Source organism: Ipomoea nil, unplaced genomic scaffold, assembly GCF_001879475.1.
Source record: "Ipomoea nil cultivar Tokyo-kokei standard unplaced genomic scaffold, Asagao_1.1 scaffold1971, whole genome shotgun sequence".
Taxonomy (NCBI): Eukaryota; Viridiplantae; Streptophyta; class Magnoliopsida; order Solanales; family Convolvulaceae; genus Ipomoea; species Ipomoea nil.
In genome coordinates this window covers 532,529-604,617 of record NW_017618399.1, presented here as the reverse complement: position 1 = coordinate 604,617, position 72,089 = coordinate 532,529, and the positions used below count along the sequence as shown (strand labels likewise).

The 72,089-nt window shown below is 37.2% G+C and overlaps 3 protein-coding genes and 1 long non-coding RNA gene across 6 annotated transcripts; 3 read left to right on the top strand and 1 right to left on the bottom strand.

Moving 5' to 3' along the window:
• The first annotated feature begins 22,812 nt into the window (after window positions 1–22,812).
• LOC109147029 lies at window positions 22,813–23,450 on the top strand. The gene is made up of 3 exons (XM_019294668.1): window positions 22,813–23,043; window positions 23,131–23,311; window positions 23,397–23,450. The coding sequence occupies exons 1-3, from the start codon at window positions 22,973–22,975 to the stop codon at window positions 23,448–23,450; spliced, it is 306 nt and encodes a 101-aa protein (XP_019150213.1). The 5' UTR covers window positions 22,813–22,972.
• A 1,090-nt stretch (window positions 23,451–24,540) lies between these two features.
• On the top strand, window positions 24,541–26,567 carry LOC109147028 (pectinesterase inhibitor-like). Its single transcript, XM_019294667.1, has 2 exons — window positions 24,541–24,555; window positions 26,160–26,567. The coding sequence occupies exons 1-2, from the start codon at window positions 24,541–24,543 to the stop codon at window positions 26,565–26,567; spliced, it is 423 nt and encodes a 140-aa protein (XP_019150212.1).
• A 4,263-nt stretch (window positions 26,568–30,830) lies between these two features.
• Window positions 30,831–34,764, top strand: LOC109147027. Its single transcript, XM_019294666.1, has 2 exons — window positions 30,831–32,826; window positions 32,912–34,764. The coding sequence occupies exons 1-2, from the start codon at window positions 30,831–30,833 to the stop codon at window positions 34,762–34,764; spliced, it is 3,849 nt and encodes a 1,282-aa protein (XP_019150211.1).
• A 31,804-nt stretch (window positions 34,765–66,568) lies between these two features.
• On the bottom strand, window positions 66,569–67,787 carry LOC109147063. 3 transcript variants are annotated; one of them, XR_002048542.1, is made up of 5 exons: window positions 67,721–67,787; window positions 67,551–67,649; window positions 67,299–67,430; window positions 66,864–66,936; window positions 66,569–66,591 (listed from the first exon to the last, which is right to left on the bottom strand). It is a non-coding gene; the product is annotated as an uncharacterized LOC109147063 (long non-coding RNA). The 3 variants fall into 3 exon arrangements; XR_002048541.1 differs by lacking the exon at window positions 66,569–66,591 and having other exon boundaries at window positions 66,620–66,936; XR_002048543.1 differs by lacking the exons at window positions 66,569–66,591; window positions 67,551–67,649 and having other exon boundaries at window positions 66,851–66,936; window positions 67,721–67,735.
• Window positions 67,788–72,089: the final 4,302 nt, after the last annotated feature.

Below are 72,089 nucleotides of genomic sequence, written 5' to 3'. Positions count from 1 at the left end.
GATTGAAGACCTCCAGAGGTCCACCCTGGAGGCCTACCCAGCCTTCCCCATACAAACTCGGCCCCCATGCTGGTTAGACCACCTGGTGGAGTACAAGAAAACGGGCACCCAGCCAGCAGACAAGGCGGCCGCCAAGGTAGTCAAGAGGAGCTCACCACCATATGTCCTCCTTGGCGACACCCTTTATAAAAGGTCCTATAACGGCGCCCTCTTCCGGTGTTTGTACCTAGACGAAGCTAAGTCCATCAAGGAAGAGATACATGAGGGCACATGCGGCACACCAAGGAGCCTTCGTCATGGCGAGGAGGGCCCTATTGCAAGGGTACATTTGGCCAAATATGGCCAAAGAGTGCGCAGAGTACGCCCGGGAGTGCCCGACCTGCCAGCACTTTCACGCGGAGCCAGGTCGGCCAGTAACCAGCTGCACGCCTATCAGCACGGTGATCCCATTCTCAAGGTGGGGAATCGAGATAGTCGGGGCCTTACCTATGGGGTCCGCAAAGAGGAAGTACATAATAGTCGCCATAAACTATTTTACAAAGTGGGTCGAAGCCGAGCCCCTCGCCACCATCACAAGCACCCCGTGCACGGAGTTCGTATGGAGGAACATTCTATACCGCTTTGGGGTCCACATGCAAATCATCTCCGACAACGGGCGGCAGTTTGAGAGCAAAGAGTTCAAGGAGTTCTGCGACCAATGGTACATAAAACAGACCCATGTGGCAGTGGCGTACCCGCAGGCAAATGGACAGGTGGAGAACGCCAACAGAACTATAGTGGAAGGCATCAAGAAGAACCTGGACCCAGCCAGAGGTACATGGGTGGAGGAGTTGGACACCGTCCTACGGGCGTACCGCACCACCCCAAGAAGAGTCACCGGGGAAACTCCGTTTGCGTTAGCATACGGGTTCGAAGCGCGGGCCCCCACCGAGGCCGCGATACCATCCTATCGGGTCGCAGTGTACGACCCCGACCTCAATGAGGAGCACCACGCCGCTGACCTCCACCTCATCGACGACAGAAGGGAGGACGCTATGGTTTGCGCGGAAAATTACCAGCGCCAGACAAAGGCATACCACGACAATAGGGTCCGACCTCGCTACTTTCAAGTCGGCGATTACGTCCTCCGGAGGAGGGATGCAAGCCGACCCCAGGACGGAGGCCCGACCTCGCGTACCAACCCCGACGGAAGAGCTTAACGGCCCAAGTCCGATGACATGGAGTCGAAGGGCCACCCTAAGGGAGCACGAGGTCCGACCTCGCGTACCAACCCCAACGGAAGAGCTTAACGGCCTAAGTATGGTGGCTTGGGGTCGAAGGGCTACCCTAAGGGGAGCCCGAAGTCCGACCTCATTCGCCACTTGCAGGGTCTCGGCCGACTTCCCAAGGAGGTCTTGGCGGACTTTTTCGATGAGGTCTCGGTCTACCTCTCGAGGAGGACTTGACCGACCTCTCGGGGAGGTCCCCGCCGACCTCTCGGGGAAGTCTCCGCCGACCTCTCGAAGAGGTCTCCGACGACCTCTCGAGGAGGTCCCCGCCAACCTCTCGAGGAGGCCTCGACTGACCTCTCGGGGAGGTCCCCGCCGGACTCTTAACGAGGTCTCGGCCAACCTCTCGACGAGGTCCCCGCCAACCTCTCGAGGAGGTCCCCGCTGACCTCTCGGGGAGGTCCCGGCGGACCTCTCGGGGAGGTCTCCGCCGACCTCTCGGGGAGGTCTCGGCCGACCTCTCGGGGAGGTCCCGGCCGACCTCTCGGGGAGGTCCCGGCCGACCTCTGGGGCAAGTCCCCGCCGACCTCTCGAGGAGGTCCCCACTGACGTCTCGAGGATGTCTCGACCGACCTCTCGAGGGGGTCTCGGCCGACCTCTTGGTGGTGGTGGTGATAATAATAATAATAATAATAATAATTCGATAAAACCTTCATTGAGACTAGTGCGTGTGTGTGTGTGTGTGTATATATATATATATATATATATATATATATATATATATATATATATATATATATATATATATATATATATATATATATATATATATATATATATATAATTAGGTTCTGGTGCGGTTAGGGTGCTCAGGTGCGGTTGTGCAGTTTAATTTGGGCCATTCATCTCGCTTAAATCAACGTCCAGGATTACCGAAATTTAAAAAAAATGCGGTGTTTATTTTGTAATTTTTGCATTTAGGTCAAAATTAATGTGAGCGGTTCTATGATTAATGTGCGTGAGTTTTATATATAAGATGGGTGAGTCTTGTGCATAAGGTGTGTGAGTTTTGTGCTTAATGTGCATGGGGTTGTTCTTAATGTGAGTAGTTTGTAAAACTTAAAGTATGGGCTTTTGTGTTTAAGGTGCGTGAGATTTGTTCTTAATGTGAGTGGAGTTTGCGCTTAATTTGCGTAGGGTTTGTGCTTAATGTGTGTGAGGTTAGTGATTAATGTCAGTAATTGTTGAAACTTAAAGTCTGTGAATTATTATTATTTGTGCGTGGGTTTTGTGCTTAATGTGCGTGAGATTGTGCTTAATGTGCGTGGGTTTTATACTTAATGTGCGTGAGTTTGTGCTTAATGTCAGTAGTTGTTGAAACTTAAGATCTGTGAGTTAATACTTAAACTTAAGATCTGTGAGTTATAAAACAAAATATTTGAAATATGTCACCCATGCGATGCACAGATTTAAATATTTGAAACGCTATCAAAATAAACTAGTAGCATCTTAATTTTTTTCCATCTTTACCCTTATTATTTTAAAGAAATAACATCATCAACCCTTCCTAATTAAAACATTTTTCTCTTCTCCTTTATCCGCAACTTTCACAATACATTATACGGTAATTTATTCTATGGATGATTCCTTACCTAACAAAGAAGCCTAATCATACAACTTAGCTTCCTAAACCCACAAACAAAAGCATTGGTCCCCATTGACAGCCATAATTACACAATTAAGTTTTTTTTTTCTTTTTTTTTTGGTAAATGGTAATAATCACTACTTTTCTTTAAGATTCCACTATATATGGTATATCATCAAATTGGCTGCTTGCAGATCTCCCGGCACAACCAGTATGTGTCCCCACAACGCCGGCAATCCCTTTGATTTCCCCTGCAAACGTGGAAGACTCTATCGCTATACATGCGGATTTGAAACGTCGCCGTGAAGGAAATGATTCTGTGGATAACACTTCTGCATGTGATACTGTTATGTTGGAACGTTCAAAAAACTCGGATGTGGCAGGTCTGGTTGGCCAGACTCGCCCGAATCAATGAGTACATTATCTTGGAACTGGTGGGGTGTAACACCCCGTGTTACGGCCTTCAAACCCAGATTAATTATTAAATTAATCCCGTTAACCAATGGTTTAAAAGGATTTATTTCGGTTAGGGTTCCCTTAATTAATTATGGTGGTCCACAATTGATCGTGGATCCTTGCCTATATTAAAGACTTCAAGCTGGATAGGAACATAGAAAATAGACCTTCTACTATTCAGATTCTAATTAGGATTTCCTAACTCTATAAATAGGGGATTAGAAAGCAATTAGAACCCCCTCACCTCTCATAACTCTATTACACGAAATTCCCCAAAGAATCCTAGCAAAAGGGATTTCCCACCATCGAGCCTAGGAAGATTAATCGGAGGAGAATCTTTGAGAAGGACCTTAGAAGCCAAGGGAAAATTTATTAAGGCTAAGAGGTAACCCATGTCTTATAAAACCTATTTTCCTTGCTATCTTTTATTGATTGGCTCCGTTGAATGATTGAATGTGTGGTTTTGTATTTATGCCTTGTTAGAGCTTGTCTTTAGGATTTAATTTATGATTTGGATTCTAGTTATCCTTGATGATCTTGACGATCTTGTATGGTGGTTTGAATGTTCTTGTATTTAATTATGTTGAGAGCTTGTCCTTAGGGTTTATATTGTAAATCTTGTTGTTGTGATGTTCTTGGTGTTCTTGGGTGGGTTTATGCATTCTCGGGTGTTGATTCAAGGTTAGGTCTTGTTTTTAGGGCTTTGCATATAGCTTTTCTTGATGATATTGAGGTTCTTGATGCTCTTGGACCGTTATGTGTTTAATCTTGAGTCTTGGCATGTTTAGGAATTGCGTTTAGGGTATATTTGTGGTGTTCATTGGTTTAATTCTTGTGGTTGAAGTCCATGTTGTTGTTGATATGTGTTGGAATGTGTTTGGATTGGTTTTTGGATACAATTTGTTGAATTCCCGGGATGGAAAAAGGGCCAATGAGCCTTCGTACCAGTAGGGGGTCGGGGGGGCGAACCCCCACCTGACCACCCGCCGGTACGGTTACCCGTACCAGCGGGTGGCCGGCGGGTGAACGACCACCCGCCGGTGTACCCGCTGGTACGGGGCCGTCCGTCGACGGGTGGTTGACCACCCGCCGTTTCGCCTGCTGGTACGGGCGGCATGGTGTGTTTTTTTTACCTCGTGTGGTGTTTCCCGGTTCCCTGTTGTGCCCCGTTTGGTGTTTATGAGTCTCGTACAATGTTTTGGGTATCGTTTGAAGAGTTGTGGGAAGTGGTTACTGTTGTGGTTGAGCTTTGATTGTTGTTATTGTTGTGAGTTGATTACCATTGTTGATTGAGTGTTGATGGTTGATGTGTGTCATTGAGCACTGTTGTTGTGATTGATTTGTCCATGATAAGAAATGTGATGTGATCGGTGGAAAAGATTTGTTGGCGGTTTAGCACAACGAGTGCTCGGTCATTGTGCTATAGGCACAAACCACCCTTGATATGCTTGCTAAAGGCATGGATCAAGTTATAAGCACTGCGGTGCCATGTCATTGTTCTATAGGCATGACCCCTTGATTATTGTGTTATAGGCACAGATCATATGTTAATGGTACTACGGCGCTATCAGATCGGCGGCTTTGTTGGCAGTATGTCGGTGGGGAGCATGCGTGCTCTGGAGGAATAAGGGAGGCATTATTAGGGTGGCCTGGAGGTACAGGTTGGAACTGATATAAGGATGAAGAGGAATAAAGGTTGGAACTTGGTATAAGGTTAGAACATGGACATGTGTGTTGTTACTGTCTTGTTTGTTGTTGAGACTTATTATTGTCTTGTTTATTGTTGAGCCTTGTTGTTATCTTATCTTGTGAGCTTAGGATGCATGCTAGTATCTTTATGGTGTTCATAATTTCAACTTATTGTTGTGCCTTGAGTCTTGGTCTTGGTTTTAAAGCTAGCGTTGCTTAGGATTATATATGTATTCCAGTCTCAAAATGATTTCCTATACTTATACTTATCGTACTCAATGCGTGGGAGTGGGTTACGCAGCATTATTCGTTGACGGTTGTTACACCATATGTTTTTCAGGTGCTGATCAGTAGCTTCGGAGCGCGCTAGTTGGACCCATGGATTTAGCTTAGATAGTTCTAGTATTAGTTAGTTGGCCTGCGTGTCTTGAATTGTATTGGATGTTGATTCGTGGATTTTACTTGTTTAGTTAGTTTAGCCTGTGCAGGAATAGCACCCCGACTCGTATGCTTAGCTTCTGCTCTGTTGGGATAATTAATGATGGATTCGCCTTTATTTCTTAAGCTTTAAATGTTTTAAAAATTTGGGGTGTTACACGGTGATTGGGTAGCCCGCGGACAGTTCGTGAATTAATGGGCTTCGTGTCTAGTAAACGACCCAACTTCTTTTTCTTAATGGAGACGAATGCTCGCATGGCAAAACTTGAACAGGTTCGATTAAGATTGGGGTATGAAGGTTTGATCTCTGTGGATAGAGTCGGATTAGGTGGTGGACTCGCTCTACTGTTGCAAGAATCTGATATGGCTAAATTACTTAGCTTCTCTAACAATCATATCGATGTGGAGGTGACTATTTCTGATAAACCGCCATGGCGTTTAACATGTTTTTATGGGCATCCTGAAAGATTGAAGAGACATCAATCATGGGAACTTTTACGTGACTTATGATCTCGCTCATCGCTTCCCTGGTTGATAATTGGGGACTTTAATGATATTGCTGCACATACTGAGAAGAATGGCACCATCGCACACCCTGATAGTCTTATACGGGTATTTAATGAGGCATTTAATGATTGTGACTTATCTGATATTGGTATGCGAGGTCACGCCTACACTTGGGAAAAGGGACGGGGTACAGATTCCTGGATTGAAGAACGTCTAGACCGTGCTGTGGTCTCCCCAGATTGGCTGGATTTGTTCCAGGATGGTACACTCTATAATATTCACGCCATTTCTTCAAATCATAGTGCGTTTTTATTAGAGTTACAAGGCACCCCCATATGACGAGGTATAAGAACTTTTAAATTTGAAGCGGCATGGCTTCTTGATGCTAACTGTAAGCAAGTAGTTGAAGCTTCTTGGAGGCAAACACACGGTTTAGAATTCCAGCAGCGATTGCATAAATGTGGTCAGAGCTTAAGTCATTGGAGTGGCAACCATTTCAAGAGATTTCGTCGACGTATTTCCAGATTAAAAGAATTGCTTGAATTTTTGAGAGGTAGTTGTTCGCCTGCAGATGTCACTGCGTACTATGAAGTTGCGGCTGAATTGCGATTACTACTATCACAAGAGGAATTGTATTGGAGACAAAGATCAAAACAACTATGGTTGAAGGAAGGGGATTCTAATACTAAGTACTTTCAACGGTTTGCCAGCCAGCGTAAGAGATTGATTTATCTACACAGACTGAAGGATGATAATGGCACTTATGTTGATGGTAGGTCAATGCATTCCGTGGTCTTGGAGTATTATAAAGATATTTTTCGCAGTTCCTCATGTCATGCTAGGCTCATGAATGGAGTAACATCATGAATTTCTCATGATATGAATATACAATTGCTCCGCCCGATTGAACATGCAGAAGTTAAAGATGCCTTATTCTCAATGGCCCCCGATAAAGCACCAGGTCCAGATGGTATGTCACCAGATTTTTATAAGGCATTTTGGTCGATTATTGGCTATGATCTCTGCAGACTTATAATTGATTGTTTTGTCAATTGTCACTTACCGGTTAGAATTAATGAGACAAATGTGGTTTTAATTCCTAAAAAACGGGTGCCTGAACGTGTATCGGATCTCCATCTTATTGCTTTGTGCAGCATTGCTTTTAAAATTCTGGCAAAAGTGATTGCTAATAGACTAAAGATGGTTATGGATGTTTTTATTTCAGCTACGCGAAGCGTGTTTGTTCCAGACAGATTAATTACTAACAATATTATTATTATTGGGGAAGTTGGACATTATTTAAGTACTAAGAAGAATGGTCTAACCAGTTGGGCTGCTTTGAAACTTGACATAGTTAAGGCATACGATAGAATGGAATGACATTATCTTGAGTGGATGTTCTTAGCACTAGGTTTTGATGTTGAATGGGTTAATCGGGTAATGATATGTGTTACCACTGTGAAATATAATATTCTTGTGAATGGAGAAATGGCAGGTCATGTGACACCTACAAGGGGGCCCTATATCCCCATATCTTTTCATAATTTGCGCTGAGGGGTTGTCACTTATGCTACAACGTCAGGAGGCAATGGGTAATGTTCATGGGATTAGATTGGCAAGAGGAGCTCCCCTGGTCTCGCACTTATTTTTTGCAAACGATAGTCTGTTATTTTTCCGGACAAATGTTAATGAAGTACAGGTTATTCAATAGTGTCTACACACTTATGGAGAAGTTTCTGGGCAACGAGTGAACTTTGATAAATTCAGTGTGACTTTCAATGCTAATGCTACCGTCCAAGTTCGTACTCAATTGACAACCATGTTTGGTGTGCGCCATGCAAGCGACTTTGGGAGATACCTTGGCATCCCGTCTTTTCTAGGCCGAAATAAGACTATGGTTTTTCGTTACATAGAGCAGCGGATGAGGGAACGGATATATTCTTGGAACAAGAAACTGTTATCTAGGGCTGGTAAGGAGGTGTTGCTAAAGAGCATTGCCCAGGCCATGCCAATATTTACTATGTCAGTATTCTTACTGCCTGCTACAATATGTGATGCCATTGAGAAAATGTTCAACAGGTTTTAGTGGGGTAACTCATCCAACAATAATAGGGGTATTCACTGGCTAAGCTGGTCGAAATTATCAACGCCAAAATCCAACAGTGGTATGGGATTCAAATGCTTCCATGGTTTTAATATTGCCATCTTGGCGAAGCAAGGCTGGAGATTGCTAATTAATCTAGATTCCCTTGTTAGTCGCATTTTGAAAGCAAAGTACGATCCATGTACCAACTTTTTGGAGGCCTCAATAGGCTACAACCCAAGCTTTATATGGCAAAGTATTTTATCTGGTCAAGACTTACTCAAAACTGGTGTGATACGCAGAGTGGGTAATGGTCTTGATACTCTTGTATGGGGCTGGGCATGGCTTGCAGATGATAACCCGCAGCTGGAAACTAGTTGTATCGATGAACTAAAGGATGCCAGAGTGTGCAACTTATTAACGGACAATGGCGAGTGGGATGAAGAGCTGCTATGAGATATCTTTGTGGAGTCTGATGTGGTTCGTATTATGCGCACACCTATTTCACAAGAGTATGCTGATTCGTTGGAGTTGGAAAGGGGACTTAAAAGGCTTATATTCTGTCCGTACTGGTTATCATCTTCATGTTTCCAACGACATAAACTTCCAGAATTCTACATTTTTCACGAAATGGCAAAGGCTTTGGAGCTTAAGAGTACCACCTAACATAAAGAACTTTCTATGGCGCTGTATACGAGATGTGCTCCCTGTATGAGAAAATTTGCGGTTAAAGCATGTATTTGTAGGTGGTGGCTGTCTGTTGTGCACGACCAGTTTGGAAACTGTTGTACACCTCTTCTTTGACTGCCTAGTTGCTGCTCAGGTATGTAGACGCAACAACATTTCGAATGGCCGATCCATAATGGCACTCGTAGAGGATATTTTTAGTATGAATGACGTGGTTCAGGATTTGCATTTGGCAGCAAGGTTGTGGAGCCTCTGGACAGTGCGAAATGATATGCTTTGGCATTCTAAGGAGTAGACTATAAATATGATATTACTGCATGTGGATAATTTGGTTGCATTATGGCACTAAACTTATATGTCATTGCTCTAGTTGTTAGCCACAACTTGCCTTCTTCTTCTGGTTCATGGACTCCACCTCCCGAAGGGCAACTCAAGTGCAATGTGGATGCTACTATCATGGCGAATGGTAAGGGGTTTAGGGCTGTAATCCAGGATCATTCAGGTAAATTTGTGGCTGCTTATGGTGGAACTTTATGTTGTAATCTTGATCCTTATATGGCAGAGACATTGGCAATCAATGAGGCTTTGACTTGGCTTAAACAACGCCATTTATCACAAATAATTCTCGAGACGGATTGCTTAAACTTCTGCACCAACTATAATTATGAGTCTGCAGACTTCTCATATGTTGGATTATTATTAAAGCAATGTAAGGTTCTTGCTAGGGAGGGACATTGGCGATGTTGTTGTATGCCATGTTCGAAGGTCAGCGAATCACGTTGCTCACGCGACTGTTTCATCCTTTGTCCTTGGTGTGTGGGATATTATCCCACCAAGTTGTATTTCGGGTTTGTTATGATGAATGAAGTTGTTTAGTTTTTCAAAAAATGGTTTTTTTTTTTTTTTTTGGGTACGTTAGTAGAAAACCTAACTTCTATCCAATTATGGTTGGAAAATTTTAACAACGCCGGAGATGCCATTAAGAAATTGAAGAACAAACAACTTGTTTGTGCATTTGTGGTCGGAGATAGTGTAAAGAATGCCATTAATGATGTTACAGCTTACCCTCACATGACGATTTACTCATCACCCTTCTATTGGAGTAGTATTATACAAAACATAAATTCCATAATTGCATAAGGACTGACATTGTTCTTGCAATGAAATTACTAATAATATCTATTGCTCCTCCTATAATCAAATAGCGAAATAATATTCAAATATCCTCCAGTATCTTTGATTTATAAAAGATTTTGAAATTTATGCGATATACCAATGTGTGTATTCATAGACCACTTGGGTATTGATTCTTTTCGATCCTCATGATGCCAAATCCAAACTAGTTATGTTTTGTTTTACCTCCACTATCCTATGTGAGGATAATAAAGTTTATCTTATACGGAGTACAAATTATAAATTATAAATGGGTATGTTTAAAGACGAATTATATAAATATTCAAGTATTCAACACACGTAAGCTCCAGAAGAGTCACGAGATTATTGTATAAAATGATAAACACTAGTGATAATCCTAAAGATTATACCATATCTCTTCTCTACATCCTTTTGAAACAATGACTTTACTTTAAGCCATGTAGAACTTGAAGATTGTTATCTTCAAGAGGGGGGGGGGGGGGGGGGGGGGGGTACGGGAAGTACATATACTCAAATCAATCCTGAAGATTGGGTCTTAAAAGACTAACATTTGTACTTTTTGCAACATATCATGAATACATGCATACCATGTACTCTTTTCCTCACTAGATTTTTCCCACAAGGTGTTTCTAGTGTGGTTTTTAACGAGACATGAGTAAGATATAGTAATGTCGATGAGGAAAAGTTGCAAATAAATACTCAAATAGACAAACCCCAAAATCCCGAAGATTATGCCCTGAAGGTTTAAGTTGTACTTTTTTTTATCTTAACTAAGTTTTTTCCGACATGGTTTTCTTAGGATAAGGTTTTTAATGAGGCAACCCAAAATTACCCATATATCGTGTACTCTTTTATCGACTAGATTTTTCCCACAGGGTTTTTCTCTGCGAATTTTTAATGAGGCATGATTATGATAAGATAATGTCTAGGGGGGGGGGGGGTTTAATAAATATATTATTATTATGGACATTATGGGCATTCAATACGTAACAGTTGTAATGGTCATCATTGTTATTGTCATTATTATATGTACTAGAAATCAACATTTTGGTCCCTTGATTGTTTTCCAAATGTCAATGTAGTCTCTATTTTTCAATTTCAACCAATTTGATCATCGAATTGTTCAAAAAAAAATTCAATTAAACTCTTCCAAGGACCAAACTGACGAAATTTTAAAAATGTGGAAATCATCATTTTGGTCTATGACGAAATTTTAAACAATTCGATGGTTAAAATTAAAATAAGGGATTACATTGACAATTGTGAAATATTGAGGGACCAAAATGGTGATTAACCCTTATATGTATATTATATATACAAGATGTATCTTCTTTTTCTTTTTCTTTTTTTTTTTTTTTTTTTGAAGGAATCAAAATGTATCATTGTATTGGTGTGGTTGTTGGAATAAAAGATTATACATTTACATTGTCTCTTACCTTTCCTACTCTTTTCTCTTCCCTTTCCTACTCTTTGTCTCTATCATTTGTTGTAATTTTAATCTGTTTCATCAAGGAACGCGGCGAGCTAACACGAATAATTTTAACATCTTGCTCATTATGAAACGCATTCACTCTATTTGTATTTTAACAAAATCTGTCCTACTGCATGTGAAAATATTTCAAATTTTGTAGACAAAATGTTAACAAATTTAGAAAATAAATTAAAAGTATTAACAAAATCATTTTTTTTGGGTATATATCCAGGGTTTTCACCGTCGGACACAGTGACTAATCCCCTCGCTGAATTGTAGGCACCTCTTTTGAATGAGACAACTGGCCTGGAGATTTAAGGTTGCTCCATTCCCAAAGTCAAGAATCGAACCCTTGACCTTTAGTTAAGGATGGATGAGTCCCTTCTACTCAATCACAGTATCACACCCTCCAGGTTAAACAAAACAAAATCATGATATACATAGATATGCTCAAATTATCAAATGTAAAATAAAATTTCAACGCGTTACACAATATTCAAAAACCATCAATCTCCAACCACTATTCAGGTCCACCTAAATACACACACACACACACACACACAATTTAGTTTGTCCCACCACTTAATGCATTCTTCCCCTCCTAAATTGAGTTCTACTACATGTACACCCAAATCTTACTCCCTCAATTTTACACGCTGATGTGGCGGGCTCTAATAAGCTATTTTTTTCATGTGGGTCCCAATATAAGAGTCAACGTCAAAATTTTGTGTGTGGAGTAAAACTTAGGAGTATAAAGTGTAAGTACACAGTATTTTCTTCCTAATTTCACCTCCAATAATGTCCTTCCTCCTGATGTGGTTCCCATTCATTGGGTCTCATGATTTGGTTTGTCCCACCACTTACTAAAAATGAAATTTAGTTACCAATTAGATGTTGTCATGTCAAAAGAGATGGGTGGGAATTGAAGGAAAAAATATTAGGGGCTTCAAGCATATACAAAATGTTAAACAAATTTATAGAATAAAAGTAAACAAAATCATGATATACATAGATGGGGAAGGGATCAGGTGCGGGGAGGGCTTCCCGTGCGGTTGTGCGGGTGGACGCACTTAAAGTACACAACACACGCACATTAAGCACACAAACAAAACACCTTCAGAACAAAAATACACGCACCTTAAACACAAAACTCACGCACCTTAAGCACAAACCTCAAGCACCTTAAGCACAAAATTCACGCACCTTAGCACAAAACTCATGCACCTTAAGTTTCAACAACTACTCATATTAAGAACACAAATCTCACGCACATTAAACACAAAACACACGCACCTTAAGCACAAAACTCACGCACCTTAAGTACAAAACTCACGCACCTTAAACACAAAACTCACGCACCTTAAACACAAAACTCATGCAACTTAAGTTTTAACACTACTCACATTAAGTACACACCCACGCACCTTAAGCACAAAACTCACGCACCTTAAGTACAAGACTCACGCACCTTAATTACAAAACTCACGCACATTAAAACCGCATAAACGCATGGGAAACATTCACCCGCACTGGAACTTAATATAATTCTACATAGATGTGCTCAAATTATCAAATGTAATATAAATTTCAACGCGTTACACACTATTCAAAAATCATCAATTTCCAATCATTCTTCATTTCGACCTAAAAATATATATTTGTGCCAATATATATAAAAAATCTGAACAAATTTAGAAAATAAAAGTAAAAAAAATCATGATATACATAGATGTGCTCAAATTACCAAATGTAACATAAATTTCAAAGCATTACACACTATTCAAAAATCATCAATGTCCATTCATTACTCATGTCGACCTGAAAATATATATTTTTGGCAATATATATATATATATATATATATATATATATATATATATATATATATATATATATATAAACACACACACAAAATGTTAACAAATTTAGAAAATAAAAGTAAACAAAATCATGATATACATAGATGTGCTCAAATTATCAAATGTAACATAAATTTCAAAGCGTTATACACTATTCAACAACCATCAATTTCCAATCATTACTCATGCCGACCAAAAAATATATATTTGTGGCCATATATATACAAAATCTTAGCAAATTTAGAAAATAAAAGTAAAAAAAAATCATGATAAACATAGATATGCTCAAATTATCAAATGTAACATAAATTTCAAAGTGTTACACACTATTCAAAAACAATCAATTTCCAATCATTACTCATGTCGACATGAAAATATATATTAGTGGCCATATATATACAAAATCTTAACAAATTTAAAAAATAAAAGTAAACAAAATCAGGATATACATAGATATGCTCAAATCACCAAATGTAACATAAATTTCAAAGCGTTACACACTATTCAAAAATCATCAATTTCCAATTATTACTGATGTCGACCTGAAAATATATATTTGTGGCCATATGTATTCAAATCTTAGCAAATTTAGAAAATAAAAGTAAACAAAATCATGATATACATAGATATGCTCAAATTACCAAATGTAACATAGTGTTATACACTATTCAAAACCCATCAATTTCCAACCCAATCGTTATACCCTGAACCACGGTGCACATAGCACTGTGCGTCCCGTGCCTCCTAAAATGACGTCGTTTTGTTAAGTTGTGTGGCGAGTCGACGCGACAGAGTATGTGCATGTGTATTATGTTACATAATTATGTACATTATGTTATACAATTATGTACATTCTGGTATAAAATTATGTACATTATTTTATACAATTATGTATTTTTTTTTATACAATTATGTATTTTTTTTATACAATTATGTCCTTTTTTTATACAATTATGTACATTCGAACACGCGATTTTTTTTAACAGTTAAAAATTTATGTGTATTCTGTTATACAATTATGTACATTCTCATATACAATTATGTACATTTTAGTATACAATTATGTGCATTTTCAAAACATGAATTTTTTTTAACAAGTTAGCAGCAAACACGCAAAAGCGAAATTTTCAAAAAAAAAAAAAAAAAAACGATGTCGTTTTGGACCAGGACGAACAATGCAATGTGTGCCCTGGTGCACGATATAAATTGCCATTCCTACGACTATTCGAGTCTATGTTTGCCTTTCCAACCACTATTCCAGTCCATCTAAACAGTGGCGGACCCAGAAAAATGGTTGAGTGGGGGCAAAGTTCAAATAATAGAAAATGTCTATAAATTTATGACAAAATGTTAAGCATCAAGAGCTTGCATCTCGAATAATGGTGCGAAGCCATGGTGTTGCTGCCAGCGTTGGTCGAAGTTGACTCGCAAGCTCTTGCTCAATTAGTGTCCTCTACTGCGGCAGTTGTTCCATGGAAGATGAGAGACGCAGTTTACTATGCTCGTGCTTGCATCTCTTCGTGGAACTCTTCGATTTGGCGCGTCTATAGGGAGGCCAATCAAGTTGCCGATGCTCTCGCGGCTGTTGGTCTCAATGCTCAATCATCAACAATTTATTATTCCATTAGCTCTTTACCTGTAAATGTCAAGGTGGCTCTTATGTACGATTCTCGGGGGTTTACTACCCATCGGAGTGTTCGCCGTCAATAAAATTTCTTTTTATTAAAAAAAAAAAAAGAATCAAGAGCTTCTGCGAAACATTAAAACAAAATGGATAACTTAAAAAAAAATAAAAACACTTAAGAAGTTAGCCATAAATATTGTTAGATATGAGCAACAAATAAAAATACTTATAACAAAATATGAAACATAATTAATTTGATAAAGTAATTCTAATAGAAAACACATTATAAATTACACATCTCATCTCATTATTAATATAAAAGTATATATATGTGTGTGTGTGAAAACTGTGTTCAAGCCAAATGGATTAAATAAGGATTCGAACCAACGCCCTTCCTTAATAATGAAAGTATATATATGTGTGTAAAAACAATATTCAAGCCAAATGGATTATATAGGATTTGAACTCACACCCTCCCTTATGCACACACAAAGTTAACCACCTCAACTGACTCAACTTTTATTTTTTTTCTGTTTTCTTTTACTTATACTAAAACTGTAACTATATATACATATCTACTATACTAATAAGAGCCCAAGAGATTTAGGACTATAATGGATAGAAAAAATGGCGGTCAAATTTTTTAATTGAATGAATGGCTCATATTGATCAGATTTTAATTTTTCATTAAGATTTCCTAATTTATCCTTAATGAATATGATTATCCTTTAACTTTTCCGTTAAATATTATATTTCTCGTTAATCTCTGTTAGTTCACCGTTAACTTACTCATTGATTTCAATAAGAAAGGTCTTAGGTTTAAATCTCATCCCAATCAAAGTTGGCATAACTAGTACACTATTTTACTCTTATTAAATTAATAAAAATAATAATTTAGTAGATACACCAAAAAATAATACATATTCATTTCTTTAATTTTGAATTATGTGTCTACAATGTCTTTATTCAAAAAAAAGTATTCATTATCAATAAATTAAATAACAGAAAGAATTTCATTAGTTATATTGTTTTTATTTTTCTCCAATATAAAAATTCTTTACATTCAAATTAATTAATTGATTATATTTGCTACATTGTCCCTACAACGTCTTTATTAAAAAAAAAAATTATTCATTATCAATAAATTAATTAAGAGAAGTAATTTTATTAGTTATATTGTCTTTATTTTTCTCCAATGTAAAAATTCTTTACATTCAAATTCATCAATTGATTATATTCACTACATTGTCTATTATCTTTTTGTGCACTATTTTTTTAATTAAATATCAAAGTTATAATACAAAATAATGCTATATATTTGTTTACCAAGTATTTTATTAATACCATAAAAAATATAATTAATAAAGCTAATCATATTAACTACATGAGGGATTTGTTGACAAAGAGAGTATTCAAATCATACAACAAATTGAAGTGAGAACTATCTCGCAATGTCCTTGTTTGACAATCAGCAGTTAGTGGTTAGCGTTAGCGGATTTGACCAGCGAATTATATTAACGGTTGGTAAAAAGATATTTGAAAAAATTAACTGTTTAGATTAACATGTAAAATGACCCAAGGTATACATATAATAATAATAATAATAATAATAATAATAATAATAATAATAATAATAATAATAATAATAATTGTTTTAAAAAAATACAAAAAAAAAATATAATTAAGTCAATCATATTAACTACTTGGGAGAATTATTGACAAAAAGAGTATTCAAATCGCATAACAAATTGAAGTGAGAAACTATCTCGCAATGTCCTTGTTTGGTAATCAGCAGTTAGCTCTTCAATATTAGTATATATTTAATATTTTATGCCCTAATTTTTATTTGCTCTCCCTTATGTCCCGTATTTGGTTTCAACTATACCTATACATTTATCTTATTGACAATTATAATCAATCTTGACTATATTATCTTGCATTTGTAAACTTGGAATTACCTATTTAAATACGCAAATTCAACATTCAATTATCTATGCATGAATAATTCTAATTTAATCTTGCCTTCATATACTTTAAAGTAATTATTTTAAAAAAAAATATTGGGCATTATCTCAGTCGCGCAATGTGCGTAAAAAACTAGTATATATACAAGGGTTATATAGGGGTGGGGTGGGGTGAGTGGGGTTAGCTGCCCCCACGCTAGGTACGCCCCTGCATCTAAACATATATATATATAGAAGAGCGCTCATATGCGGCGGGGTCTTACCGTGCGGCGGTGCGATCAAATTCCAGAATACACCAACAGTGTTAACAATATGCACCAACAGTGTAATAAAAACACACCACAATGAAATGCAATAAAACATCACAAAATACACAAGAGACTCAAAAAAATACACCATATAACTCACCACCCCCAATGGTGTATTTCCGAACAGTGTATGATGTTTTTACTCACACCTAATGGTGTGTGTTTGGTGATGCAGGGCTCTGTTTACTCTGTTTTGTGTGGTGTATTTTCCTAACGTTGATGGTGCATATTTGTTGAACTATTGGTGCTGCCGCACCGTAAGACACTGCCACACCTGAACCCGCCTCTCTCTCTCTCTCTATATATATATATATATATATATATATATATATATATATATATATATATATATATATATATATAGATATTGGATCCAATGAGACTCATATTTTGATGAGACGGTGAGATGTAATCTGGTTCGTTTATTTTTATTTTTTAACGGTTTGGATCTTTTGTTTTTTATCCCATTTTCTGATATTTAGTAAAAGAGGTAGGGACGTTGTGGTCTTTTGCATGTGTTATTATTTCAGATTCCATAATTGGGGGGTTTATACGTGTGTTATTTATGGGATGATACCAATTAAAGATTTTTAATTGCGATTGGACTCTTCATATATATTTTGTCGATTCACTTCCAGAGACTGTCATCCCTCTCCTCCCGCGTCTCTCTCGAGCTTCTCCAAATCCGACGGAAGCGGTGTCCTAGTGGTGTCGTCCTCTCGTTTTCCGGTCTGGTATAGTCGCACAAGTGAAAGGTGAAGATGGCGGGTTCTTCTAGCAGGAATGTTAAGCGTAGGAGGGGTACTTCTTCCAAGTCTACTCAAGGTATTTCGAATTCCTTGTTTTTTTGGTGGGTATCTGGTTTTCCGGTGGGGTTTTGGTCCAGGGTGGGGTTTTCCGGGGGAGGGGGGAATGGGGTTTTCGAACGGTTGGGGTGGGGGCATGCAGGGGTTGGTTTGATTTTTTTCTTTGCGATGGATGGGGTGTCGATGGGGGGGGGGTTGTGTGGATATGGGGTTTTCCGGTGGGTTTTTGGTCCGGGTGGTGTTTTCCGGTGGGGTTTTGGTCTGGGGGTGGTTTTCCGGGGAGGGGGGGATGGGGTGTTCGAACGAGTGTGGTTGGGGCATGCAGGGGTTGGTTTGGTTTTTTTTTTTTTTTTTGCGGGGGATGGGTTGTCGATGGTGGTGGGGGGTTTGGGTGGATATGGGGTTTTCCGGTAGGATTTTGGTCCGTATGGTGTTTTCCGGTGGGATTTTGGTCCGTATGGTGTTTTTCGATGGGATATTATAATGTCTTTTACATTATACAATTTACTGGACCATTCTGTTCATACTTTATGTAAGGGAATAATGATGTGGATTTGCATTATGTTCAAAGTTTAGTACACAAAATTCCCATTGCAGGCCCCAAAAAAATAGACAGAAAGAGAGTTGAAAGGAAATTACTTTTTGTGGACATCTAAAATCAACATTACCTCATCTAAAAGTATAGGAAGATACTCTGTGGGCAATAGTCGTGCTCGACTCGAAAATCCTTTGGTAGTCCTAAGGCGGCATCCTGTGGGTTGTCGATGTTGGTGGGGGGTTTGGGTGGATATGGGGTTTTCCGGTGAGATTTTGGTCCGTATGGTGTTTTCCGGTGGGATATTATAATGTCTTTTACATTATACAATTTATTTGATTATTAATCTATAATAACATTATATTTGTGAGTTTATATCATAAAAATCTATGCATATGGCATGCCTACGCATAAAAGTGTATAAATATCTATCCGATCGAATATGTGAAAGAATAAGTTGTCATCACTTTCCTTCCATCATCATATCACTGTACCCTTATTATTGTTGGGTTTTATTATTGTTTGTTTTGTTTTAAGTATCCGAACTTTATTTTGTGTGTTTGTGTTTTTTTTTTTTTTGTTTGGTATGCAAGGTATCTTTAATCGTGTTTTGGATTGACATGTTCTCATTTATTATAATACTGTTCACTGTATCCCTTGCTAGGTAATGGTCTGTGCATTCTTAGAGTGACGTCTGTGCGTAATTCTGTATTTGCTATATTTGTTGTATTTGGCTCTTGTTTTTGTTTTGAATTTTCATTCGAATGTATCATCTGTCCTTTGCAACTGAGCATTTATGCGAATATTGTGAAGCATGGTAGTAGTAAATAGTGTGCGTTATTCGTATGAGGTTTGTGCGTAATAAAGTGTTTACTAATTCGTTGATGCGTTGTACGTTATAGGCTTGTGCGTAATCTTATATTTGAAGTGTATGCGTTTTGTTGGTCATATTTGATGGGGTTCATTAATGTTTGTTTTGTTTTAGGTATCTGAAATATATTTTGTTTTTTTTTTTGTTTTTTTTTTGTTTTTTTTATGCAAGGTATCTTTAATCTTGATTGGCTTGTCAAATTTTCTCATTTAGTATAATATATATTGTTCATCGTATATTATACTGGGAATTGGTGTATGCATTCTTAGAGTGACGTCTGTGCGTAATTCTGTATTTGCTATTTGGTTGGTGCGCTTTAAGTGTTATGCCTGTGCGTAGTAATGGGATGATGAGTTCCTGATTCTAGTCTATGCGTTGAGAGAGAAAAAGTGGGTGATCTGGTGTTTGGTTATTTTTAAATATGTTGTGTGTTTACATTTTGTTGCTCATAGTGCATTTTTTCTTGGTATGTCTAGGTGTCATACCTGCAGAGCCGGTAGATGCGGGAGAGACTGTACATGTGGTGCCTTTCGCGGATGGTGAAGCCACTCCTGTTCCGCCACCGGCCACGAATTCTGACGAGGAGGGTAATGAACTAGATGCGGATGAGTTGGCACTATTTCCGCTGTTGAAGATTCGAGCTTCTCCCAAGTACTTGGTTTTACCGATGAGGCGGTTTAGTGCTTGTCAGAAGAGAGCTGTGGTGGAACTGGGTTTAGGTGAGCTGTTGAATCTTCAAATCCACGACATCCCGAAGCGGTTGGCCAGATGGTTGCTTGCTAACTTCGACCCCGTGCACATGTGTTTGCGTTTGGAGGATGGGTTGGTTATCAAGGTTACGGAGGCTGATGTCCATTCCACTTTGGGCTTGCCACTTGGTGATGTTGTTATCACGAAGAGGGATAAAGATGACATTAGTGACAGCCTCAAGGAGTGGCGTTCCAAGTTCGAGAAGTCCGATCATACCGTTAGGTTATCTAAGATTTCTTCGAAGTTAAGGTCTCTTCTAGAGGGGGATGTATGGTTTAAGAGGCACTTTGCAATGCTTGCTGCTAGCATCCTGGGATCTCCTATGACGAACGGATATGCAAACCAGTTGGTCTACCACCATTTCGAGGATGTTGATGAGATTAAGAATCTCAACTGGTGCAAGTTTGTCATTCAGTGTTTGGTCGAGAGGCATAATACATGGAAACCGTCTCTGAATCAGCCGTTTACGGGTCCTACTCTATTCCTTTCGGTACGCTCTATGTTATTTTTACAATTTTGAAATTTTGTACATTTATCTTTATGTTTTTTTGTTGTTGTGTGCGAGCATGTGATAATTTCCGTTTTCAGTTGTTGTACGTGGACAGAGTTGTTCATTCAGTTACGGCTGTGCCCCGAGCCATGCCCTCGCTACGTGGTTGGACTTTTGACCTTTTAAAGGCCAGACAATTATCTGAGATCAAAATGGGGGGTTTTGGTCGGGGGGAGGTTGTGGGGCCGTTCATTCCCAACGTCGACCGTGTTGTTCCGGATCCAGTTAAGGTAATATGACATATTTTAGTTTCATGTCATGTATGTGTGGGGAATCCATGATACTGTTTGTGCGTAGTCGGCAGTTTGTGGGTGCTTGTTTATGTGTATTAAGTTTGTGCATTCTAATCTTGCTTATTGTATGCTGTGTGCGTTGTGGGACATCAGTTTGTGCATTTTACTGCGGCACATGTTATTATGTACAAAGGTGTAATAGTCCTTACTTTTTTAAAGTTTCGTATGGTTAGTCAGCTTCTATAGTGTTTTGCATCTTAAATGTTTTCCCAACAACATTTTTTATCATGTATCATATGTTGTGATTTGTATAACACTTGAAATTTTAATATTTGTAATTGGGGACGTGTTGATTCTGGTTTGTGCGTAGTTGGCAGTTGGTGGGTGCAGGTGTCTGTGTATTACATTTGTGCTTTCCTTCTTGGTTTGTGTTTGTCAAAGTCATATCATGGTCTGTGCGTCGTCATTATAAATATTATGTGCGTGGGGGTGATTAACATATGCGTGATGCTGTATTAGTGATTTCTTTGCATGTGCTTGTGTTAGTATTTTACCTTTTTAACTACTCGTCATTGTTTTCTAATATTTGGATCCAACCATTTGTAGACTATTGCTGAAATCTTTGAGGACAAGACAGAGGTGTTAGCTTCTGCGCTAGATGACATGGTACAACTCATGGAGCAGCAGCACGAGCCCATCACCCATTCGGTTGGGTTTTCTCGGGTTTTAGTTGGGGCTAGGAAATTCATTTTGTTGGCCGAGAAATCTGGGAGTTCAAGTGGAGGGCCCTCGGTGGATGTGAGATTGGGCGTTTCACAGAGTGATGATGAAATGTGGGATAACCCGGCCAACTTAAATGCAGTGGATGCTTGTGTTATGGCTGCCCAGAAACAAAAAGTTGTTGAAGATGGTCCTTCGTCCACTCCTGAATTACACCAGCAGCAGCCCACTCAGTGTTGGGAAGAAGTTGAAGCTGTTGCACGTCAGTACGATGAAGTGGTTTTGGATGCTCCGCATGGGGAGCCCTCTCGGATGTCCAGTCCTGATGCAGTAAGTATGATTGTCTACAGGCGTAGAAAAATTAGGCGTTCGTAGGCTGTTTTTATTGTCTAGTGACGGTGGGTTGCTTGTTTTTTATGTGTTTAGGCACTAACGCGTACTACTCCTTTTTGTTAGCTGATTTTGATTGCATGTACGGTCGTTGTTGGTCATGACGCTATGTATATCATGCAAATATGTTTTAATGCTTATCATAATATAGTTGTTTTGAAGTTTCCCTGATAAATGTATGTAGTTAGGTTCACATTGGGTTTTGAATGTCTTTGTACTTGCATTCCCTAGGCTGGGGCAGATATTCCTTCGTTCAGTCTTGGGTTGACTCAAGATCTCCCGACCCAATGTTGGGAGGAGGCCGACGCTATTGCTCGCGAATGCGTCGTGCGTACTCCAAATGTAATGGTTCGTGCCTGTGCATCGGCACCATGTGATGCAGTAAGTATGCTAGTATCCAGTTTAAAATATATTCTTTGTAACCTTCTACGATGTCTCATTGGTTTTCAATCTTGGTCTGAACGTACATGTTTTTAATTTTTTGGCCTGTGCGTCGATATTGGTCGGCGTGTGCGCGCAACTTTTTTTAACTGGTGGTCTGTGCGCCATAACAAGGAGGTTTGTGCATAACCAGTAATAAATACGGTCCTTCCCTTTTCCTTCTTATACTTCCCCATATAGGTCTGCCCGCCGCCTAGTGAGGTATTCTCTACTACCCGCATTGCTGCCTCTGTTGGCCGTGTCGTCCGAAGTCAGGTGGGGCCAGAACAAGGTCATCGCATCGGCCCTAACGTGGATGGTAGGGTCTTTGTCACTCCTGTCGAGGTATATTTGCGGCGTACTTTATAAGTTCGCATTTAGCGTCCTGTGGTGTTTTCCCATTTTCTCTTCCATGATTATATACTCTTTTGTTCTTTTGTCCAGAAAATTCTACCAGGTGTGCCTCCGTCAAGCGTGACAATCAATCCACCGCATTGTGGAGCGCCTACGAAACAATCACGTCCTGCTGTTGGAGATGGTGGTGCGTTGCGCACGATCGACTTGAATTCGTATGCGCCTCGAACCCGTGCGCGTGCGGTACTTATGCAGCATGTGCATAAGCCTGATGCGCGAGCTGTGTATGATTGGATTGCTGGATCCGTTTCTTCTGACATGTATACCTTCACGGTGGTTCGACTTGTATTGGTATTTTATATACACATTTTGGTTTTTTTAACGTTATTAATGTGGTTTTAATTTAGGAATGTGGAGTTGTTTAATTATTGTGGCCGCTCTGCTCGGCGGGAAGATTTTGTATCTCTCTTGGAAGGGAATCAAGTTTTCATTGGCATACTGAATGCCTGGACATGTGTTTTGTCTGCAACGGAAAAATCAAAGCATGTTGGTGTACCGTCTCGGTTCTTTGCGTCGATTTCAACAATGGTTTGTTTATGTTTCTCGATCTAAACTTTTATTTTCCCACCATTGGTTTTTCATCATGTGTTTCATTTCTTCTTTTTTCTTACAGTTGTACACTGTGGTTTTTCATCATGTGTTTCATTTCTTCATTGCCGGATCCTGATCAGTTACGGTCAACGGGGGTATACTTCCCATTGCATCCTTGAACTTCTGTAGGATCCAACGGTACGACTCCACGTCCTCCCTATCGATCAGTCCTGCACCAAATGTTACACATCTCTTATGATTGTCTACGCCGGTGAAGGGAACAAAAACGAGCTTGTACCTACCACCAACATAAATAACTCAGTACACTGATGACGTGTTTTAAAATGCTGAACCAGCATAATGCACAAGCCTCTAAATAGTCACGCACACACCGTATTAATTTCAATCTGCCAACCCGTTTGTCATCTGCTTATTATTATTTAATGTTTTATTTGATTCATATTCGTAATGTCAATCCATTAAACCGGTACATACCTGTTTGTTTGATACGTAGCATCAAATGACACGACATCACCGAATGCTCCGTAATTTTTCCGTGCCACACCATCCGCCCAAAACAGTCGGGCCAAGTTGTCTTGCTCATTCATTTCGTATTCGAAGAACATATTTTTATCATCTGCTTTCTTTGCAATGTACTTTGATATTACCATTTGTGCATCTCCCTCCCTCATGAATTCCAACATCTCTCTCTTGTAATTCTTGAAATCTTGTTTAGTAGCTCCCACATTAGCGACACCACCAACCATCTCTGCGTATAGATCAAAACTCTTACTTGATCCGATGTTGACTTTCAGACAGTTTGTTATGAATTGTTGGTGTCCAATGTCCAGCTTCCTATTCACTTTCATGAACGGTTTATATATATCCTTGCACAAACTGTGCGTGTGTTCTTCTTCGAAACCTTTTACTTCGTATCCCCCCCCCGATACCCAGTTTGAATGCGATCCTCGCCCGACACCCTACTCTGTTAGTCGTGCGTCGCCGCTTTTGTTGTTTTCGTCCTTCAATTGTACATGTTGTTGTACCCGTCGGCCCCTTAAAACCTTCTCGAGAGCACACCAATCGCTTTCTCAATATTGTTCCGTATTTGTTCTTTTCATCAGAACTGCGCCGCACATCAAATCCGGCGTTGGACGCGTAGTGTATATAGAAATCAATCCCGGCATCTAATGACTCAAATACTTGTCCTTCAAATGGTTTAAGACATGGATCACACTCTGGTATCCAAACCATCGTGCTACCCGGTGGTACCTCCGTAGCACAATCCCTCTCCTCAGCATTTTTTTCAACGTTGTCTGTAAGTGACACACCAATATATTAGTCCATAAGATGTTATGAATAATATAATATTCACTTGCATACACTCAACACAACCATTGCATTAGGTAATTGTAATGAACTGTGCATCTTATTCGTGATAACGCACAGACAGCATATAATACACATACGCACATGCCGTGGCGAACTAACGCACAAACCCGATTTCCCGTTAATTGCCTGCCATCCATTATTATAAAAATACTTGCCATACCTTTGAAGAAAGTCATATTTAATCAAAGTCATTTTATTGCGCGTCATGCCAACGCACCTTGTACAAATACACCCTCTGGTCGTCAACCGAATGCCATGTAATACAATAATTAAAACATGCACATACCGCTGTGAACTAACGCACAGACCGCACATAATATACATACGCACATGTCATGGGGAACTAACGCACATACCCAATTACCCGTTTTCTGACTGCCATCCATTATTAGAAAAATACTTGCCATACATTTGAAGAAAGCCACATTCAATCAAAATCATTTTATTGCACGTCATGACAACGCACCTTGTAGAAATACACCCTATGGTCGTCCACCAAATGGCATGAAATACAGTAATAAAAACACGCACATACTGACGTCAACTAACGCACAGACCGACGTTACAAAAACACACATACCTCCTTGCATGCACTATCTAAATAACAGCCATAAACTAAACTTTATTGGGAATTAATGCCTCACATGAATTCAATCACACCCATTGTTATACCAATTTTACAACCCAATTACTTAAATTCAAGCATTATCATTTTAATTCGAATGGGTAAGATGCACACGCCGCATTAAACGAACGCACAAACCTTAATTCACCCACAAACCAAATCCCACCCACTGCAATAAAACCACACACAAACTCCCCTAAATGCTGCGTGTCCCCCTCGCATATTATTGTAAAAACATCCACCAACACATAACAATGCCCACACCGAACAAACGAAACGAAGCACACACCGTACAACCTGGCTGCACAGACCACTGTACAAAACACATTAAAAAAAATTAGTCTGCAAATCTCTTACCTGGAGTTTGAGACATGTTCGTCGATTGAAGTTACTTCAGAAACGCTCTCTTACTGCTCACGGTTGGGCTCCAACTTCTTTGCATAATTGACAACTAATCATTTCTATTATACCTATGATATTTAATTATGGAAAAGATTCTAATCACATTATAACCAAAATTAACACATTATTACAATTACTTTTAAACCCTCCTATTAATAATATTCCCTATTTTACATTACATTCCTAGGTCAATCTCATCCATCCATTACAAATGTACTATTGGATGAGATGTCATCTCACCATCTCATTTTAGTATAGGGGTCTCATGGGATCCACACCCTATATATATATATATATATATATATATTTGTAGAAATATATTAATACATATACATAACTTAACAAAGAAAGCACAAGAACAATCACTCCAAAAACATAACCAATATGAAGCCTTCGGTTTTTGCTCTACTCTCCGTCCTCCTATAGATCACCATTTTGTTTCCCCAACAATTCTCCGCCGCCGCAGACGACCGCAACCGAATTCTCCAGATCGCTTGCGCGCAGACCAAATCTCCTGATATCTGCATTTCCGTCATTCAATCCGATCCCCGCAGTGCCGCCGCCAAGGACGTGAGAGTATTTAGCATAATCGACCTCGAAAAGGCACTGTCGAAGACTAGCGGTCTGAAGGAAAGATGCCTGGAGGAGTACCGGAAAGTTGTTGGCGACGCCGGAGATGCCATAAAGAAGTTGAAGGCCAAAGGTACTGTGCCGTCGGTTCAACATAGCATAATGAGTGCGATTAAAGATGTAGTTACTTGTTATAAGGGTAATGAGGGTTTTGTCCTCACCTTATTTGGTATTTCCATGGATGTTCTCAACATCATTAATTGATTAGAATAACAATAATGTTCTAATTTTCTCAACAAAAAAAAAAAAAAAATTCTAATTAATTTTAAAATTTGTGTAAATAATTCAGCTATTAGTCCAATCTTACTTCTGGAACCATGTTATTAAGAGAGAGGGAGGAATATATAACCAATATAAATCACGAGGTTTGAACCTTGGTATATTTTTTCAAATACTACTTATTGAACCAATAAGTTAAATCCATGCACGCAATGATTAAGCTAGTTAGATAGTCCTCTTTCTAGTTTGCTTCAATATTTTAAAATTTTGGCGTATTAGTGTTTTTAGTTTTAAAATTATTTATTTTTTCATAACAAAATGAAATCACTAGTTTCCATTTCTATTTCAACAAACTCTATCATTTTACATGTGACATTTTAACCAATTAAGATAAAATGTTAAATTGCAAGTAAAATTAAATTTTATTTGTTACACATTCTAAAAACTTACTGATTTCCAACTGCTACTATTGTTCACTTAAAAAGTGTTGAAAGTTTACATTTTTATTTTTTTAAAAAAAAAAAAATTACTACCTAAAGGTGATTGAAAATTAAAGTTATCAAAATATTTGTTCACCTTTTGACGGGTAGTCAAAATATCTATACCTTAATAGCTTAGTTTCTATCCACTTGGTGGTTGGAAAATTTAATGACACGAAAGTTGCCATAGCTGGAAAAATTAAAGACAACCTTGTACGAGCTTAACTCAATGGTTCAGTAGATAATATTTGTTAAAAAAATGAGTGATTGATGATAAGGAAGTGAGGAAACGAGATCTTCAGGCGTGTAATCACTTTCCTATAAGCTTTAAATCTTCCTCATATAAAGCAACAAGGTTCAAGATTCAATCTTATGGGATACAAGAAGATGATGAAACTCTTAAGTTGTTTTGTTTAAGAATTTCCTGTAGAAAAGAAGTAATGTGAAAAATCTCAGATTAATGCAAGTTTATTATATTGCATTTTCCATCTTCAGATGTTTCTCCAAAATATTTATAAAAGAAAATATGACTATTGGAGAAGTTACATGGAAGTTTTCTGCAGTTTTAAAAACTTATCTTCCATAAAATATATCTTAAATGATATATTTATCATAAGAGAATATTAATTACATAAATCATGTTCAACATGAATATATATGTAATTATGAACCTTTATACGGTTGTGAACCGCATGCAAATAACTGTGCAAATTAATATATATATATATATATATATATATATATATATATATATATATATATATATATATATATATATATATATATATATATATATATATATATGTATATAATTTTCTAGCACACTTTTGCATATAAGTTTGGGAAAATTGGAAGCTCATGTGCTGTGCAATCATTTTTCAAATGAAATAAATAATTCCCCTATATTGGGAATATAATCCCCCAATGTTGGGAATAGCCCCCCAATGTTGGGGAATAATCCCCCAATATTGGGAATAGCCCCCCAATGTTGGAAATAGACAAAGCCTTCCAACAAACTCATTCTCAAATTAACTTTCTACCAAACTAAAATAATATTTATAACTCCTCAACTCCAAATATTATTTTAAGCTTTCATGGTAGTCCATCTGAAATATTAATCTTCATTACTATATAAATTTTCAACAGTATTTAGGAGAAGAGATCAAAGTTCAGACATCAGTGGTGGCAGTGCAGGGATTATGCCTAAAGTAGCAAATTCTTTGTATGCATTGACATTTGACCCTATCTGATGAACCATTGAGTTACCGTGATTTACATTCTTCCAAACGCTCTGTCAGGCCGAAATGTGGAGGACCCTTGAAGTTCAAGATTCAATCTTTTGGGAGAAGAAAAATTGAAGACGAAACAGCTTGTGCCTTAAAGAATGCCATTAACAATGTTGCAACATGTACTTGTCCAGTTGTCCTCAATCCTCATAGAGACGTTTCATTTCTCACTGTTCTTAATATTTTTAAGTCTCACACTTGTGAGACCATTTCACAGATTCTTATTCGTGAGACTGGTTGGGTTGAGTCAATATGAAAATGTAATATTTATATTAAAAATGTAATATTAATTCTTTTTTAAAAAATATAATAATACTAATGTAATAATAAAATATTTGTTACTTATAAAGGAAAATATAATACTTTTGAGAATGTAAAAGTATTACATTTTTCATCAAAAATATTACATTTTCTCTTATAAGTAATGTTTGACAAGTGTTTGTTACTTATAAAGGAAAATGTAATTTTGAAAAAAAATGTAATTCTTTTAAATCAAAAATGTTAAAAGTATTACATTTTTCATCAAGAGTATTATGTACATTTTTTAATAAACATTTTATTTCTTATTAGTATTACATTTTTCAATATAAGTATTACATTTGATCTTTATTCAACTCATTTCATGAACAAGAATCCGTGAGATAGCCTCACACAAGTTTTTGCTTATTTTTAAAGATTTTCTCTAAATCACTAATTAGTTAAAGATTTTCTCTAAATCACTAATTAGTTAGAATACATGTGCCGTGGTTGAGCTTGTGTTGACTATTTGGTGATTCATTAGGACTAGCTTTTGCTAATTTAGTAAATTAACTATTATTTTCAAATATTATAATATTAAGCACGATTTTTTGTTCTAAAGTCATCTTTTTTTCTTTTTTTCTTTTTTTTTTTCTTTTTTCTTTGTCTTGGTTCTTCTCTTTAAGAAAAAAAAAAAAGAAAAAAAAAAGAAAAAAAAAAGGATCAGATTTACAAAATTAGCTAATGACTACGGAGTATATTTTATGTCAGGTCATTCCCGGAATTGAATGCTCACAACTTTGATTGTTCACAATTGTTTTTGCTAAATGAGTAAATGCTACATCATAATGGCAAGTTTTTTCACGTGTTTAAATTATCAAAATGTATTAGACTATTTCCACAACCTCCCTGGATTCTAGGGTTTCTCTCTCGACTTTTCCTCCCTGGTTTCTAGGGTTCACTGTGCGATCGAATTTTGCATGCGTTGTGTTAAGGTTTTCTTGCGTCGAATTCCAGTAGCGATCCGGCAACATGGATGTACAGGCAATTATAGACAGCACTGCCGAAATCACTCTTGAAGATGAAGACTTGGGCGTACACTTTGACGATGTTCCGGCTGGGGGCGAGGAGCATGCTGTTGAACGACGGACTTGGTCTATTGTCGGACGTTTCTTAACCGACAGGAACCTGAAAACAGAGGTGATGAAGCGAGTAATGGCGTCAGCATGGAAGCCATTAATGGGGATAGAAATTGCGGACATCCGTCCAGGTTTGTTTCTTTTCACTTTTTTTGATGATGCTGATCGGAAGCGTGTGCTAGACGAAGGCCCATGGGGTTTTGAGAACTCAACGTTCCTTTGCCAACCACTGGAGGGGAATGATAATCCGGAGATGGTTGCTTTGAATACGGTGGATTTATGGGTCCAGGTGTTTGATGTGCCAATTGGATATCGTACGGAGAAAGTGCTTGAGAAGGTGGGTGATTTTATTGGCGTTTTTATACGTATGGATGAGAGGTGTTTTGAGAGGCCTTACACTGCATTCTATCGTGTGAGAGTCACTCATGATGTCTCCAAGCCGTTGAAACGGAGGATGAAGATGATTATGCGTGATGGTTCTTGGGTTTGGATCAACTTTAAATACGAAAGACTGCACATGTTTTGTTTCTTCTGCGGCCGGATGGGTCATACAGACAAGTTTTGTTTGGATGCTCGGCGTTCTACTCTAGAGCCGGCGCAGTATCTTTATGGTCCGGGACTGAGGGCAGGAGGGATGAATCCGGTGAGGGTGTTGGGGGATAAATGGTTCCAGCTTGGCCGTGAGAGCCGTCGGGGGATAGGGTATGGTGGTGTTGGAATGGGAGGCGGTTTTGCTGGTTATTTTTCGGGGAGGGAGGGTACGGGAGGAATGGTGGGAGGGGTGGTTTCGGGTATGGGGCCGGAAATATTGGGGGAGGGTTCGGGAAGAGGGGTGGTGCGGCCGGAGGATGGTGAGGGGGTGGGGGAAGGGTTTCGGGTAGAACCAAAGAGGAGGAGGAGGGGTGAGGGGGTTGAGTTGGAGGGGGGGATTGACATGCAGATGGATACGGCATCTTTGAATTTGGTGGGACCTGGGGACCAGGCCCGCCGCTCTCAATGAGTACATTGTTTTGGAACTGCCGTGGGCTGGGCAATCCACGGACAGTTCAAGAGGTGGTGGACTTAGTGTCCAGGAAGAGGCCCGAGTTTGTTTTTTTAATGGAGACGATGGTAGATAGAAGTCATGCAGAGAAGTTACGGGTAAGGTTGGGGTTTGAGGGGTGCTTTAGTGTGGATAGTGACGGGCAGAGGGGCGGCATGTGTTTTCTTTGGCAGAAGAATAATTGTGCTAGTTTGATAAAGTATTCGGACATCCATATTGACTTGCTGATTTCATTGCCAGATAGGGATCAGTGGAGATTAACCTGCTATTATGGGTATCCACAGAGGAGTAGGAGGCGGGCTGCATGGGATTTCTTAAGGTCTCTCAGGGGGGTATCTACTTTGCCTTGGGTGGTTTTAGGGGATTTCAACGACTTGTTGATGCAGTCTGAGAAGAGGGGGAGGCTACCGCATCCTGCTAGTTTGATTGAGGGTTTTGGGGAAGCGTTGGATGATTGTGGTTTGGTGACGCTCCCTATGGCTGGTTATCCTTACACGTGGGAGAGGGGGAAAGGGACAGATAGATGGGTGGAGGAGCGACTGGATAGAGTGGTGGCAAATATGGATTGGTTGGATGTGTATGACAGGGCTAGATTGTTTAATATCCGTACTGATGCGTCTGATCATACTGCACTCTTTCTTGACATTTATGGTGTGGCACAAGGACCAAGGCAGCGGGGTTTCCGGTTTGAGAATGCGTGGCTGTTAGATGATGGGTGTAGGGAGGTGGTGGAGAAGGAGTGGTCTGGAACACCTGGTGTGGCTTTGCAAGCAAGGCTAGAATCTTGTGGGCGGGGCCTCAGAAGGTGGGGTGGTGATCGGCATCACAAGTATGGGAAGCGGATTGACAGTATTCGGAAGGAGTTAAATGGGTTACGGGGCTGTTTTGATCCCGCGTCTCTAGCCCGGTTTAGGCTGCTTGATGGCCAGTTAAACCAACTTTTATCACAGGAGGAGGTTTTCTGGAGACAGCGTGCTAAGCAGCACTGGTTGCGGGGAGCGGACCGAAATACTAAGTTTTTCCATACTTATGCGTCATACCGTAAGAAGAAGAACGTAATTGTGAAGTTGAAAGATGATAATGGTGTCTGGAGGGAGGGTAGTGCGCTGAGCACGGTGGTTGTTGATTATTACAAGCAGATCTTTGCCACTGGTGGAAATCCTGGGGATTTCAAAGTGGATTCTATGCAACCACGAGTGACTAGGGCGCAAAACGAGGATCTCCTGCGTCCGTTTGAGCCGGAGGAGGTACGATGTGCACTATTTTCTATGGGCAAGGACAAATCACCCGGTCCGGATGGCATGAATCCGGGCTTCTACCAGGCGTTCTGGGATGTAACTGGTAAGGATGTTACTGATTTTGTTATTAATTGCCTTACGCAGTCTACTTTTCCTCCTAATTTGAATGATGCGAATATAGTTTTGATCCCCAAGAAATGTACCCCTGAGTTTGTTTCTGATCTGAGGCCGATTGCATTATGTAATGTGCTGTATAAGATAATGGCTAAAATGCTGGCGAATCGAATGAAACCCCTGCTTGAGGGTGTTGTCTCAGTATCGCAGAGTGCCTTTTTGCCTGGCCGTTTAATCTCAGATAATATTCTTATTGCGTCTGAGGTTGGCCACTATTTGAGAAGGAAGCAGTTAGGGCAGGTTGGTTGGGCGGCCTTGAAGCTTGATATGGCTAAGGCTTATGACAGGATGGAGTGGCCGTTTATACAGCAGATGATGTTGGGGTTGGGGTTTGATGAAAGATGGGTTAGACTTGTGATGTTGTGTGTTGAGACTGTGCGATATAGGGTCATGGTGAATGGCGTCCCTACAGAAGAGATAGTCCCAACTCGGGGGTTAAGACAGGGTGATCCCTTATCGCCCTATTTATTCATCTTATGTGCTGAGGGTCTGTCGTTGTTGTTGCAGGATTCTCAGTCTAAAGGGCTTATTCATGGTTGCAGGGTAGCTCGGGGAGCACCTCCTATCTCTCACCTGTTTTTTGCAGATGACAGTTTGCTTTTCTTTAAAGCTAATTTGCAGGAGACATTGGAGGTTAAGAAGTGCTTAAGTGTGTATGAGACCTTTTCGGGGCAGGCAGTCAATTTTCACAAGTCTAGCATTACGTTTAGTCGTAATACATCTGTTGGTGATAGGGATCTTGTTGCTGGAACTTTGGGGGTTGCCCAGGCGGATGATTTTTGGTAAGTATCTTGGTCTACCTTCAGTGGTAGGCAGAAATAGAAAGGCTGTTTTTGCTTATGTTGAGCAGAAGTTGAAGCAGAGATTTGGTTCTTGGAACAAAAGGCTTTTATCTAAAGCTGGTAAGGAGGTACTGCTGAAAAGTGTTGCGCAGGCTATGCCCACATATACAATGAGCATATTTTTACTTCCTAAAACTCTTTGTGCTGCTCTTGAGAGGTTGATGAACAGGTACTGGTGGGGTACGAAAGGAGCTGAAAGGAGTATCCATTGGTTAGCCTGGGACAGAATGTGTGCCCCGAAGAAGTATGGTGGATTAGGCTTTAAACGCTTGCATGAATTTAATGTGGCTTTGCTGGCTAAGCAAGGGTGGCGACTGTTAACGAATCCTAATTCTTTGTTAGCGCAGGTTTTTAAGGCCAGGTATTATCCTACTACTTCTTTTTATGAAGCTGTTTTGGGTGGTAATCCGAGCTATGTTTGGAGAAGTATAATGGCTAGTCAGGAGTTGGTAAGGTCTGGGTGCAGGCGGAGGATTGGGGATGGAAGGACTACTAAAGCCTGGTCACATCCTTGGCTACCTGATGCGCATGACCCCTATGTGGGTTTGACCCACCAAAGTGTCAATCATGACTTGCTGGTTGCGGATTTGATTGATAATGACGCTAACAAGTGGAATGAGGGTTTAATAAATCAGCTTTTTGCTTCTCGTGATGTGGAATTGATTAAACGGCTGCCAATTAATGCGGACTTTGAGGACATGTGGTTTTGGGAACGGGATTTAAGGGGTTGCTATTCAGTGAAAGATGGGTATAGAAGGCTGGTTGAACAAGATACCCCAACCACGGAGGTTTGGGGCTTTCTATGGAGGTTACAAGTACCGCCTAAGTGGAAAATCTTCCTGTGGAGAGCCTTATTGAATATTCTGCCTACGTTGGATAATTTGATTGTGCGCAGGGTGGATCTTATTAATGTATGCCCATCGTGTGGATTGGAAGGGGAAAATGTTATGCATGCTTTATGTTCCTGTTTTTTTGCATCACATGTTTGGTCATTGTCTCAATTGCCTGTTCCATCTTTTATCGGCAGGAGTTTTAATCAATGGGTGGAAGGATGGCTTGCTGAACCGGCAAACACTCCAGACACCAAAGGGAGGATTTGTGGTTTACTATATGACATATGGACTACCAGGAATGCAGCAGTATGGGAGGGTTTTTTGCCATACCCGAGAACACTTTTATGTGGTAGTGCAGTTAGGTGGGAGGCGTGGAAGGTAAATTGTCACCATCATGTCCGGAACCCGCCAGTACAGTCAGTACAACCGGAACCGGATCCCTATTCATCATCTGGTGTAATCTGTTTTGTAGATGCAGGTTTTCATGGTCCACAGCATGCACCCTCGTATGGATTCATTATATATGATGCGGATGGATCTTTTATGACAGCGGCGAATGGCCCGTTATCTTGTGCGTATGATCCTGTCTTGGCAGAGGCATTGGCAATGTGTGAAGCTTTATCATGGGTGAAAGACAATGGTTATACTGCAGTCACTTTATGCTCAGATAGTTTGGTTTTAGTTTCCAATTTAAGACAAGCTAGTTCTTTTCGTTCTTATCTTGGTTTTGTATTGCTATCTTGTAATCGTTTGCTTACTTTCATGACGAACCCTGTGGTGAAACATGTTAGCAGGGATGCAAATCGGGCAGCTCATGCTCTAGCTAAGCATGTAAGCGCAACTTTGGCGCGTTCTGTTTGGAGGGATGATCCTCCTCCCTTTCTGTTGCCTAGTATGGCTAATATAATCTGATTTGGTTGGCTTTCAAAAAAAAATTATCAAAATGTATAAGGAAAAAAAGTTAAATAAATCCCTAAAATTTACTCAAAAAGTTAATTGGGCATTTTAATTTTTAGAAGTTATAATTAAACCCACAAACATATTGGCCTTGTTTGGTAAAATGGCTGTTAGCTGATAGCTGTTTGCTGTTAGCTGATTGTGTTAATTAGAAGGTATAAATAGTTGATAACGTTAGCTAATTGTAGAAAAGTGTTTGGTAAATTAGCTGTTAGCTGATAGTTGTTTGGTATAATTTCTTTTCTCAAAAAGCTAATTGAAAAAGTTGCTAGGAGTAAATTTTTTAATTTTAGCCTTTTGGAGTTGCAAAAAGCTAATTAACCAAACATTTATATTGATATTTTAACTAAATCAAACAATTAATAGTGGTCAAATAAGCCAAAATTGGCCTATAGGCCAATTTTTTACCAAACAGGGCCATTATTTTGGAGCACTAAAGCCCAATAACCTGCTTGTGACCTGTAATTGTAGGTAAACTAGGGTTCAGGTCATCTCCGATGAACGTCCAGACAATTTATGACAACCAGTGTCAAATACCAGTGACCGACGAGCGTCAAATGATCGTCGGTCGCGTTTGAAGAAAGCTTTCTTCATTTGCCGCGCCGGAGAAGGCGACCAGGTTAGTCGCCTTCTCCAGCAAATGGAAACTGGTTGGACGCTTGCCGGAGATTACCGAAACCCTAATTAACTTGTAATTGTAGGTCACCGACAAGTTTTTGGACTTCAATGCTCTAAAATAACATGTTTGTGGATTTAATTGTAAAAATTTAAAGAATAAATTGATTTTTTGAGTAAAATTTAAAGACTTATTTGACTCGTTTTTTCTAATTTCTAAGCACTAGTTATGTTCACCTAAAAAGTGGTTAGAAATTTCAACCACTTTCTAACGGATGGTCCTTTTTTTTTTTTTTCTTTTTTTTTTGGATACCTTAATAGAAAACTTAACTTCTATTCAATTATGGTTGGAAAATTTTAACAACGCCAGAGATGCCATTAAGAAATTGAAGACCAAACAACTTGCTTGTGCCTTTGTGGTTGAAGATAGTGTAAATTAAAGAATGTCATTAATGATTTTACAGCTTACCCTCACATGACCATTCACTCATCACCCTTCTTAATATTAATAAAGATGTTCTCAAAATCATCCTTTATATAATAAAGCTATATGGTTTGGAAAATAATTAATGTTACAATTAATGCCACAACATCCTTTATTATATAAAAAAAAAAAAAAAAAAAAGCACAACATTTAAAAAATAAAATAGCTATATATTATATAATCATATAAAAAATATACTTTTGAAAATTAAAATAGCTATATATTATATAATCATATAAAAAATGTGTTCAATTAGAGTTTAAATTTACACATACAAAATTTGAAATTTTCTTTCCAAATGTAATTATCTTAGTTATTATTCGCATTGTGAAAATTATAATATAGATGAAATACAATTAAGAATAAATCAATGTAATTATGTAAATTCTATCTATAAGTTTATTTGAATATGCACATAATTAGAGATTATATTAACCATACAAAATTATAATTTTAATATTAATTTTAATTTTAATTTTGTATTCTATAAAAATAATAAATACTTGACCAATGGAAGCTCAAAAATAATATTATATTAAATTATTTAAAATATTTTAGTTTTTCTATTTTTTATTTATATTTATAATAACATAATTTTTTCTCGTGCATCGCGCGGGTGAATTACTAGTTACTTATAATTAAGACTAGTTTTTTACGCGCATTGCGCGATTGGGATAATGCCCAATGCTTTTTTTTTAAATAAGTACTTTAAAGTATATTAAGACAGGATTATATTGAAATTGTTCATGCATAGATAATTGAATGTTGAATTTGCGTATTTAAATAGGTAATTCTTCTCCCAAAGGTTGAGTCCCCAACCCCAAGGGCCCCCCACACTCCGACCCGACAGAGCATTGTGGGAAGTTGTAAATCACGGTGACTCAATGGTTCAGCAGACAGGGCCAAATGCTGATACGCACAAGGAATCTGCCCACTTTGGACATAATTCCCGCACTGCCGCCGCCGAGGTTCAAACCTTCGTTTCTTCTCCCAAATACTACCCACTAAACCATTGAGCTAAGCTCGTGCGGGTTAAATAGGTAATTCTAAGTTTACAAATGCAAGATAATATAGTCAAGATTGATTATAATTGTCAATAAAATAATTGTATAGGTATGGTTGAAACCAAATACGGGACATAAGGGAGAACAAATAAAAATTAGGACATAGAATATTAAATATATACTAATATTGTTTGAGGAGATTCCGACATTAGGATTTGTGGTTAAGTTCTATTAAGATTTTAATATTAGAATTAGATTAATGGTGTAGTTATAAATCTATATTAGACTTTAATATTAGAATTAGACTAACGGTGAATTAACGGAAAAGTTAAATGGATAATCATATAATTAAGGATAAATTAGAAAATCTTAAAAGAAAAAATTAAAACCTGAACAATATGAACCATTCATTTGATTTAATAATTTGGCGGTCATTTTTTCTACCCAATGTTAATAATTAAATAAATTTGCTGGTCAAATCCGCTAGTATAATCCGCTAACGCTAACCGCTAACTGCTGATTGTCAAACAAGGACATTGCGAGGTAATTCTCACTTCAATTTGTTGTGTGATTTGAATACTCTCATTGTCACAAAATCTCTCAAGTAGTTAATATGATTGGCTTTATTAATTATATTTTTTTAATTTTTTCATGGTATTAATAAAATACTTGGTAAATAAATATATAGCATTATTTTGTATTATAATTTTGATATTTAATTAGAAAAATAGTGCACAAAAAAAAAATAGATAATGTAGTGAATATAATCAATTGATGAATTTGAATGTAAAAATTTTTACATTTGAGAAAAATAAAGACAATATAAATAATGAAAATATTTCTTTTAATTAATTTATTGATAATTAATAAATTTTTTTTCACTGAATAAAGACATTGTAAGGATAATGTAGGCGAATATAATCAATTAATAAATTTGAATATAAAGAATTTTTATATTGAAGAAAAATAAAGACAATATAACTAATAAAATTATTTCTCTTATTTAATTGATTGATAATGAATAATTTTTTTTTTTTGAATAAAGGCATTGTGGACACATAATTCTAAATTAAAGAAATGCATATGTATTATTTTTTGTTGTAACTACTAAATTATTATTTATATAATTTAATAAGAGTAAAATAGAGTACTAATTATGCCAACTTTGATGGGGATGAGGTTCGAACCTAAGACATTTTTTTATTGAAATCAATGAGTAAGTTAACGGTGAACTAACGGCAATTCTTAAAATTTTAACGGAATTAATAACGGTGTGTGGGTATTTTAGGAAATCTAAGTGTAAAATTTAAATCTGATCAATCTTTTAATTAATCTGAGCCATTCATTTGATTAAAATCTGTGACCGCCATTTTTTCTACCCATTATAGGCCTAACTCTCTTGGGCTCTTATTAGTATAGTAGATATTAGACGTTAATATTTAGACTAACGGTGAATTAACGGAAAAGTTAAATGGATAATCATATAATTAAGGATAAATTAGAAAAATATTAAAAAAAAATTAAAACCTGAACAATTTGAACCATTCATTTGATTTAATAATTTGACGGTCATTTTTTCTACCCAATGTTAATAATTAAATAAATTCTTTGGTCAAATCCGCTAACTACGGATTGTCAAACAAGGACATTGCAAGGTAGTTCTCACTTCAATTTGTTGTGTGATTTGAATACTCTCTTTGTCACAAAATCTCTCAAGTAGTTAATATGGTTGGTTTTAATTAATTATATTTTTTTTAATTTTTTCATGGTATTAATAAAATACTTGGTAAATAAATATGTAGCATTATTTTGTATTATAACTTTGATATTTAATTAGAAAAATAGTGCACAAAAAAGATAATAGACAATGTAGTGAATATAATCAATTGATGAATTTGAATGTAAAAATTTTTACATTTGAGAAAAATAAAGACAATATAACTAATGAAAATATTTCTCTTAATTAATTTATTGATAATGAATAATTTTTTTTCACTGAATTAAGACATTGTAAGGACAATGTAGCGAATATAATCAATTAATAAATTTGAATATAAAGAATTTTTATATTGTAGAAAAATAAAGACAATAGAACTAATACAATAATTTCTCTTATTTAATTTATTGATAATGAATAATTTTTTTTTTTGAATAAAGGCATTGTGGACACATAATTCTAAATTAAAGAAATGCATATCTATAATTTTTTGTTGTAGCTACTAAGTTATTCTTTATATAATTTAATAAGAGTAAAATAGAGTACTAATTATGCCAACTTTGATTGGGATGAGGTTCGAACCTAAGACCTTTTTTTTTTTTTATTAAAATCAATGAGTAAGTTAACGATGAACTAACGGCAATTCTTAAAATTTTAACGGAATTAGTAACGGTGTGTGGGTATTTTAGGAAATTTTAGTGTAAAATTTAAATCTTATCAATCATTTAATTAATCTGAGCCATTCATTTGATTAAAATCTGTGACCGCCATTTTTTCTACCTATTATAGACCTAACTCTCTTGGGCTCTTATTAGTATAGTAGATATGTAGCATTATTTTGTATTATAACTTTGATATTTAATTAGAAAAATAGTGCACAAAAAAAGATAATAGACAATGTAGTGAATATAATCAATTGATGAATTTGAATGTAAAAATTTTTACATTTGAGAAAAATAAAGACAATATAACTAATGAAAATATTTCTCTTAATTAATTTATTGATAATGAATAATTTTTTTCACTGAATTAAGACATTGTAAGGACAATGTAGCGAATATAATCAATTAATAAATTTGAATATAAAGAATTTTTATATTGTAGAAAAATAAAGACAATATAACTAATACAAATATTTCTCTTATTTAATTTATTGATAATGAATAATTTTTTTTTGAATAAAGGCATTGTGGACACATAATTCTAAATTAAAGAAATGCATATCTATAATTTTTTGTTGTAGCTACTAAATTATTCTTTATATAATTTAATAAGAGTAAAATAGAGTACTAATTATGCCAACTTTGATTGGGATGAGGTTCGAACCTAAGACCTTTTTTTTTTATTGAAATCAATGAGTAAGTTAACGGTGAACTAACGGCAATTCTTAAAATTTTAACGGAACTAGTAACGGTGTGTGGGTATTTTAGGAAAATTTAGTGTAAAATTTAAATCTTATCAATCATTTAATTAATCTGAGCCATTCATTTGATTAAAATCTGTGACCGCCATTTTTTCTACCCATTATAGGCCTAACTCTCTTGGGCTCTTATTAGTATAGTAGATTAGTATAATAGATATGAATAATGCTTTAATGGAATAAATTGGTTGGGGATGTGTTGACTTGTTGACGATATGATTCATTATAGCCATCTTTCTTGTAACTTTTTTTTTTTTTTTTTGAAAGTTACTGGTTCTATTACATTGTAGTATCTGTTCATATACTTTCTCATCTTTCTTGTAACTTAATTCTTTAAAAATTTTTTTTTTATAAGTTTGAATTCTAAACTCAAAAAATTATCACCGCTCTAATTTTGAAGAGTGGTGGAGGAGACAAATCACGAGATGTACATTAACAAATTATATCCAAATTCATACCTTCCTACCGTTGTTAACAAAGTAAATTTTATGAACTTATTTTGAATTAATTGACTAATTAAATTATGCTTCAGAACTTATTTTTTAAAACAAAAACACTCGTGAGGTATATATTATAACTACTTATATATTTTCTAAAACTATAAGCACCATTGATATAGATTCATAAAATTATTTTGGTTTTTTTGTTTACTTTTCCCCTTCTAAGGAATATAAGTTTTTAAAAAATTGCACTTTTTTTTTTTAAGGAAAAACTTCATTAAAATAAAAATTTGCGCATTTTGTCAAATAAGTTATTGGATAAGTATACGTTTAATATCTAACTATCATGAGTTGCAAATGTGGCTCTTAATTAAGGTTTTTATTTTTTTTTTTTAAACAAGAAGCTATTTTGTCATTTAAAAGAGCAAAATAATCATCGGTAAAAGTTTTTTTTTTTTTTTTTAAAGCAAAAACTTGTGTGAGACCGTCTCACGGGTCTCAATTCGTGAGATGAGGTCAATGTCCAACCCATTAATCAAAGAATTGACCCATTAATTAAAGATCCAACCCATCTCACGGATTAAGACCCGTGAAACGGTCTCATACAAGTGTTATTCAAAAAAAAAAAAGAAATTATCTCTAATGGTGGAGAACCAAAATAGTCACTTTTGTGACTAATTAAGAGTCAATTTGAAACTTATGACAATTAAGAGTTAAATTCGATTTACACTTCACAGGATTGGACCCAGGGTGCGCAAATTATGCTGTGCAACCGAATGCACCATGCGCATGGTGCATTCGATGCAAAACGACGTCGTTTTGGTTAAAAAACGTGCGTCCCACTTAAAGAAGAAATCAGGTTCGATTCCCGGCAATAGCATTTTTATATATCAATAAATTAATAACTATATATCCATAAATTCATAACTATATATCCACAAATTCATAACTATATATCCATAGTGAATGAATGAAGTAAAAATTCACAATGAAGGAACTAAATATCCACAGTGAATGAATGAAGTAAATATCTACAATGAATGAACTAAATATCCACAATGAATGAACTAAATATCCATAAATTCATAACTATATATCCACAAATTCATAACTATATATCCACAATAATGCTATTGCCGAGAATCGAACCGGAATTTTTTTTTTTTTAAAGTGGGAAGCGCGTTTTTAGTCAAAACGACGTCGTTAACTCGTTTTGCATCGTATGCACCATGCGCATGGTGCATTCGGTTGCACAGCATAACTATTGCCCAGGGTGGGTATGGATTCTCTGAGTTGAGAATGTTTGAGAAAGTATAAAACATATACTACCTTGTAAAGAATCGGAACATTAAATGGCTCTGTTTGGAAGAGCTTATTTAGGAGCTTATAGCTTATTTTAAGCAACTAATAAGCTATAAGCTCTGTTTGGTAATGTTCCTAAAATAAGCTCGTAGCTTAAAATAAGAGCTTATTTTGGAACGCTACCTATCGTTTCAAAATAAACTAGTAGCTTCCTAACTTTTTTTTTTTTTTTTCATATTTGTCCTTATTATTTTAAAGAAATGACATCCTTTACCCTTTCCAATTAAAATTATTTTCTCTTCTCCATTATCCTCAACTGTCACTGCAATTATTATTATTATTATTGTTGTTATTATTATTATTATTATTATTATTATTATTTATTATTATTATTATTAGATGAAGGAGATTCCCAACAATATTGCTACTTCATTATGGGATGCTAGATCATGATTATGCTAATAATTTTATTTTAAAATGTTAATTTTTTTTAAAGACAAAAATGTTAAATTTTAATATGTAAATAAACTAATTTAAATTTTATGAAGATGTCTTTTTTTTTTTTTTTTTTTTTTTTTGTCTTTTTACATTTATCATCTTATCAAGAAGCTAATTTTACCAAACACTTTCAAGCATAACAGTTAGCTTAACAGCTCTTTAGTTTTGAGCTCCTAGCTTATAGCTTTTTAGCTTTCAGCTACCTTTTCAGCTAGGTTTGCCAAAAATAGCCATTGTATGAACCGTGGTACAAACAGTTATGTGGACCACGGTCCAAAACACATAAAATACATTATTCTAACTAATTAAATACGTACATTATTTTAACACATAAGGTATATTATTCTAACTAATTAAATACGTACATTATTTTAACACATAAGGTATATTATTCTAATTCATTAAATACGTACATTATTTTAACTCATAAAATACATTATCTTATCTCAGAAATTTCATTATTTTAACACATAAAGTACATTATACATTATTCTAATACATAAAATACATTATTCTAATTAACTCATAAAATACATTTTATATATATATATATATATATATATATATATATATATATATATATATATATATATATATTACCTAAAATTTTTTATTATTTTAACAAATATAAAGTACGTTATTCTAACTTATAAAATTCATTATCTTACCCCAGAATGTTCATTATCCTAACACGCACGCGGAGTAAGAAATTTTTTTTTTCATTAAAATGATGTCGTTTTGAACCGTGATCCACACATTTGCGTGGTCAATGTGTGGACCACGGTCCACAAAATAATTTGTTGTATAGAATCTGAGTGTCATATATATCATAGGATTAATTCATCTCTGGGAAGCTTATCCTTTTGACAAAAGGTGAAATCCTTTACCCCAAGAGCTCACACCTCAATCTGATGATTTGTGAAGTATTAAATTATGATGACTCAATTGAATAATAGAGAAAATTTAGCTAGTAATTTCTTATTTTGACAATTTGTACTTCACTTTTAAAATTATTTCTTGTTCATTAAAAAAATGAATTCACTCCTTTTAGTTTGTATTTCAACAAACTCTATCCTTTGGCATGAGAAGATATGTCAAAAAATTAGTAGTCAAGCGGCAAAAAGTGACTCTCTCAAATAGAAGGTCATCATGTGTTCGAGTCTTAGTGAGTGTGGTATTGTAACAGTTTCGGCTAAGTGTCCATTCAAGAAGGCATTATGGACATCTAACTGGCGCATTGTCCAGTTGGAAGATACAGCAAGAGAAAACAGCAGCCGAACGGTGGTCGGCTTAACCACCGGACTATAAGTGTCGAAAAAATCCTCGCCTGCGACCTGGTTGAACTCTTTAGTCACAAGACGAGCTTTATAGCGCTCGACTGAGCCATCAGCTGTGCGCTTGGTGCGGAACACCCACTTGCAGCCGATAATGTTCATGTGTGGTTCCGGTGCAACCAGACGCCAAGTGCTGTTGTGAAGGAGCGCATTAAACTCCTGGTCCATGGCCTCATGCCACTGTGGATGACCTACAGCCTGGGAGTAAAAAGTAGGATCAGTACTTATATTTAGTGCGTGAAATTGCTCATCCGTGCCCCGAGTCTGATGACGAAGGCGCATGACATGGCATCGGTCATGTGGCTCGGTACGACGACGTTTCGCCCTGGCACGAGGTGGCCGGGTAATAGCTAGGGGTCCGGGATCACGCGCCAATGGCGTGGGTTCAGACTCTGAGTGCACTGGGGTGATGTTAGGCAGTGGGACCATCGGGGCAAGCCATGGGACTATTGGCCCGGATGTCCACGGTATAGAAGCAGGTGGCGTATACGGGGCAGGTGTCCCTGTGGAAAATGGGAACACCGTCTCGTCAAACCGGACGTGACGACAGATATAGACATTCCCAGTCGAACGATCCATGCATCTGTATCCCCTAAAGGACGGGGGGTAACCTAGGAAGACACAAGGTGCCAAGCGGAACTCTATCTTGTGCCGATTGTAGGGCCTAAGATAGGGATAACACCAGCACCCAAAAATTCGAAGAAACGTGTATGGAGGAGACACTTTGTGTAGACGTGAATAAGGACTGTCAAAATTTAGCACCGGTGTAGGTAGGTAATTTATTAGACACGTGGCAGTTTCGAAGGCAAAGTCCCAATACTCAAGCGGTACTGAACCTTCAGCGAGTAGAGCAAGGCCCGTTTCGACAATATGTCTATTACGGCGCTCAACTCGCCCATTTTTTTCATGTGTATAGGCACATGATTGCCGGTGATTGATACCCAGTGTTTGGAACATGGTGTGTAGTTTTTGGTATTCACCCCCTAGATCAGATTGAATGCATTTGATAGAGCGCAAAAATTGCCGCTCTACCAACGCCCGAAACAATTCAAAACTTTTATAAACGTCTTATTTTACCCATAATGAATAAAACTAACAGAATCGAGAATAGTCGTCTACAAATAACAACAAGTAGCGAAAATCGCTAGTAGAAACTACAGGAGCTGGGCCCCAAACATCAGTAAAGACTAAAGATTAAATCTAAAACATTGGTACTGGAATTATGAACTCTATCTAATTTAAAACGTGACGACTTGCCGAGGTGACAAGCCGTGCATGACTCCGAGGATTTTGGCTTATTTGGTGAAACTAGACAATTCTTGAGAATACGATTCTGAATGACACCGTGCGGGTGACCTAGCCTGCGGTGCCAAACGTCTTGAGTGGCTCGGGAACTGACGAACGCAAAATGGGTGTGAGACAGCGGAAGCTTGTATAGTCCCCCCGAGGTTGGTCCCTTAAGCAGAGTTGCCCTGGTTTTGGAATCCTTCACAATAAAACAGTCGTTATGAAACTCAAAATAAACGTTGTTTTCTTTAGTGAATTTATTAACAGAAAGTAAAGGGACGGACAGACTCGGAACATGTAACACATTAGACAAACTTAGAGATTTTGACACGGACGGGATCGATGCATGACCGACACGTGAGATAGTCAAACCTGCGCCGTTCCCAACTCGTAGCACATCGGGTCCGTTGTACTCGTTCGAACGAGACATCATTCTTGCATATGGCGTGGCGTGAGCAGTGGCACCAGTGTCGGGGTACCACCCGTCCGCTGAAACAGCCGATGGCGTCGCTGGGAGATCGCCGGCAGTGGCAACATGAGCTTCGGCCGGTGGTTGCGTTGTATAACGCTTAAAACAATAGATCGCCGTGTGTCCCTAGGCACGGCAGATTTGACACCTCGGAGCGCCACGACCATTCCGGCCACCTCTGCCAAGGCCGTTGCGATCATTTCCAACACAGCCGCCTCGCCATTGCTGTCCAGCACCGGAGTTTCTTCCACCATCACCATTCGGACCACGACCGCGCCCCACGTACATGGTCGTAGGGTGACCTCCATTGCCGTCGTCGATTGTGGAGTATTCATCAAAGATGATGAACTCCTGTGCTTGGAGAAAGTCGACCAGTTGTGGGAGCGAGACGGAGTTGTTGGTGGTAGTGAGCGACGGTGCCATTATGGGAAGGTCCTGACGGAGGCCTCGTAACACATAGAGGTTCTGCTCGGATGAGGAGAGCGGCCGGCCGGCTTGAGCCAGAGCTTCCACAAGCACCTCCGCACGTCCCAGATATTCAGCGGTGGAGGAATTTCCTTGCCTCAGCGACTGGAATTGGCCAAGAAGGCTAAGGCAGCGAGCCTGCGTGGAGGATCCGAGCGACGTCGTGATCGACGTCCAAACCTCCGCAGCTGTCCCCTGGCCGACTGCTAGATGAAGCTCTTCATCGGACATGGAGGAGATCAACATCGACAGGATCGACTGGTCTTGTAACATCCAGGCTTTGTGCGCTGGGTTGGGAATAACCCCGGCTGTCGTCGTCGCATCGGAGCCTGAGTCACCGGTCGTAGCAGTGGCAATGGTGGCCGGCGGACACGGCGTGGAGCCGTCGACATATCCTAGCAAGTCTTGCCCCCGGAGGAAGGGGACTAGCTGCGTTCGCCAAAAGAGGAAATTCCGATTGTTTAGCTTCATTGAGACGTGATGATGAGCGTCAGTGAGTGGATTGGTGTTCGCCGGTGAGGGAGAATCACCGACGGAAATCGTATGCTTGGATGAGTGCAAAGACATAGTGGTGAGATGGGTTTTTCGGTGGGAGTTGCGTGGGTAGGGTGGAGAGAGAGAAAAAAAAATTGCAACCTATCTGATACCATATTAGAGTTTGAATTGACTGAATTAGTTACAACCAACGGAGATTACAAATGATAAAAGATAAACAACGTGAAACTCTCCAATCTAATAGAGAGGCTCAAGTCAACTAATTCTAAACCACATAAATAAAGACTATAGAATACAAAGAATAATAACATTTATTAATAATAATGATAATAAACTAAATATGATCAGTTAAAGATTTTTTATCTTACCCCAAAAGGTAACTAAATCCCTAACCTACCCGACAGAGCATGTGCAAGGATGTAAATCATGGTGACTCAATGGGTTGGGTTAGTAGACAGGGCCAAATGCCGGTGCGCACAAGGAATCTGCCAACTTTGGACATAATTCCTTGACTCAATGGGTTAGTAGACAAGGCCAAATGCCGGTGCGCACAAGGAATCTGCCCACTTTGAACATAATTCCCACACTACCGCCGCTGAGGTTCAAACCTTGGTCTCTTACCTCAAATATTGCCCACTAAACCATTGAGCTAAGCTCGTGCAGGTATTCAATTTTTATCTTAAATTTATAGGTGACAGTCCACTTTTAGTGTAATTTTCGAAATATCCACTTTTGATCTTAGTATTATTGTGGCATAACCATTTTTAGTTTTCTAAACAAATTAGTTTAAATGTTGTTAAATACAAATGCATTTCGATCTTCAATTATGGAGTTTTTCAATAAATAAATAAATAAATGAATAAATATATATATATATATATATATATATATATATATATATATATATATATATATATATATATATATATATAGATAGGGAAGGGATCAGGTGCATTGGTTGCTTCCCGTGCGGATGTGCGGTGGATTAATGTGCGTGAGATTTATACTTAATGTGCGTGAAATTTGTACTCAATGTGCCTGAGATTTGTACTTAATGTGCGTCATGTTAATATGCCTAAGTTTTGTACTTAATGTGCATGAGATTTGTGCTTAATGTGCGTGAGTATTTCAGAATTACGAGCTCAGAAGGAAGCAGAACAGAAACTCACGCACATTAACGCCCAAGCTTTTTGTTACTTTTTCCTTCAATTTGGCCATGGATTCTGGATTATCAGCTACCTTCAGTGCAGTTGAATGTTTATATAATTGACGCACGCACAGTAAAATTTGCACAGTAGCTAAGTGTGGATTTCTGTTGTATTATTCCCATAATTCTTAACCACCATAGCCCGCCTCCGCATCATCATCATCAGGGAGGGGGAAAATGGCTATTGGGGATGGGGAAGAAGCTGACATCAATATTTTCTGCTGCATTTTACACATTCACGCACATTAAGTACAAATCTCAGGCACATTAAGCACAACACTCACGCACATTGTGTACAAATCTCACGCACATTAATCCACCGCACATCCGCACGGGAAGCAACAAATGCACCTGATCCTTTCACTATATATATATATATATATATATATATATATATATATATATATATATATATATATATATATATATATATATATATATATATATATATATATATATATGAGTTAATACCATCCGAGGTCCTCTGAGTATAGTGGTTTTGCCACGTTTAGTCCTAAACTTTCAAATTGACCATCTGTGGTCCTTCGACTTTCAAATTTAACCATCCGTGGTCCAAGTTAACCATCCACGGTCCTTCAACTATTAAATTTTAACCAACCATGGTCCTTTTAAGAGGACCACGATTGGTTAAATTTCGAAACTTGAAGGACCATGGGTGGTTAACTTGGACCATGAATGGTTAAATTTGAAAGTCGAAGGACCACGAATGGTCAATTTGAAAGTTTAGGACTAAACGTGGCAAAACCACTATACTCGGAGGACCTCAAATGGTATTAACTCATATATATATATATATATATATATATATATATATATATATATATATATATATATATATATATATATATATATATTATTTGTGTATACATATCAATATATCATATATGTGGGTGTTAGCTTTATATATGATACACATATATAATTGGAAAATCGGCGCTTTTGGCCCCTCAATTGTTTTACTTTTGAAAATTTAGCCCCTGTCAATTGATTTGAGCAAACCTAACCCTTTAATTGTTCATAATGTAGCACATTTGGTCGCTCATGTTATATAATTAGAATTGTTTTTAATAATTTATATAATTTATTTATTCAAATTTAAAAATATTATTTATTATAAATAAATACATGAATTAAAAAAAAATTAAAAAGTAAAAAAAAAAAAAAAAAACTTTCAGAAAACTTCCTCCACTTCAACATTCAATAACATAATGGCTTTAAACCACAATTTAGTCAACTAAAATCAACATTTTACTTTTACTAATTAATTAAATTCATACATACATACATATATACATACATACATACACTACTGGAAATTATGGAATTTCCGACCACCTGAAAATGATCTTAAATTAAGTTGATACCAAAAAGTCCAAAAAGTGGTCGAAAATAGCAACAAAGGTTTTTCCGGATACTAAAAGTGGTCGGAACAAGGCTTTCGACATGATTTAAGATCACTTTCAGGTGGTCGGAAATTCCATAATTTCCAGTAGTGATACATACACACACACACACACACATATATATATATATATATATATATATATATATATATATATATATATATATATATATATATATATATATATATATATATATATATATATATATATATATTAAGAATTCGTACATAGAAAAACTAGGATTGTATACATATATTTATTTATTTTCTATGAACAGTACTTATATATGTACTAATTTTTTACGCGCATTGCGCGATTGGGATAATGCCCAATGTTTTTTTTTTTTAAATAAGTACTTTAAAGTATATTAAGGCAAGATTATATTGAAATTGTTCATGCATAGATAATTGAAGGTTGAATTTGCGTATTTAAATAGGTAATTCTTCTCCCAAAGGTTGAGTCCCCAACCCCAAGGGCCCCCCACACTCCGACCCGACAGAGCAATGTGGGAAGTTGTAAATCACGGTGACTCAATGGTTCAGCAGACAGGACCAAATGCCGGTGCGAACAAGGAATCTGCCCACTTTGGACATAATTCCCGCACTGCCGCCGCCAAGGTTCAAACCTTGGTCTCTTCTCCCAAATACTACCCACTAAACCATTGAGCTAAGCCCGTGCGTGTTAAATAGGTAATTCTAAGTTTACAAATGCAAGATAATATAGTCAAGATTGATTATAATTGTCAATAAAATAATTGTATAGGTATGGTTGAAACCAAATACGGGACATAAGGGAGAACAAATAAAAATTAGGGCATAAAATATTAAATATATACTAATATTGTTTGAGGAGATTTCAACATTAGGATTTGTGGTTAAGTTCTATTAAGACTTTAATATTAGAATTAGATTAATGGTGTAATTATAATTCTATATTAGACGTTAATATTAGAATTAGACTAACGGTGAATTAACGGTATAAATACGAAAAAGTTAAATGGATAATCATATAATTAAGGATAAATTAGAAAAACTTTTAAAAAAATCAAAACCTGAACAATTTGAACCATTCATTTGATTTAATAATTTGGCGGTCATTTTTTCTACCCAATGTTAATAATTAAATAAATTCGTCGGTCAAATTCGCTAACTGCTGATTGTCAAACAAGGACATTGCAAGGTAGTTCTCACTTCAATTTGTTGTGTGATTTGAATACTCTCTTTGTCACAAAATCTCTCAAGTAGTTAATATGGTTGGCTTTATTAATTATATTTTTTTTTAATTTTTTCATGGTATTAATAAAATACTTGGTAAATAAATATATAGCATTATTTTGTATTATAACTTTGATATTTAATTAGAAAAATAGTGCACAAAAAAGATAATAGACAATATTGTGAATATAATCAATTGATGAATTTGAATGTAAAAATATTTACATTTGAGAAAAATAAAGACAATATAACTAATGAAAATATTTCTCTTAATTTTTTTTTTTTTTGAATGTTACTAGCTCTATTAGATTGTAGTATACTTTCTCAACCTACTGAAACACAAAGAGCCAATAACGCCTCCACTGAGGCTCGAACTCACAACCTTCCAAATGAAAGTCCAACCCGGATACCATTAGACCACATAGTCCTGGTCTTAATTAATTTATTGATAATGAATAATTTTTTTTCACTGAATTAAGACATTGTAAGGACAATGTAGCAAATATAATCAATTAATAAATTTGAATATAAAGAATTTTTATATTGTAGAAAAATAAAGACAATATAACTAATACAATTATTTCTCTTATTTAATTTATTGATAATGAATAATTTTTTTTTGAATAAAGGCATTGTGGACACATAATTCTAAATTAAAGAAATGCATATCTATAATTTTTTGTTGTAGCTACTAAATTATTATTTATATAATTTAATAAGAGTAAAATAGAGTACTAATTATGCCAACTTTGATTGGGATGAGGTTCGAACCTAAGACCTTTTTTTTTATTGAAATCAATGAGTAAGTTAACGGTGAACTAACGGCAATTCTTAAAATTTTAACGGAATTAGTAACGGTGTGTGGGTATAATGGGTAGAAAAAGAAGACAGCCGTGAAGAAGACAGCCACCGGCTGTCCGACGGTGGTTGTTCTTTTCTTCTTTTTTTTTTTTAAATTTTTTTTAATTCATGTATTTATTTATAATAAAAAATATTTTATTATATAATATGAGGGACCAAATGTATCACATTATAAAAATAATTCATGTATCACATTATAAAAATAATTCTAATTATATAATATGAGGGACCAAATGTATCACATTATGAACAATTAAAGGGTTAGATTTGTTCAAATCAATTGACAGAGGCTAAATTTCCAAAAGTAAAACAATTGAGGGGCTAAAAGCGCCGTTTTCCCTATATAATTTAACATTCATATAAATATTTAATTAAAATATAAGTTATAATTAAATTAATTGTTATACGATAATTTTAATAAAATGATAATTAAAAATAGGAAAAAGATATGATAGATGTAGGTGTATGGGGCAAATTATTGTGTGGACCATGGTCCACACAATGTTATGTGGACCATAATAAAAAGTACATTTTTAATATACTAAATGTACATTATTTTTGTACTGAATGTACATTATACAATATAATCTACACTCAGAACAAATATAATGTACATCCCTGAATACAATGTACATTATTTTTGTACATTATTTTTGTACGGAATATACATTATTTTTGTACTGAATGTACATTATTTTACAGTAAACAAAATATGGTCCATACAACTTGTGTGGACCATGGTCCATACAATAATGATTGAGGTGTATGGTAAGATTGGTGGATATATGAAATACTAACGGTGTAAGTGTGATCTTGTCCAATACAAATAAAATGTACAATAATTAAAGCAAAATGTATATATTTATTAGCATATAAAAAGGGACAAAAATCAAGGATATAACTTGTATTGGCACATATTATGTTATATATATATATATATATATATATATATATATATATATATATATATATATATATATATATATATATATGCTTCGAATCTAGTGCAACCCCTTCTATTAATTCATTTTCCATGGTTGGTTGAGATTGAAAGATTCTTTTAAACTAATTACGAACATTTTTAAAACATAAGGATTAAAAAGTAATTCTAGTATTAAGTTTATTTTTGGTTAGTATTAAATTGTAATCTTGAGCATAATATTAGGTCGAATATTAAAGGTAATAACTAGTAATAATTTGTATTGAGAGCTGATATTTTTAGTTGATTATGTACGACGTTGTGTGCGTGTATGTAGTATGGCGTGTGGAAGAGTAATTATATGATGGTGTTTAATTTTGGTGATAATTTAAATAGCATATTTACCATAATATTATTCATTCTATCAATGGTAATAATTAGATATACTTGTATTCTGATATTTTAACGTGCAAAAAGAAACAATATTCAACAATCCTACAGAGCTTGCAAATGGTGCGCAAGTGTATGCATTTGTGTAGTAGAGTGTGTGCGAATTTCTGGTGATGGAACTTTGCACCACCCGTTTTTTTTTTTAATTTAGTTTTATGGTGGTTGCGCTTATATAGGTTAGCGTGTGCAACTTGTAAGCATGAAGTTTCATAAGAGTCTTAATCATGATGAAGATATAGTGTTGGTGTTTGATGTTTGCGGTACGTTAATGTTGGTGTTAGTGTGTGCATTTGTGTGGTAGGGCGTGTGCGAATTTCTGGTAATGGAACTTTGCACCATTTGTTTTTTTATTTTTATTTTTAAATTTAGTTTGATGGTGGTTGCGCTTATGTAGAGTTTAGCATGTGCAAATTGTAAGCATGAAGTTTCATAAGAGTCTTAAGCATGATGAAGATATAGTGTTGGTGTTTGATGTTTGCCGTACGCTAATGTTGGCGTTAGTGTATGCATTTGTGTGGTAGGGTGCATGCGAATTTCTGGTAATGGATCTTGGCACCATCTGTTTTTTAATTTTATTTTGTTTTAAATGTAGTTTGATAATGTGGTTGCGCTTATGTAGGTTAGCGTGTGCAAATTGTAAGCATGAAATTTCATAAGAGTCTTAAGCATGATGAAGATATAGTGTTCGTGTTTGATATTTGCCGTACATTAATGTTCGCGTTAGTGTTTGTGTGGTAGGGTGTGTGCGTTGCCTCTTTCAAGCGTTTGCATGCGTATGTTTTCTTTTTGGCTTGTGCAAGTTTATTGGAAGAACAAAACCCAACTACATGAATAACATTTTTTGTAGACATTGGCATTTTCGAATGGATAAAAAGTGCATAGTAGATATCGTATGAAAAATGTAAAATCAAATAAAAATAAGCAACGGATAAATGTAACGCCCACACTCCGCCACAATGACGCACACACCCAACACCCAAGCAATATTTTCCGTACATCACAATAACAAAAAAAAATAATTTAAAAACAACATAAGCGCACATATGCGAGTCCTCTAGCGCACACACTAAACTATGCAACCAAACCAGAAGCACAAAATCATGATTTGAATTGCGCATACCTCCTTCCTAACATGCATTCAGTGTAATACACAACACCGACATATAAATGTAGGCAATAAATTACAAACAAAAATTTAAATATAAGAACAAAAGAAAAAGAAAAAACAACTAATACTAAATCATTACAAAGATGATTAATACATAAGCATAAAAAAAAAAAAAAAAAAAAAAAACCATCAAGAAACTATAGCATTGAGTTGTTACGAAAATCATATGATATTTGTTATCATAGGAATTCAAGAAATTTTCACAATTTATAAATGTTTGAAATGTTGATATGCATGAACCAGAACACCGAACCACCACCAGTGCACATTACCCGCACATTATCCCGAACACACTAAAATATGCACTCACATGAGAATCACAAACTCATAATTGGAACGCACATACCTCTTTCCTAACTTGCATTCACCATAATACACAACATTCGATCCTCCATAGCCACCATCCCTCACGTCCCCCTCTCCTTCAGCCTCTAAATGCCAAGCCAACCACAACATCATCAACTTCTTACTTCTCTTTCCGTCCGTTAAGGAATGTACAACAAATCCATCTCTCTCGCCGGAGTCTCTTCATCGTCTTCTTTCAACTCTAGATATACACATACCAACCTATACATACATGGAGGATGAGTTTTTGCTTTATTTCACCTGTTGAGTTTCCAGAAAATTGAAGCTTGTCCATGGCGACCGTGCTCCACCACCACCGCCTTTTTCTCTCGCTCTCTCTCCCTGGATCAACAGAGACGAACCAGCGTAACGAGAAGTGGACGAATCAATGTCGAGCCACCTCTATTCTATCTCTCGCTCGGCGTACAGCAGCAATAGACCGACGACTGTGACGGGCGAAGCAGCGGCATCAATGAGCCCTGTTTCTTCCCTGCGATTGGACTTCTCCGGCAGTAATGCGGCCAAAATCGAAGGAGGCAGGCTACCTTGCGTCGCTGCGTGGTGAAAGGAGAGGTGAAGAGACGTCCACTAAGAGAGAGAGAAATATTGATTAAGGAGAGCTGAAATAACGCTACAAATCTTTATAAACATGGAAATAAATGAAATGGAAAGTAATAAATATAGTGCTTAAGGACAAAATGTAACACCCCACTTTTCTATCTCTTAATCACATCTCTAATCAATCATTAACATAAACTAAGCAGCGGAAATAATAACTAAAAAGATAACTAGTAGGAATGTCACCGTCACAACCACCACTCCGTGGTGATTGCACAGGCTAATGGGTAGAACTAGAAATAAAATAAATATATAACTCCCAAAATAAAAACTGAAAAACATAAGGGGGAAAAAGTCACCCCAACAGTCTACATCATCATAAAAACCATAATAACAATCAGGAGTCTAAAATCCGTAAACAAAGTCATCAACATAACTAGAGTTTAGACATCTCAAACTACGAGACTAATCTAACTCGATCTCTTCTCACTACTGGGCCCACCTGAAAGGGGTTTTGCAAGCAACACATAGACAAATAGGAAAACACCCGTTAGCACGAAGCTAAGTATAACCACACTCAACCCTATAAAGTACTATAGAATATACTTTGAAAACATTTGACTTATCTTGTAAACAACAACCTCATCTCAAATCATCTTTAGATCTATCACATTCTTTCTAGATGCTTGCAACCTATAATATCAACTGGCATGCTTATATATAAGACTGAACAACTTAGATACTTCAACATATAAACTTCTCAATTAACTCAATAATTCAAGCAACTCATGCTTACAGGTAGGATCATGCTATTAAACCATATAACAGATATTCTCATGCTCTTAAATTCTCATCACACAAACTTGATATACAAGGCTTCAAAAGTAACTAATCAATCATGCTTGATGAACAATCTTAAATCAACATTCTCATTATGTAATCTCATGCGATGCTCTACTCAAATGCAATCTCGTGCAATACTATACTCATACTCGTATGCAATCTCGTGCAATACTATAATCATACTCGTATGCAATCTCGTGCAATACTATAATCATACTCGTATGCAATCTCGTGCAATACTATAATCATACTCATATGCAATCTCGTGCAAAACTATAATCATGCTCGTATGCAATCTCGTGCAAAACTATAATCATACTCGTATGCAATCTCGTGCAATATTATAATCATACTCATCCAATCTCGTGCAATACTGTAATCATACTCGTATGCAATCTCGTGCAAAACTATAATCATACTCGTATGCAATCTCGTGCAATACTATACTCATACTCGTATGCAATCTCGTGCAAAACTATAATCATACTCATGCAATCTCGTGCAAAACTATAATCATACTCGTATGCAATCTCGTGCAATACTATACTCATACTCGTATGCAATCTCGTGCAATACTATAATCATACTCATATGCAATCTCGTGCAATACTATAATCATACTCGTATGCAATCTCGTGCAAAACTATAATCATACTCGTATGCAATCTCGTGCAATACTATACTCATATGCAATCTCGTGCAATACTATAAACATATGCAATCATGTGCAGTTCTATATTCACATGCAATGTCGTGTAATACTATATATATACACATACACTCTTTATAAAAATTGAGTACTTTCTGTGGAGGTCTCTTTCTTAATTTGTTTCTTACTTTTGAGTCTCTCTTGACTCGCTTTCTTTCTCTTGAGTCTCTCTTGACTCACTTTCTTTCTTTTGAGTCTCTCTTGACTCAATTTCTTTCTCTTGAGTCTCGCTTGACTCGCTTTTTTTCTTTTACTCGTAGACGGCATAGGGTTTCACCGAAGCGTGAACTACCCCATCGGGAGCGGCATAAATCCGACCCAATATCTCCTACCGTCTTCGGAACCAATCTCGTGGTTCTCTCATTGTGGAATAAGGTATCGAACTATTAGTGTGCACACCTCCTAACCAGGATTCCAAGCCTGGCGGGAAGTTTCCAACCTCTTAACATGGGAATACGCCGTGTTACATATATTGGGACCGCAATGTCCATAAATATCTCCCGAGAGGACATAGTCCAAACGGTATCCTCCAAAACCTCACCAATATAGATAATACATATATATATATCTCTCATGCATCAATCTCATGCATGCAACAACTCTACTACTTCTCAATGCATCAAATTAAAGAATGATATACCACATGCTTATGGTTTTTGAAAGTACTTGGGCTCACGTTGGCCCCTTATGCATTTTTAAAATATGACATATGTGGGATGCCAAAATACTCTATAATATGCTTCTAAATCATGTATAAAAAGATATGAAGTACTCAAGAATATAATATCATGCTCGGTTTGCAACATAGCAAATTCTATACATTTCACTCAACAAATATGCTTCATTTCTCATTGATCAAATATCACAATCTAGTCATGCTTTCATAATAAATCATATTCTCAAAGGATCATGTTTCTTTACTCAATAAAAACATAATCAAATAACATAGTCAAATATTTTTCATACACAGTGAATTAACAAATATATGAACTGTGTTGCAATTCTTCAATAAATCCTTCATATCTTACTCATTTTTAAATCAAAAAACAACGAAATCAAAGCCAAAACGTGCGTCGAGATGATCCCGAAGAGCCGAGCCACAAGGGCCCGTAACACCCAGTCCGAAACGACACATAGCTGAACCACAAGGGCCCGACCACTGCACAAAATCTCCTTTGATTAATACTCAGGGACCTGGGGCGGAACTCCTCAAGAGCCGCCCCATGTACCCCGTTACACCATCGGGTCTAGGCGACGACCCTCCTCTAGGGCCGTGCCCTAGACCCGTGCCACCCGGCTCTAGTCGGCGACCCTCCTGATGGGCCGCGGCTAGGGCCGCTGGTCTGATCTGGTGCACACTGTGTGTGCACTAGATGACATTTTCATCTGCAATCTCAATCCAAACAAGTCCAAAACATTCTCAACAACTCAAAAATAAATACTAGATCACTTCTAAGCATAAACACAACAAAATCTCATAATTTCTACTCATTTCTACTCAATAACAAGGCTTCACAGAGCCAAAATCAAAGAGGAATCCATGTGGTTATACCTCTCTTAGCTTTTCTTCTAGCTTGGATCTCTTCTTCTTCCCAACCTAGCTAGTGCCTCCTTCACCACCTAAACTTCCCCAGCAAACCATACAACCTTAGCCTAGAACCTCAAAGGATGGATGAAACTAGAAGAGGCAATGAAAGCTAGGATTGAAAGGGGAAGAAGATAACTTACTGTGTTGTTTCTCCCCTTCAACTTGGCATACAAAAATGTTTGGAGAGACAAAGAAATAGATCAGGAAATCACAATGGAATAGTGAAGTTTATAGAGGGTCTAAAACCCTAAGTAGAAAGCAAATGATTGGATGAGGGCAAAATGGTAAAAGCTTGGCATTGGTGATGTTCTTAGGCAATGTCAATTTGGAGGAATGCGGTTCACCTTGTATCATGAACCAAGGCTAGAAATGCTAACTTTAAATACTTTGGGGTTGAAAATGAATTTCTTCAAAAGCTATTTAAATGAACCCTTGTTTAAAGTCTTTTTGAATTCTCCCGGTCTCACACAGATAAATATCTCGATTTAAAACTTGGTACGCGAAGTACCCGAAAATTTAGGAATTTCGAATAAAATAAATTTTGGTGTCAAATTAATTTTAAAATGTGACTAAAATAATTTATTCAAACACAAATTGATCGTAAAAAATTTTAATGAAGTGAAAAAGGCTATTTTTAAATTTCTTAATACCGGATTTATAAAATAAAATTTTGGGTTGTTACACAAAAAGACCCCGACTTCATCTAAAATCAGTATAACATGGGATCCAAGTGGTAATCAATCTAAATCGTCAAAAAATTAAAATCAACGATTAGGGAGTGTGCTCACGGGCTCGGCTGACTAGGGCGTGTGCACCAGATACAATATATATATATATATATATATATATATATATATATATATATATATATATATATATATATATATATATATATATATATATACACACACACACACACACACACACACACACAGAGGGAAGGGTTCAGGTGCGGGTATGGCTTCCCGTGCGGTTGGACGCACTTGCACACCTTAATCATTTACAAGGCGCATCTTAAAGAAACAAATCACCACGCACCTTAAGTCCACAAACAAATCACCTTAAGAACACAAATCATTCACCTTAAGTACAAAACCCAAGCACATTCAGCACAGAACAAAGCACTTTGAGCACAAAACTCACACACTTAAGATTTTAAAATGTCTCACATTAAGCACAAACTCACGCACATTTAGTACAAAACCCACACACATTAAGCATAACCTCACGCACATTAAGCACAAAACCCACGCACTTTAAGTATTAACTCACAGACCTTAAGTTTCAACAACTACTGACATTAATCACTAACCTCACACACATTAAGCACAAACCCTACGCACATTAAGCACAAACTCCACTCACATTAAGAACAAATCTCACGCACCTTTAAGTACAAAAGCCCACACTTTAAGTTTTAACAACTACTCACATTAAGCACAACCCCACGCATATTAAGCACATAACTCACGCACATTACGCACAAGACTCACGCATCTTATATACAAAAACTCACGCACATTAATCACAGCACCGCTCACCTTAATTTTGACCTAGATGCAAAAATTTCAAAATTTCCCCCGCGTTTTTTAAAAAAAAATGGTAATCCTGGACGTTGATTTAAGTGAGATGAATGACCCAGATTAAACCGCACATTAAGCACAAACTCCACTCACATTAAGAACAAATCTCACGCACCTTTAAGTACAAAAGCCCACACTTTAAGTTTTAACAACTACTCACATTAAGCACAACCCCACGCATATTAAGCACATAACTCACGCACATTACGCACAAGACTCACGCATCTTATATACAAAAACTCACGCACATTAATCACAGCACCGCTCACCTTAATTTTGACCTAGATGCAAAAATTTCAAAATTTCCCCCGCGTTTTTTAAAAAAATTGGTAATCCTGGACGTTGATTTAAGTGAGATGAATGACCCAGATTAAACCGCACAACCGCACCTAGGCACCCTAACCGCACCAGAACCTAATTCTATATATATATATATATATATATATATATATATATATATATATATATATATATATATATATATATATATATATATATATATATATATATATATATATATATATATATATAACGGGTCAACCTACTTTGTATTAAAAAAAAAAAAAACCCTTGTATTTAATGATATTTCAACAAATTTTTTAATGATCTGTTTGTATCTTTGGATAGCTAGAAATGACAAGGTCTAGAATAATACCATCATCTTGCCAATAGTTATCATGGAAAAAGCAAAGTCTCATCTGCAAGCATTGAAGAAAAGCTAATACAGAAGAACTCCAGTAGGTTATCTGTGGCCATAATTTTACTACTACATAGACAAAGCCGAGGCAGGGTGTGACAACTCAAAATTTAATTTTATAAATCCGATTTTAAGAAAATCCAAAATAGTCAATTTCACTCTATTAAAAAATTTTGAGATAAATTTGATGTTTGAATAAATTATTTTGAGTTACATTTTAAATGAATTCAACACCGGAATTTATTTTAATTCTAAAATCCTAAATTTTCGGGTACTTCGCGTATCAAGTTTTAAACTGAGAATTCAATCTGAGTGAAACCGGGAGAAATTTGAGAAGCCTAAATCATGTGCCTAACTAGAAATCATTTTAGAGAAATTCAATTCCAACCCCAAACTATTCTAAATCCCGATTTGGATCATGGTCCATGTAGCATGGTGAACCACATCCCTCCAAGTCTTTGTCTAATGCATGTTTTCAGCCTTACAATTCCATTTTTGGCCTCCACCAATCATTGGTGATTCTCCTAGGGTTTAGAGCCACTATATAATACACACATATCAGACATTGCCTCTTGATTCCATTCTTAGCTTCCCTTTCATCTGCAACAAGAGAAAAACACAGTAAGCTATTTTCCTTCCTTCATTCATCAGCTTCCTTCCTTTTCTTCCTTAGCCTTGTCTCTGTGGACTTGTAGTAAATAGAGTTTGGTTTGTTTGAGTTGTTTAGGAGGTGAAGAAAGAGGTGTCTAGCTTGGGAAGAAGGTGAAATCCAAGCTAAAGGGAGAAAGCTTCAAAGGTATAACCTCATGGATTCCCAATCTCTTTCTAACTCTGTGAAGTCACTGTTTTATAGGTATAAATGAGTAGAAATGTTAGAATATTGTGTGTTTGAGCTATTAGATCACTTATTGATGTTGTATGATGTGTTGTTGATGTTTTGCATGTGGAGATTTGTTTGAAAATGCTATACAGGTGAAGAAGGAGCCACTGGTGCACCTCTCAGTGTGCACCAGTAGAAGTCACGGGTCTAGCCAACGGCCCACGAGGGGAGCCATTGGCTAGAGCCATGGCTAAACGGCCCTAGGCCGCCGCCGGACGGTTCCAGGCGGCGGGGCTTCCCTAGCCCCGCCGCTAGGTCCGTTGATGGTTACCTGTACAGTGGTCGGGCCCTTGTGGCTCAGCTACATGTCGTTTCGGACCGGGTGTCACGGGCCCTTGTGGCAAGGTACCTTGGGGCTGTTATGACGCACGTTTGGGCTTTGATTTCGTTGAATTTGGATTAGAAATGAGCATGTTATGATAGAAATTGTGATGGAATTGTTTACAGTAATATGCAAATGAGTTGTATCAGACTTAGACTGCCTATTTGAACTTCATGATGCTATTTGAACGTTAAATAGAGAAGCATGAACATTAAGTGACTAAGTTTTGTTAGAAAAGTATGACTCAAGTGTGTATTATGTTGCATAGAAATTATAGTCTGTTTATAATTGTGGAAGTACACAGAGTATGTTGTTTTGGAATTCAAGCATGATATTGTGCTTTTGAGAGTTCACAGTAGCTTATGGAATATAAACATGTTGTACAGTAAATTACATTCCAAGCATTTCATGTTTTAAAAGTGCATAAATGGCCAGCGTGAGCCTAGTATTATTTTCCAAAGCTCATGAGCATGTGTAATGTCATTTCCTTGTTGCATTGAGAGTTTGTTGAGAAGTGACATGCATAAGTTTGCAAAAGTAAAAGAGTTGCCTTATATATATATATATATATATATATATATATATATAAGTGATGGAGGACCCGTTGGGACTATGTCCTTTCGGATGATGATGACCGGATATTGAGATCCGATGTTTGGTAACGCGGTGTATTTCCACGTTACGAGGTTGGAAACTGCCCGCCAAGCTTGGAATCCTGGTTATGGGGTGTGCACGCTGAAAGTTCGATACCTGATTCCACAGAGTTGAACATAGAACCAAGAGAGTGGTTCGGTGGATGAGATTGAGCATAGGTCGGCTAGAGGTCGTACCGGGATAGGTTCGTGCACGCTATGGTGAAGTTCCTACCTCATCCATTTGTAAAGAAAGTGAGTAATTGCAACTCTAAAAATGAAAGCAAGCGAGTCCTTGTGGCTCTAAGAAACCTCCACAAAAAGGTACTCTATTTACCAGTGTTGCAAAAATCGCGACTAGGCGCCGATTAATCGGCGACTAGGTGCTAGGCGGCCACTGGCCGCGTCGAGGAAGGCCGGAATTGGCCGACCGCGGACCAGCCAATCCGTCTCAATCGTGTTTTTTTTTCTTCTTGCGAGTTGGCGACTTCAGAAACAGAGAAGCAGTCTCCGAGACTCCGACACGGCGAATCTGCAGTCCGCCGAAGCTCCTCTGCCAGTCACCGCCTCCATCCATCAGTTGCCGACCACGCCCCCCGCCTCCGTCAGTCGCCGGTCGCCTTCGAGAATCAGATAGACGAAATCAGATGATGCTCCGAGAGTTGAGACGGTTGAGTGGAGACGGGAGAGTTGGAGACTACTGGAGAAATAGATGCTTTGAGAGATGAAACGAAGTGATGCATTCATTCAAGGCCAAAGCTAACGCTGGGAGTTGGGACAAATCAGATGTTTTTTTACTTTTTTACATTTTCATTGCTTTTGAAATCAGATCTAGGGAGTTGGGACCAGCTGTCTTATTACTTTTTCAATGCTAACATTGAAAGTTGAGACTACTTCATCTTAATTACTAACCTCTCACGCACTCACCGTTGTTTAATTTAACAAATATATATATATATATATATATATATATATATATATATATATATATATATATATATATATATATATCGGGCGCCTGGGCGCCTAGGGGGCGCCTAACGTCTTTTGCAACATTGCTATTTACAAACGAGAGTATATTTATACTTATAGTATTTCATTGCATTTGAGTATAGTGTTGCACAAGTTTGCATATCGAGGAAGTTTGCACTAGATTGCATATTGATATCTGGTTGCACGAGTTTGCATGATATGAATTCGTTAGATCGTATATTGGATATTTGATTATACTTAATTGCATAATGAAAACTTGCTAGCATGAGATTGTTAAGGAGTTGTTCCATAAAGTTGAGTTTTGCTTGTTAATTATGTGTTGGTATGAGCATGTTAATAAGTTGTTTATTGTTAAAGTATGCCTATTGATAAATTAGGTGGTGAGCATATAGAAAGCTTTGTGGTTTTTATAAAGGTTTTTGTCTAAGTGTTTGAGATTGCTTAAGTTTGGGAATGTGATCAAATGTTTTTCCAAAGTATATACTGTAGTATTTTACATGGTTGAGTGTAGTTATACTTAGCTTTGTGCTAACAGGTGTTTTCTACTTGTTTACTTGTTGTTTTGCAAAACCCCTTTCAGGTGGGCCCAGCGTTTGAGAGCACTCGAGTTAGACTAGTGTAGTTTGTTGCTATTAGTCTAAACTCTTATTTTAATGATGATGTTTTGGATTTATGGATGTAGACTCTTGTTATTGTGTTTGGTGATAGACACCGGGGTACTTATTTCCCCAAGTTACTTTAATGTAGTAAATTTCGGATGTTAGTTTGGCTTGATGTTTAGTTTTACGCTTAGCCTGTGCAATCACCGTGGGAAGGTGGTTGTGGCAGTGACACTCCTACTAAGTTTGTTAATTAAGTTTACTTTTCCGCTGCTTAGTTTATCTTATTTTTGGTTTTAGCTTGTTAAGTAAGTTTAAGAAAAGTGGGGTGTTACACATGGATTCTTTAAGCTTAATGTTGATGCAGCTATTGATCTTGATAAAGGTGTCATGGGTTTTGGTTAGATCATCCGTGATGACCGAGGTACCTTTGTTGCAGCAATCATCCGTGATTATCAATGTGACAACCCAAAATTTTATTTTATAAATTCGGTTTTAAGAAATTCCAAAATAGCCATTTTTCACTCTATAAAAATTTTTGAGATAAATTTGGTGTTTGAATAAATTATTTTGGGTTACATTTTAAATGAATTCAACGCCGGAACTTATTTTAATTCAAAAATCCTAAATTTTCGGGTACATTGAGTACCAAGTTTTTTATCCAAAAGTCAATCTGAGTGAAATCGGAAAGGAATCTGTGAAACCTGAACCAAGTGTTTTAATTAGAACTATCTTTTAGAAAATATATTTTGACCCCAATTTATTCAAAAATCATCTTTCTAGACTATGGTTCATGATGCAAGGTGAACCCTACAATTTTATTTTACTTTTTTTACCCCAAACCCTAACTATAAAGAATAGTATTCTTCCCTTGCTTCACCATTCATTTTCTAAATGAAATCTACAGGACTCTCATTCTCTCTCTTTCTCCAACATCTTTATCCTCCTTCATCTTCCAAAAACCTAGGTCCAAGACTTGGTAAGATTTCATCTCTTCTTCTCCATATTCCTTTGTTGGCTTGTTTTCTAAGATGAGGTTTTCTAAGCTTAGATGTGTTTGTTTGTGCTGGTTGTTGCTTGAGAAATGGAGATGGTAAAGAAGAAGACTTAGCTTGAGGTTGAAGATGGAAGGATTCTTGAGGTTGAAGCTTGCACGGCTGGAAATTTGTCATTTTCCGACCATCGAAAAGTGGTCGGAAATGGCCTTAATTAGGTCAGAAACACTTGTTCCGACCTCTTTTCCGACCAATTTGGGTATCCGGAAAAATCCCCCTAGCTATTTCCGATCACCAGAGAGAGTGGTCAGAAAGAGTAACCACTTTTCTAAGGTGGTCGAAAAAAATGGCCAAGAGAATAGTTAGGCGGGTTCAGATTTTCCGACCACCGGTGGTCGAAAATTTCGACCACTTTGGTGGTCAGAAAACTGGACCGAGGAATCCTCTGTGATGAAATGAATATATATATATTATTTATTTATTATTTATTTATTGTTGCAAGCTAGTCACATATTTGCTGAAAAACTATACACATTTCATTCGATTATAATCTTTCAATTTCATTAAATGAGAAAATAAGCTGTTGAAATTCTAATCCAATCCACCTTAATATATTCAGGTTTCTTGGTGAAGATTGAACTTCTCAAACCCTGAGGCACAAAGTTGTTTATTTCAACAACGTCCGAGCATAGTGAGTACTCAGAAGTGAGACATTAATTGAACAATGTTTGTCCATGCGACACAACACAACAATTTCTAATCGTGAAAACCATAAATTTGCATTAAAATGTTGCTACCTTAAATTTCATAACATAAAGAACTGGGCCAAACAACTCTTCCTTCACCACATTAGCACTTGGAGATATTTCTACTATTGTTGGCTGTGCAAAGTTCCCCTCAGATGGTATAACTGAACCTCCTGTAAGGATCTTGCCTCCCAGAAAATTAAATCTATTAGTAAAATTTTATAGAAAAAACAAGAGTCAAAAAAACAAATCATATAAGAAACCAATTGTTGCTATATGCCTGGTTGTCTTGAGATGTGATCTGGTTATTCCAAGATAATATCATTCATGCTTCAGAACGACAAAAATAACGGTGGATAACCTTGAAGATAGGGGTGTGTGTGTAAACCACCCTTTAAGTTTTCAACATAAGATTATATTGATGCTATTATAAAGCTCTTCTTAATGCTTATGAAATTTCAGTGTTTAAGTTTATCAAACTGAGACTGTTAGGATATGAGTAAGATAATAGTGCTTATAGGAGCTACACTGTGCGCTGTGAGGATCCAATCAGAATTAGGATAAAGAAATAATCACAAAACTTTATTTATTTAAAAGAGTATAATTAAATACTATGTAATGAAAAATGTGAAATTACATTACATACCTCCGATATAATTTTCTGAATCCCTTCTCAAAGTTCTCCCTTGAAGCAAGTGTATGCAGTGGTCCAAGCAAGGTACCCTTCTCTAAAGGATCCCCTATCTTAATTTGCTTGTATACCCCTATCTTAATTTTTGTCATTGCTATTGTAACCAATGGTGTAGTTGGCGCTCCTTTCCTGTGATCATAAAGTAGATAAACAAATTAAAAAATAGAATCCAGTTTAAATATGAAAGAGGATTTCAAACATGGACTTGAATCAAGAAGTAGGATTGTCACTCTCTAAGACATCCAGACTTTTGAAGGGATTAAGTCAACATATTAACAAAACTATGCACTATGTACATTTAGAAGAACACACTTAAGCATAGAAGAAATCCAGTGAGAAACCGCTGACCAATAAAAATCAAATATTTTATTTTCAAATAGTTGCTATCATAATCTAAGACGACTTTGGTTAGGAAATTACCAGACAACACAGTTGCCACATACTAATGCAATGCATGCATTCCATCCTGTACAATCATGTTTGAAAAAGTTACTCACTAATGCCAAAGTGATCATCTAATAGTGTGTTTGGTAAAAACTTCACCAATATAATGCCATACCAAAATATTAAATCACCAGAAACATTCTCAGAAACTCTTGTGAATTCACAAATGACAAAGCAACACTCTATAACTGATAAACTATATTGCAAACCATCAAGAAATCTCAATTCTCGTTAAAAGCAGTAATAACACCAACTACCCCTAGAGGATTCCACACCTGTCCATGAAGAATAGACAAGGAACATCAAGTGTAGTATAGAAAAAAAACATAATACCAAAATTATGGTCTGTTATCTACTTCACCTCCAACATCACATGATTAGGGCCTGTTGAAAAAAATAAACACACAACTAATTAAATTGAACTTCTGAAAAAACATTGCAAAGAAGCCCAAAAATCCAGAAGAAGCAACATATCAATATCCAGATCATAAATTTTCTGATTGTATCTGATTCACTTCTACCTTATCTTAAAACCAAGTAGAGCTAATTAATCTAGAGAAGAGACAACAAGGAAAAGAAAGATATCCTCACAAATATAACTCCTAGAGCATTTAAAAAGAAATCAGATATAAGCAGGTGAAGAAGAGTGGACTCACGTTCTAATGGTATGACTGATCCATTTAGTTGCCAGCTCAAACCAACAGCGAAGTCACACATGTCAATAATTTGCTGATTAAATTGTTTTCAAAGTTATATCACTAATTCATTCTGGCATGAATGCTAAAAGAAAATATATAACTAATCAGTAATTTGTATCATCACTTGCATTTAAGTATTGCCAATTTAATATGTAATAGCCATTCGAAAAAATGTGATAATAAAAAAGGAAGATCCAAGATGATTATGCACTAGCACATAGGCCCAAGTAGTAAGTAATTTAGAAATGACAACCATAAATTATTCTCAGGGAAAATGGAATTAATGTGTACATTATTGTTGGCAGGAGAACAAGTCAAAGAACAATTTCATTTCTTGCAGAAGAATAAAACTCTTTTGTTACACCACACACTTAATTAGTAAAGTATACATACTTGAACCTCCCCAATTCCTTCGGGTAGTATTTTCCCCATTTCAAGTGAAACAAGTCGGCCAAAGTAGTGAAGTTTTGCTCTAAGTGCATCACCAATCTGCTTAACAATATCACCTCTTTTTGGTGCTGGAATCTGAGACAAAATAGAAACAATCAAGACATTTAGTTTACACTAAATGAGTCAAGAAGAGATCAAGTACAAAATTAAGATGTTTTTCACACTGTAGGCACACAATTATGTGAGTGACAATACTTTAGGCAGGTGATGTCTGTCGGCTATAAGCTTGAATCTCAGGTTCTACTTCTTCCGGCGAGTATATTTTGAGCGAAAACAGAGCGAATCCGTCCAAATCTGAGCCGTCAAGTTTGATTTTAGGGATTAGGAGAAGAAATAAATAACAAAAAATTTGAAGGGACACTTACCAGCGGTGGTGGAGGCTAGCAATGGCGGTGGCGGAGGCTAGCAGGGTGAGTGGCTAGTCGAGACAGAATGGCGGTGGTGTCTACTGCAGTTCGTGGCGTCGGCGTCGAAGGATAGTGTAATGAACTTAGCCAAAACGCAGCGTTTGAGTGTAACCGTTGAGTTAGTTGTAACGACTTAATCAAAACACAGCGTTTGAGTTGTAATCGTTAAGGGTAGTTATGTGCTGAAAGGATAATTATAACCTTGGCTGTACTACTTAAGCTTTTGGTGTAACCGTCGATTGGAATTAATGGAAAATTTACAGTTTCTTCTTTCTTCTCACTGAGCGTTCGTTACAACTGGTATCAAAGCTCAACTTGATGACCAATACACGTCGCGATTACGATGAAGCTGCAACGCAAATCGCCGAGATGCAAGAGCAGATGCAGGCGGTTCAGACGCAGCTGAATGACAATCAAAGAGCAAGTGTGGAGACCCTGGGAACCTTCCAAGCAGGGTTCCACGCGTTCCAAGCCGAGGTCCGTCAATGGATGATGGCCATAGGGAACCAGAACACCGCCAATCAGCAGCAGGCCACCAATCAAACTCCGGCCGGCGTGCAGATACGCCACACTGAGGGAGCGAGTTCATCTGTGAATCGCTCCGGAGGTAATCGACCAATTTTTAATCATGCTAATGTTAATTCTGGAATACACGTAGGGAATCACGAGCAAAATAGACACATATTGCGTCCAAATGATGATTACTTGAGGGCACCAAAACCTAGAATTGACTTCCCTGAGTTTGATGGCACGAACCCTAGAAGATGGATTAGAAGGTGTAATAAGTTTTTCGTCCTATACCGTATTCCGAATGAATTGAAGATGGAATATGCGTCATTCTATATTAAGGGAGGGATTGATGCATGGTTTGAAGGATACATGATTGACCATGGTGGAAGAGTATTCTGGGAAGATTTTGCAGAAGATGTGTGCAAAAGGTATAGTTCTTTGGGACTGGAATGTGTAGAGGAAGAATTCAAGAGATTGAGACAAACTGGAGGGGTGGAGGAGTATAATTGTAAGTATGATGAGTTGAAAATACAGATGTTGCTCGCTCACCCTACACTGACAGAACTATACTTCATCAGGAACTATATTAGTGGACTGAAGGGGCACATAAGGTGCTTTGTGAAAACTGCCAACCCCCTAACACTGACAGATGCATATGTGTATGCCAGGCAATTTGAGGAAGGCCTAAAAGGAACAGAATGGTTAGAGAAGAGGCCTAGTCAAGGATCCACCAGCAGTTCTGGAACCTCTTCTGTTGGTTCTGTGAGTGTGAACAGAGGGAAGCCCATGATACAGTTGAGCCGAGCTGAAATGGATAGGCTCAAAGAGCAGAAATTGTGCTTCTATTGTAGGGAGAAGTGGCAACATGGACATAAGTGCAAGCCAAGAACATTTAATGTGATGACAGGATTGGAGGAGGAACTGCCTGAACAAGGAGAAAAAATGGAAGAACCCTTGAGTTCTGAAGGTGATGAAAAGCATGGAGATCTTGCAGAAGTTTCCCTTCTAGCTATGTTGGGAGGAGAGGGATTAAGTACTATAAAATTGCTAGGAAAAGTAGGCAAGAGAAAACTAATCATCCTTGTAGATAAAGGCAGTACTCACAGTTTTTTGGACCCCATGGTGATACAAGGGCTCAAAACACACACTTATAAAACCAATCCCCTCTATGTAACAGTGGCCAATGGACAGACACTCATGTGTGAAGAGGCATGCAGTGATTTTCTCTGGACAGTGCAAGGAGAAGAGTTCCAAAGAGACTTTAGACTACTAAGAATGGGGGGATGTGTCATGGTGTTAGGTATGGACTGGCTAGATCAATTCTCTCCTATTCAATTACACACAAGACCACTGGGAATATCCTTTGTTAAAGAAGGGAAAGAAGTCACATTACAAGGCATCTCTGGAAGGGTGGACCTCAAGGAAGTAAACCCCAAGGAAAAGAGCAATTGGGCTAAGAAGGGAGCCTTGGGATTCCTAATCTACTGTTTTGGTTCAGATCAAAACTCTGATAACTCAGCAGCCTCCTGCAGTGCAATTGAAGCATTATCATCACCTGCTGAAGACATTGATGACAAGGTGATGGAATTACTTTCCCAGTACTCTGATGTGTTTGAGGAACCACAAAGCCTACCTCCCACTAGGCTACATGATCATGCCATTCCATTAGTGGCTAATGCAAACCCTGTCAACTTGAAAGCTTACATATACACACATTATCAGAAAGACATTATTGAAAAAATGATTGGGGACATGCTGCAATCTGGAATTGTATGTCCTAGTACCTCTCCCTTTGCATCCCCAGTATTGCTAGTGCCCAAGAAGGATGGAACATGGAGGTTTTGTGTGGATTACAGGGCCCTAAACATGATCACCATAAAAAATAAGTACCCTATTCCACTAGTAGAGGACTTATTTTCATAATTATCAGGCTCAACACATTTCTCCAAGATAGATTTGAGAGCAGGTTATCACCAAATCAGAATGAAGAAGGGGGAGGAGTTTAAACTGCATTCAAGACACATCAAGGCTTGTATGAATTCATGGTGATGCCTTTTGGGCTTACCAATGCCCTAGCCTCATTCCAAACTTTAATGAATGAGGTATTCATGCCCTACTTGAGAAAGTTTATCCTTGTATTTTTTGATGATATTCTGGTTTACAGCTCAAGATTAGAGAAACATCTGGAACACCTCACCACAGCCTTACAATTATTGAGAAAGAACCAGTTGTTTGCCAAGAGAAGCAAATGCTTCTTTGCCCAAAAACAAGTAGAATACTTGGGCCATGTTCTGACAAGGGAAGGGTTGGCTACTGACCCAACCAAAATAGAAGCTGTAATGTCATGGCCACAACCTTCCACCATCAAAGCATTAAGGGGATTCCTTGGCCTCACTGGCTATTATAGGAGATTCATAAGGGGATATGGAACTATTTGCAGGCCCTTGACAGAATTGTTGAAGCAGAATGGGTTTACCTGGTCTGAAGAAGCACAAATGGCATTTGAACAACTGAAGAAAGCCATGTGTTCAGCACCTGTATTGGCCATGCCTAATTTTGAAAATGAATTTGTAATTGAGGCTGATGCATCTTGCAAGGGAATTGGGGCCATACTAATGCAAGAAGGTAGACCAATAGCATATTACAGCAAAGGGTTGGGGCCTAAACATGCAGCATGGTCCATATATGAAAAGGAATACCTAGCCATTTTGAATGCAGTAGAGAAATGGAGGCCATATCTAAAAGGAAGGCATTTTAGTATCCAAACTGACCACTAGAGCTTGAAATACCTACTTGAACAGAAGATCACCACAGTCATTCAGCAGAAAGGGTTGACTAAATTGTTGGGGTTAGACTACTCTATCACTTACAAAAAAGGGAAGGATAATTCTGCAGCTGATGCCTTATCTAAAAAAGGAGAAGGAGGGGAATGTTGTGCCACATCCATCCTTAAACCCCTATGGACAGAAGAGGTGCTGCAAAGCTATCACAATGACAACTGGATTCAAGAGAAAATTACTGCCTTGAGTGTGGATCCCAACTCTGTTCCTTCTATGAGATTAGAAAATGGACTATTAAGGTACAAGGGGAGATTGGTAATTGGAGCCCAAGAAGACTTGAGAAAGAAATTAATCTCTGAATTTCATAATACTGCCTTAGGAGGCCATTCTGGAATCCAAGCTACTTATACTAAGCTAAAAGCAGTCTTCTATTGGAAGGGAATTAAAAGGCAGGTTAAATAATTTGTGGGCAGCTGTGATTGTTGGCAGAGGAACAAAACAGAAAATGTGCAGACCCCTGGGCTTCTGCAACCACTAGCTATCCCTGAGCAAGCTTGGTCCCAGGTGGCTATGGATTTTATTGAGGGCTTACCTAAATCCAACAACAAGAATGTTATCATGGTAGTGATGGATAGACTGACCAAGTATGCTCACTTCATGAGTCTAGTTCACCCCTTCACTGCTGAAAAAGTGGCAAACAAATTCATGGAGCAGGTGTATAAGTTACATGGGCTGCCACAAGGCATTGTATCAGACAGGGCCAAGGTGTTCCTTAGTAAGTTTTGGAGAGAAGCTTTTAGGAGGATGGGAACTAAATTGCACATGAGTTCAGCTTACCATCCTCAATCAGATGGACAAACAGAAAGACTCAATAGGTGTCTAGAAACATTGGTATAATACAAATTACCACAGCTCAGTGAAGATGTCCCCTTTTCAAGCCATATGGCTACCCTCCTCCACAGTTAGCCATCAATGATGCAGCAAGGTCAGCTGATGAGAATGCAGAAAGTTGGGTCCAAAATAGAATACACGTGATG

What these genes read in the sequence shown, in the direction of transcription:
- LOC109147029 (XM_019294668.1), top strand. Translation starts at nt 22,973, where the DNA reads ATGCAGCATGTGCATAAGCCTGATGCGCGAGCTGTGTATGATTGGATT. An exon ending in GGATCCGTTTCTTCTGACAT is followed by an intron (nt 23,044 to 23,130) that starts GTATACCTTCAC and finishes GTTTTAATTTAG; the next exon opens with GAATGTGGAGTTGTTTAATT. An exon ending in TTGCGTCGATTTCAACAATG is followed by an intron (nt 23,312 to 23,396) that starts GTTTGTTTATGT and finishes TTTTTCTTACAG; the next exon opens with TTGTACACTGTGGTTTTTCA.
- LOC109147027 (XM_019294666.1), top strand. Translation starts at nt 30,831, where the DNA reads ATGGTAGATAGAAGTCATGCAGAGAAGTTACGGGTAAGGTTGGGGTTT. An exon ending in GGAGGTTAAGAAGTGCTTAA is followed by an intron (nt 32,827 to 32,911) that starts GTGTGTATGAGA and finishes TGTTGGTGATAG; the next exon opens with GGATCTTGTTGCTGGAACTT.